Raw genomic sequence first — 72,089 nt, 5'->3', positions numbered from 1 at the left:
GGTGGTTTGTGTCCCAGCTGTTCCACTTCCCTTCCAGCTGCCTGATTGTGGCCTGGGACAGCACTAGAGGATGACCCAAGGACTTGGGACCTTGTACCCAAGTGGGAGACATAGAGGAAGCTTCTAGCTCTGGGCTTTGGATCAGTTCAACACTAGCCACTAGGGCCACTTAGGGAGTGAACCAGCAGATGGAAGATCCTTGTCTCTGCCTCTCCTCCTCTCTGTACATCCGCCTTTCCAATAAAAAATAAATAGATCTTTTTTTTAAAAAAAAATTAAGAGTGGATCTTGGAAAACGATCATGCAGACTGAGAAATGATATCCTTTTTAAAGCAGAACACCACATCTGTGACCCCACAGAACATCTCTATATGACCTGAAACTGCATCTTTTTCAGAAACAGTTCGGTGAAGTGGTCATTTACTCCGTGAAGATAGAATTTGCCACAAATCATATCTAACTGCCTCATTGTGGAGGCATCATATTTTCTTCTTTTCATTAATAAAGATTGAGTCCGTCACTAGCACAACACTTTCCCTTTAATGACATTTGTCCCAAGGAGTCAACTAGACTAACTGCTTGTCCTTGTCTACTGTTAAAGCTCTTGAAAACACATTTACCACCTTGCTGCCCTGGTGACAGTGCTGGCTCTTTGCACTTCATTTGCACTTTAGCTCAGAGCCATTTCTTCAAAACTTTCTGATGTGTTTTTTCACTGGAGTTTCACGCCTATAATCATGATAAATGATTGTGGTCTTGCAGACACCTTCCTTATCTCTAACTGGAATTTCATTTGTGTGTCATGATTTAGTGAAAGGGGGACAAGACAGAAAATTAATGTATTTGTTTCCATCTCAAGAATGCAGATAAATGAGCAAAATCCACAATGCATTCTCACATACTGATAACATCTATAACCCTCATCTACTCTAAGTCTATAGAATTAATTTAATTTATAAAAAGAGATTGGCCTTTAATTATAAGCATGATTATATTAACAATACAATCACCGTCAAAATGTAATGATTTTTAAAAAAAACATTTTACCACTTAAGCGCTTTATTTATAATTTTGTCTAACACTTATGCATTTATGGATACAGAAAAGTTTTAAAGGAATTACTCAGACTCCATGAGGAGTGTGTTTAAAAAAGAAATATATTACATGGAACTTAAGCTCCTGAAACGAAGGTTAATTATAAGCACTATATAGTACTACATGAATGTTTCTGATCAAGAATGGAAACCAATGTCTTCACAGCTTAAGTTATGATATCCATTTAAGTTTTCAGCTTTTTCAAGGAGATAGCCACATGACAGATCAGATGTCAAGCCAAGAAAATTTACTGGCTATAGTTACATTTATTTCAATTTCTTGGAGCTCACAAGCCAATCACTTACTTCAGATACCTACTAAGGCAGAGAACACCAGAATTCTCTTGTTTTTAATTATTGATGTATTATGCTTCCCTAATATATCCAACATACAACTGCACATTATTCTTTCTCTAAGAAAAACTCATATCTCCATCCTAGACAACAGCCCAAAAATGTATAATAATTTGTAAATGTTATTATCCTGGTAGGGTTTGTTGTTCAGTTTTTTTTTTTTTTGGCATGCAAATAGAACTTAAGAAGCCGCACTGTCATTACTGAGCTGACATTAAATATGCCTTCACAGGGACTACACTGTATCCTTTAGTAGCTCTTCCTAATGAGACATTCACAAGCAGCTCTCAAAAGGCAATAAATCACCATCATACTGAATTGAATCTAGATAATAATTAAGCAGACTCAAAACAACCATGTTTGTTATGAATTATGGAAAGGCTATCTTAATTTCTTTACACCTTTTGACATAAAATAGCTTTATTTGAGGGTGAAAACAGTTGTAACCCAATCTGTGGCCGCGTGATTATGAAAAAGAATGACTAAATCACCATGCAATATGTTAGAGGCTGGTACAGGAATGCATATAATTTCTTTGCATTATGGTTTTTTTCGGCCATGTTTTATCACTTATGTGTAACATTTGAAGTGCCCTACGTTATACGATAGTCTGAAATATGGCACAACTCTTAAGACAAAATGCACCCTGCTTCAATCAATTACTTATAAGTTTTTAAAAACTTAACAGAATATCCACGTATAATAGAACTGCCAGTTACAGGGGAGATCTGGTTTCCCTGAAGTAGAAAATAGTCACCCAACCAAACTTACAATGTTTTTAACTCCTATTCAATGTGTAAGTCCTCTGGTAGAATGCGAGAATGTTTAAAATCTGTAACATCAGGCAAAAACACAAGGACCAGCAGAACCAACAGGGTGTTGATGTTCGTGATGTGGTCCCGACATCAGACTTCATTTCTTTTCTACTTGGAGCAAAGGGAAAAAAAAAACAACCAACCAACAACAACAAAAACCCTATTGCCTATCAGGCATTGCACCTCTTTGGTGCTTGCAGTCACCCAGGACAACAGCAGGAAACATGTGTTTGTGATTGGTGATCTTTTGCATCACTGGTTCTATCTTTGGGAAGTCTAAATTGATTTTCTTCCACTTGTCACACTAAAAATCTCAACTCTGTCCTTTCTGTCACACTCTCAAAGAGTTCAGTGGTGTTGGGATCAAAGGATTAGGAAGCAGCCGCTTTAAGGGAAGCAAGCAGCATGAGAAGACTTTGTGGAAGCAGTCCTGGGCATTTTATGTAAGCATTCTATTTCAGCTTCAATGGGAACACTGGCTAAGTGGGTGAACAACATGTAAAGTGTTCATTGACATAAGTTTTCTTTCTTTTTTTTTAAGTAGCCGAGATAAAGAGGGCCTCCGATTGTTGACCTTTGATGATTAGTCAGAGCCCCATGAATGATAGAGACTTGCAGCAGAGGTGGCCCGTGGTGCCTGCTGAGCGTCCAGGCGTGTGCTTAGCTGTTGGTGCAATATTTGTAGTGGCGGTACTCTCCTTCAAGTTGTTTGTTCCACTCTCTGCCTGATGCTGTGGAGATCTGACTGCTAACTCTGGCATGGTGTGGACACCATGCACTAGTGGACTAGTCATGGCTGGACTGGAAGTGCAACAGCGTGGTTCTTGACACGTTCCCAGAGAGCCAGGCATGCTCAGGATAAGTCATGGTTTCACTTGGTAGGTGGATAAATCTTCTATCAATTTTGGGAAAGAGATAAGGGAATCCCTACACATTCCCTTTCATGTCCTTGTTTTAATCTACTATTGAAGTTAAAAAATAACACCAAAAAAACGCCCCATTTGTTGACAGCAGTAGTTAAAGTACATGGATCGGAGGTGGGCATTTAGCCTAGTGATCTTACACTTACTGCCTGGATTCAGGGACCACCTCTAGCTCCTGACCCCAACTTTCTGCCAATGTAGATCCTGGAAAGCAGCAAGGACGACTCAGGTAAATGGGTTGCTGCCATACAGGTAAAAGACAGCCTCCAGCTTTGGCCCTGGTGAAGCATCAGCTATTACAAACATCTGGAGAGCAAGTCAGCAGATAGCAGAACGTGTGTGTGTGTGTGTGCGCGCGCGCACACATGCACTTGTGCACACATGCATACCGGTGTATCCTGCTCTCTCTCTCTGGCCCTGTCTCTTTTTCAAATAAAAGAGAGATGGATGGAATGTGGCTAATTATACATTTTAACTGAATTAATAAATATACAGCAGCCATTTGCTGTATTTCACATGTACTAGTGCCATACCACACATTAACATGTAATAAGCCATTAACCCTAACAGCAAATGTTACAGTAAGTGTTCTCTTTTTAACAGAGGAATAATTGAGACTCTGCAAGAATGACCGTTTTTGTGCAAAGTTACAGGGTAAATAATGGATTATTTTACAAAGAACTGAAGACAAAAATAACCAAATGCATTTAATATCAAATAAAATCTTTGAAACACAGAAAGCAGTTCAGTAGTATGTACTGCTTCTGCCTCATTGTGATGAAATTCAATGTTTTCAACACCACAAAAATCAATCTTGATGCAAAAATTTTATAACTTTTAAAAAGCTGACTTATTTGGGCCCAGTGCGGTGGCACAGTGGTTAAGGTCCTCGCCTTGCATGCCCGGGATCCCATATGGGTGCCGGTTCTAATCCCTGTGGCCCCGCTTCCCATCCAGCTCCCTGCCTGTGGCCTGGGAAAGCAGTCGAGGACGGCCCAAAGCTTTGGGACCCTGCACCCATGTGGGAGACCCGGAAGAGGCTCCTGGCTTCAGATCGGCCGTTGTGCTCACTTGGGGAGTGAATCATTGGACAGAAGTTCTTCCTCTCTGTCTCTCCTCTCTGTATATCCGCCTTTCCAATAAAAATAAAATAAATCTTTAAAAAAAAGCTTATTTGATAGTGATTTTATAGATGGCTATAGATTTGATTTCTGAATAATCTGCAAAGTCCTAAGTGATTAACTTCTAGAGTTTATGTTCATTTACCATAAAATTTTTCCTACACAATCAGTCTCAGATTAGAGCCTATTTATTAGATATATTTCTGCATATAACTAATATTCAAATAGGAAAAAAGAGCCTCAACATAAGTACAAGACACACAGTACTAGTTAATAATTAATCATGGCATAATTAATCAGGGGCATGCATTTGAATCTAATTTACTAATGTTCCCTCCAAAACCAGCATCTTTGATTACTACCAAAAAAAAGACAAAAATATAAACAACAAGGCATGTAATAGTTTATTCTTTTTGTAAAAAACAGCCATATCTTAGGCTCATGGGTTTAAACAGATTAACTAATATTATCCTTACTCTTTAAAGGAGCCCTGGCCCTTGTCCTCGTTTCAGGGAAAGTAACTTTAAGAAGGCTGTTATGCCTTCTCCCTTGTTACAGTGACAACTTCTCCAGGGATGGGATTCAAATTCAGGTGAAGGGAGGGCAGTGCCCAAGGGACAGGGCCCATTGATTCTTGTTTTGCCCTGACTCACTGCACATCATCACACTTTCTGGAGAAGGGGCATCCTCAGGACACCAAAGGAATGACCATGCTCCTGCTCTCACCTGGAGTTGAGACTGAGTCAAGTGAGACAGCTAGGGAAAATATCCTCCTTCTCCCACTGAGCAGGTCCTCCTCTTTGCTGGAAATGCATTCAACGAGGAGAGTAGAGGGTATCAGACTAAGTCAGGAGCATAGGGTGATAAGTACGGAATAGGAGGCGAGAAGAGTGAGTGAGGTTTGCTGAGTAGAAGAGGATGTACCTTAGCCAGCACTGGAAAGATCCGTTAAAGGCTCTGTTATCCACAGGGAAGGGGAATCTTGGTAGGCATTCGGTAGCCTGATGATCATGGCATTCTCATAATACTAGAGTGGTCATGATATATAAAAGAAAACTGGAGAGGGGAAAATATGAAGGCACAGAAAGGACTTTAAAAAATGATGCACAAATGTAGGCCACCTTAGAAACCAGATGAATCTGAGGAAGCAAAACTATACAATAAACAAAATTCTCACATTCTAAACTCCTTAAGTTTAGAATCCTTAAATTCATTTGATCAAATTATTTGAAAAAATATTCAAAAGACAGGGATACGAGACATGACATGAGGAAAGCATAAAAAGTCAGGGCTGGGGCTGGGGCTGTGCTACTGTGTCATAGCGAGTTAAGCCCCCGACCTGCACTACCAAGATACGATATGGGCAGCAGTGTGAGTGCCACTTTGAGTCTCAGCTGCTCCACTTCTGATCCAGCTCCACAATACTGTACTTGGGAAAGCCACAAAAGATAGCCCAAACACTTGGGCCTCTGAACCCATGCAGGAAACCAAAAAGACTCATAGATTCCTAGTTCCTGGCTTCAGCCTGGACCAGCCTTGGCTGTCACAGTCATTTAGTGAAGCGGTGGATGGAAGACCTCTTTCTGTATCTCCCCCACTCCTCTCTTTCTATGTGACCCCACCTTTCAAATAAACAGAACTAATCTTTTTTAAAAAGTAAAGCAAGCTTACTTGAGTATGTGCTCTGAATTACTGTGCTCTGAATGTGACAGAAGTCACCGATTAAATCAGTTAGATGAGAGAAGAAGCATATTTTGGAGGTTATCTTTCCAATGTTGACATACTGAGTTAAAGATAGCTGCAAGGAACCCAAGGGAAGTTAATTCCGAGGCATTGCAGACCATGCAAGTGCAACTTTCCTAAGGTGTTGATGCATTCATCGCATCCAGAAGGCGACAAGAGAGGGCATGAGAACAGATGGAGGAAACTAGAGGGAACGGGCAGGTGCACTGCATAGTGTGTTGGTGACACCCACAGTTTGGGGAAGAAATCTGGCGGAAACAGAAGGATTTGCAGGAGAGAATGGAGCAGAGGGAAAGCTTGGAGAGTCGGGATGACTGAGGGGGCTGCTGAACAACAGTGGGTGAACCCCTTATGTTATGCTCTTTCTGGAGCAGCCCAGCACTGTGTGTAGACAAGTCATGGGTTCAGACACAAATGAGTTCACTCTGCCTCACTTGCTCCCTGGTGGCTTGACTCATGCAGGTCTTCTATAGAGACAGAACCACCTGGTCTTGTTACATCCTCTCCTGGACTTCACACCTATCGCTGAACCCAAAGGTCTATATGCCCACATGCTCTATGTTCCATTTAAGTTGTAGAACCCTAAATTCTTGACCACAAGCAATGTTTTATTAATCGGGTGAGTGGCCAAGCCCAGGAGAGATCTGCATCAAAAGACAGCAGATGCAGGTACCCAGAGGAATCGTCCACAGAACAAGGCAATGTTTCTGCAAGGACCTCACACCACTGCACTGTGAAAGTTAGCAGCAAAAGGGAGATGATTCTGGGGCGGAGGTTTTTTTTTTTTTTCCTGGGTACCTGATGACAAGGAAGTGGTTATGACAACAAAGGCTAGGATTAGGGAAGAGTTTCCTTGGTCATTCTTGGGTATAGTTTTGATACAGTGGGAAGAGGGTGAAAGAGAGCAAGTTGAGGGTGAGGGCTGTGACCCAGAGGGGATGCATACAAAATAGCTAGCTTTGAATGGGTTGGGGGGGCGGGTTAACTAGAGTACAGCAGGCTCACAATTATGTGCCTTTTCTGGAGGAAGAGAGTGGAGGCCTGGGGAGTTGAATTTTCTGAGAACCGTACCTTTTCTCTGGTCACTACGCCAAGGTTATAGGAGAAGCAGAGAGAGGCCAAGGCAGACAGCCCTAGGAAGCTGTAGGGTGGCTTGAGTCTCTCTGGGTATATTAAACCACCACAATTGCTGTAATTAGACGTGCCAAGCCCATCCTTTGGGCCAAAATCGCCTTGTTCAAGGCAGTACAGTTCTCTGAGCTAAACCCAGCCTGTGATCGGCTTCAGTATAGTCCGAAATCTAAGAATGGATTTTACAAGCAGACACTGCAACATTCTTGAGGATAAGGTTACACTATTACCTTTGAATTCTGAACTCAATTCAGCTAAATATTCACTCTCCATCATGGAAGAATCTAGCCTTCTATTAGTTAACCCACATTACAAGCAAATGATCTCCGTTGTTACTAATATATTCCGAATTGTATTGATAAGATACTTAAGGAAGCTTCTACCATGATATCTGAGTTTTTATACAGATGATTTGGACTCCTGGATTGCAAAGTGCCCCAACACTGATGATCTAGCCTTGCCCAGAAGCAATTTTCTAACTCCTGCCCTAGAGCCCTGAGATGTAGCAGCTGTCACTCCCAAGGCCAAAGAAGCACAGAACACAAACAGCAGCAAACTCCAAGAAAGACGTGCTGGGAGTGGACTCAGATCTGACTCCATGGTGGTGGAATGGCAGCAGGATTATCCAGTGTTTTTCTATTATTGTGAAAAGACAATTCTTCCTTTTGGTTCTCACAAATATTGAAGATTATAAAGCATTTATAAACTACAAAGTCTGTTGCTAGAAAAAAGGCATGTCGAACACTAACTATGCATAAGCAGCTTGCATTATTTAAAAAGAACAAAAGCAGAAAGGGAAAGACCAACTCTCATGCAACATTGAGATGTTGAACCCATCTGCAAGAGACTGCGAAGTTTTGGGGAAATACACTAATATCCCATATCAATGATGCCTCTCTTGGTGGCATCAGCATTTTCAACTGGGTAAGCATTTCAGGTAGTATAAAAGCAACCAATATAGCTACTGTGAGGTATTTTCAGCACAGTCACAATGCCAAAAGCAGGTGCCACAGGCAGTGTTTTTGGTACAAGTTTTATAACGATAAGATTCATACATTCCTGAGCTTTAAAAAACCAACATATTTAGAGGCCTTGTAGTCAATGCACTTGAAATATCTCTATCTATATCTATTTTTCCTTTTTTAGAAAAGATTTATTTATTTTTATTGGAAAGGCAGATATACAGAGAGGAGGAGAGACAGAGAGGAAGATCTTCTGTCCGATGGCTCACTCCCCAAGCAGCCACAATGGCTGGAGCTGAGCCAATCTGAAGTCAGGAGCCAGGAGCTTCCTCCGGGTCTCCCATGTGGGTGCAAGGTCCCAAAGCTCTGGGCTGTCCCGACTGCTTTCCCGGGCCACAGGCAGGGAGCTGGATGGGAAGCGGGGCTGCCGGGATCAGAACCTGCGCCCATATGGGATCCCGGTGCATTCAAGGTGAGGACTTTAGCTGCTAAGCTATTGTACCGGCCCCTATTTGTATTTTCTTAAGCTTAAACATAATGAGCACATTTTCAGACACCCCAATTCTGCATTATACCTGGCTCTTAATATACCCTAAAGTGGTGGGCACATTACTTTCACAGTAGCTTGAGTTTACAAGATGGACTTCTGAGAAGAGCACCCATTGTGCTTTCCGTGACATGTGTATCACTCCCTACAGCTTCTCATGCGAACTGGGAGGACTGCTCACGCCATCCTGTGAGCAGGAAGGCTCGAGTCTGGTTTATTTAAAGCACTCCAGTTTAAAAAAAAAACGAAGCAAATAACTTAATTTGTAAGTGTAAAAAGCTCCCAGCTTAGTTATAAAATATGACACAACAAGTGACCCCGGAGCTGCGTGAATGAGTGTTTTCCATTTTGCAGCAGGCTGAACTAAGGAAAGCAAGGAGAGGACGTTTCCCCCCTTGAAGATAATCACTTTTATTGTTGCCAGGTCAAAGATTCAGACGCCACGCAGCAACCTCTGACTACAGAACAGCCAGTCCTGTGAGGTCAGAAGGTCCAATCTGCAGCCCCCTCAGAAGCATAGCATAATAGTCCTAAAATAACAAGCAAACATGTAGCTGGCTTAATTTGCCCTGCTGGATTCCTGTAATAAGTACTTAACAACTGCAGGCTCTGAGCAGCTCAGCACACATCAACAAGACCATTTGCCAGTTGATTTAGCAAACAAATTTCTAAGAGTCTCACACTTCTGCGGAGTGCGTAACATAGGAAAACATGCAGCGACTCTGAGATAATAATAGTAGGAAGGGGTTTTACAAATTGAGGCGAGTTTGTGAAAGATTGAGAATGTTGTTTAGCCAAAGGAATCCAGCAAATTCTCTCTCTAGAAAGATGAATATGCAATAATCTGTGCCTTTTTTTTTTAACTTTTGGAGCAAATAAATACCCTGAAACTGATTAGAAAGGGACAAGAAATTTGGCCCAAACTTCTTGAGGAGGGAGAAAGGTGCAGAAGCCACAATATTTTTGAGCACTCAGCAAGCACGGAGTCCGAGGGGCTCTCAGTAAATACCGACAGAATGAATGATTTCACATCGACGAAGCACGTGGGGAAGAGCCACTTTCCTGAAAGCAGTCTCGTGCAGTTCTCAATAGAGACAGAGGTCAGCAAGGAAGGGAAGCGCACTCAGGTGTCAGGAACCAGGAGAAGACTTAGATACCTTTTTTTTTTTCAATCAGGAAGCAGCCCCTGGCTTATTTCCTCCCTGGTCTGGGTCTTAGCAGAATCGTGGAGTACCTTCAGCGATTCGGGGCAGCAGCACTGGACGCTGGGGGAAAGCAGTTGCCACCAAGAGAGGGAAATAAAACTCAACCACAAGAGCATCCTACTCTTCAGGAGCCCTCATGGTCACGGCCAGCATGGCCCCAGCAAACTGTTCCCAAGAGGGAGGGCATGACCCTGTCATCGGAGGTTAGAGTGAAACTGCGCTGTTTTCTGAGGTAACATTTGTCACACTCATCTGGACATTTTTGAATATTTCCCTAAATGATTTGTTAAATTTTTGACTGACATTTAATACTTGATTACATGATGACTAAAGGTTATAGTACAATACTTCAATACACACACACACACACACACACACAGCACAACACTAACCAATCACACCAGACATCAAGCCCTTCCATATCCTGAAGTTTCTTTTAGTTTGGAGTCTACCAGTTCCTCTCTTCCATTTCTTCATATGATTAGTATGATAAATATACTATTATGAACTGCAGTTGTCCCATGGTGCTATGAAACAACAAAGTTTGCTGCTTCTATCTGTGTTTTAGTAGCCATTAACATTTATTTAAACGCGAAAAACCCATGCAACCATTTTATTAGATCTCTTGTTTAGTCCATTTCCTGCCCATCTTTCCTCCTCTCTCACCCCAGTTTACAGATTTCGCCTTTTGGTGAATTATTTAAATTAACCAATTGCTTTTACATATGCTGATCCACATCAGAGGAGGAGGAAGTACATATGGTTGGTGAGGGCAGTCTCCACTTGGATAAATAAATAGTTGGCTTAACTTTTTACTGTTCTGCCTGCTGTACTTTAACTCTGTATGCTGTACAAAGCAGCTTCCTATTCTGACATGAGGTGAGAGCATCCACTTCCACTCCACTGACACACCAAGATGAAAATTTACACAGGGGGGAGATAGTAGTCAGATGAGTGAAGAAGAATCCGCAAATAAATAAATACACACATAAAATAAAACTGTCCATGGAGTTGTCTACTTGGACACCATGTGCCAAGGGCATAATGAAGGAAAGTGAAGCTTTAGAATGAGCCAGGTTGCCAGATGTAGCATGGTGATTTGGGGAGACCCAGGGGAGCACCCACGAGGAGAACGCCTCGGTGTAAATCACTCATTGGAATGCTTCACTGCACTGGGGCACTCAGGAAACAGATTCGTGGTGAATCAAGAGCTGGGTGCCCAGGCCCTGGGACCAGCTGCACTAAGAGTGGTTATGACACATGCACCTGCTAGAGGCCGGCCTGCAGAGGAAGAGAAGCTGAGTTATGCATAAACCAAGATTGTGGTGATTGATAAAGCAGATAGCCGAGGTTAGCAGATTCAATTAATTCCTGATTCAATGCAAAGAGCCACGTTGCCAGTGTGAGCTATTTTGGAGAGGAGAGCAAAATCCACTAAAGAAAAAGAAGTTGTGAAATTTATAGGTTTTGGAAGAGGATGTGAGCAGACAAAAGGGGAAAGTTTTTATTAGCTTTGTTTTAAGCCATGGCCAACTGTATACCTTTCAGAGTCAGAAGCCTAAACAGAAATGAAATTACCCAATGAAAGTGTTAACAGGGTTATTTTGCTAACTGTATTTTGCCACAGAGTGGGTTGTATTAAATTCAGAAAGGCTGAAGCATATGAACACAAGAGCAAGTCTTCTGGGACTATGAATCAGCTGGTCCACAGCTGTTGAAACTGAAAAGTCACAAAACTTGCTAGGGAACGGAGAACAATACGGACTGCTTTCATGAATATCTTATGTGAAGTTACTTTTTAGAAAAATCTTTAAATGCAAGCTCTGTCTGCAAACATACATGTTTATAGGCAGAAGGGGTAAGACATAATTTTAGTGGAAAAGAGACTGGCTTCTTTTTGTTTTTAAAAACACTTAAAATTTGTATCTCATTACTATTTTTCATAAAAGTGAATTTAACACTTGGATTTTGTGTAAGCAGAGGAAGGAAAAATTTTTCAGGCATCTGCAAAAACCATTAACATGTCTCTTATTAAAAATCCTGGTCAAGATGAAATGAAATAAAAATGAAAGAAATTTCAATAACATAAAATAGTGCAAAAAATAGGAGCTGGTGAGGTACAAGTTATACTACAGCCTGCCATGCTGTACACCTCCATGTGCAACTGGTTAGTCTAAGGTGTTCCACTTCTGATCTAGTTTCCTGCTAATGCACCCAGAAAAACCGAAGATGGCCCAAGTGGTTGGGCCCCAGACACTTCTGTAGGAGATTCAGAGGGAGTTCCAAGCTCCTGATTTTGACCTGACCACTTGGGGAGTGAACCAGTAAATGAAAGATCTCTCTGAATCTCATTCTCTCTCTGCCACTTTTCAAATAATCACATAAATAAATGCTTTTTTTTTTTAAAGGAGAACAAATCATGGCCAGGAAAGTAAAGGTTTGTATTCCTTATTTTAAGTCATCACGATGAGTCTCAAAACCTCATTAGAATCTGTGATTCTCTTCTTCCTCTTGTTCCCAGGGCTAGCTCCACACTGAGCTCTGCTGATTTTACCCCTTCAGGCTCTATCCGTTTTTATAGGCAGCTTTATGTGGTCTGATGCATGTTCACCCTTGCCAGTGACAGCTACTGAACCATTTCCTTTCTGCAATCCACCTTGGACCTATCATGACATTAACCTTCTTGCCACATGGCTCTTTCTTTCCCTCTCACTCTTCTACTTTCAAACTTGAACTGACTTCCGGAGGCCTTCTGTGCTCCTACCATATTCAGAAGGGAGGCCTCAGGCCATATGGCTGGGCAATGGTGACATTCAGCAACAGATGTCCTTCTGGAGGGTCAGGGACGCTATGCCTCTGACGGAAGGCCACCTGACAACAGACACCACTAGAGCAAGAACTGCAGCAAATCTTGCCAGCACAGCCCCCAGAGCTCCCCTGTTCGATTAGAAAGAGGAGAGTTAGGGAGGAGAGACAGCTAAGCTAGGAAACAGGAGCTCCAAAGGACAACCTGTACTCACAGCCAGATTTGTTGGCTCCAACTCTTGCACGCAGAAACAAGAGCTCAAGTCTCCCAACTGTCTTTGTCATTCATAGAGGAGCCTGAGAGGTTTTCTTCTATCATTTGGAAAGTCATGGAGGCTTTCCACATTCCCTCTTACTCAAACCCTCTTGATCTTCACGTCACGTCCCAGGCCTTATATGCCCAGACTTGCTAGCTCTGCCATGGATACTTCCTGTCCTCTGGTTATGGGTGTGGCAACGACCTTTCCATCTCCTTCTGCATTTAGCAGCCTGAAGCCAGCCTCAGCATGCCCTATTCCCAGGTAAATCCAGGTCTGGAAGGAAGAAGGTAGAATGAGATACTTGAGTTAAAAAAGCACAGTTCAGGAGCCAGTGCAATAGCCTAGTGGTTAAAGTCCTTGTCTTGCATGTGCTGAGATCCCATATGGATGCTGGTTCGTGTCCTGGCTGCTCCACTTCCCATCCAGCTCCCTGACTGTGGCCTGGGAGAGCCGTGGAGAGTGCCCTAAAGCCTTGGGACTCTGTTCCCACATGGGAGACCCTGAAGAAGCCTGGCTCCTGGCTTTGGACTGGCTGAGCTATATGGCCACTCAGGGAATGAACCAGCAGATGGAAAATCTTTCTCTGTCTTGCTTTCGCTCTGTAAAATCGGCCTTTCTAATAAAAATAAATCTGGTATTGTGGCTTAAAAGATTAAGCTGCTCCTCTTTCATCCCAGCTCACTGCTAATATGCTTGGGAAAGCAGCAGCAAAGGGTCCACATACATGGATCCCTCCATCCGGATGGGACACTCAGACTTCTAAGCCTTTTGAGAAGTTAATAAGTGGATAGAAGATCTTTCTCTGTAACTATAACATGTATTTAAAAGCTGCAGTTCATATACTTTGGTTTTTCATTCATCAGGAACTCCAATCCTTTTTGTAAATTTTACTTTCTTCTTTGCTCCTTGTGCACTCAGTTTCCTATTAAATGAAACTCTGAATGACCCATGCTTTCAACTTCAGCGGGGCCAGACTCTGGATAAGTCTCTTAACCTATCCATCAGGCACAGGGAGTAACCGGAGCACTTGTTTCATTTGCTGAATGATGCAAGAGTGTATGAGTGAACAAGTGAGTTTCCAGACACATCAAGTGTTCTTGCTTACATATTTAAACAGGGGCAAACATTGCCTTCAATGATTGTAAAAGAGCTTTGGAGACTATGTAGGGAAAATGTTTCAGCCTGGGATTGCCAGTGAAATGCCTTAAAGTGAAGAGCTACTTTCCTATTTCCTAAAAGACCCTTGAGCACGTTCGCAAAAGCTTTAGTCCTTACATTAATAAAACAGCGTGTCTCACACTGGCACACTGAATTCCTTGTTCTCTTTTTCACAGGCAGTGGGGTTGTGAAGAAGTGAGATCTAACAAACGTCTGTGCTGATGTGCAGTGCTGCACCTGGGAGAGGGACTTGGTCAACAGTCTGGTCTCAAGCCTTACTAGGAGCTGATTCCAGCCCACCTGCCTGCTGCTTATGCCTTGGGTCTCCCCAAGTACCTGGTCCCACATTTCAGCTCCAAATCACTGGCCCCTGCTCCACCTCCTACCCCCATGGAATCACCTCTCTGGCTGACCTCAGGTCGTTCCCCGGCCCTGGGTCCTGGGTGTTTACCCTGCTTTCACGGATCCTGCTCTGTCAAACAGCATCAGTCAGGCTCCTGTCTCAGCAATGTCAATCTTAATTGAAAATGTGTCAGTTTTACTAACATAAACATGGAGATAGCTTAATTCAGCCCCATGGTGATCGGTTAACTGTTTGTTTTTCCTTAGAGACCAGAATCCTTTTTACTCCAAAAGAAAGAAAAAATGAAAGAAAGAGAAGTTGAAAAAATATAGATGCAAGATGTGCTATGGGAGAGACTCCATGTCTGCAAATGCGGGAGCTTGTGATTTACCTTGCCTGATGGATTATTTGGTTCTTTAAGGCCGTGGTGGTCTCCTTGTTAACTATAACAGGAGGGGATTCTTCTCCTTGGCTGGCTTTGTATAGTACTGCTCATTACATAGTAATTGACAGCACTATATGAATTCAGGCTACTGGAAGGCACAGCCTGCATTTTTAATTGTTCTCCATCAGTCTGCCTGTATGCTTCTAATCTTCCATGCCAGGAGCAAATTTTCTATAATCTGTGTTCTTCCTTATAGACTAAGCACAGAGTACAAAAAAGAGCATCCTTCGGTAGAGAATAACTTCGCCAAGGACACTGTGCTCCATCTTTATGATGAAATACATATTTCCCATTAAAAGGCAAATCTGTCATTTTAAAAGGTTGAATTGGATGTACTTTAAAAATAATTCCAGCTGGTTAAGTTGAGAGCACTGGAAAAAAAAAAAAGCCCAGTAAGAATGTTCTCTTTGTCTATAGTATTTTCATTTTCCTGAAGTGTGAATTGGATATGTTTTCTTTTACTTTAAACTCTTTATTCTCAATATTTGATTCTGAGTTAGTGGGTAAGTTTCAGAGATGAATTGGGTTGGACAGTACCACTGTTAAAGTTTCTACTGCAATACTAATGTTGCTAGCAATTTTTTAAAAAAATGGTACATTTGAACTGATCCCTTTCCACTGCTTCTGCAAGAAATGCTGACATTTCTCTATTTGTTCCATACCATATGCATCATCTGCAGTCCCTTTTGAGTTCTTCCTTTGAGATTACTGTCTGTTTAACGACGAATTACATCCCAGTAAAACAAGCAAAGTATGCCTTATAATAAGCCGTTATGTTCCATGACAACCATCTAAATCTTTGCTTTATATTTATATTTTAAAATATATCCTTAGCTTTTAATTCAGTGTCTTAAAAGACAAAAGACACTGAATTAAAAAAAATCTTTTTAAAGGGCAGGCCTTGTGGTTCAGTGAGTTAAGCCACCTCCGGGACACCTGCCTCCATCTAGAGACTGGGCTACATTTCTGTCCATCCTGATTTAATTCAGCTTCCTGTGGCCTTGAAGACAGTAGATAACAGCCTATGCAGTTGGTTTCTGCCATCCATGTGGGAAACAAGGATGGAGTTCCTGTCTCTTGACTTTGGTTTGGCACATTCCCGACTATTGGTACCACATGGGGGACGAACAAGGATGGAAGATGTGAATCCCTTTTTTCTCTGTTCTCTCTGTCACTCTGTATCACGTAGGGGTGAGCCAGCAGCTAGATGAGCTCTGTTCTTCTTGTTACTCCGTGTTCCCAACAAAATGTGGGTACACACATACAACCAAAAACTTAAGAATGTAAAATTTGTATGTGGATCTTCATGTCTGTGGTAAACTTTTTTCTTCAATTAAAGAAACAAATACAGACATACCCTTTACCATTAGTTTTCAATTCATTTAAGTATTTTTTACATGTTTCATTTTCTGCACTGATCACCAGTGACTTCTGCTTCTGAGATATTGAACACACATGTAGCATTTCCTTGTACACAGAACTGGTCATCCACCATGACTAACCACACTAGTATCCCCCAGGTTTATGGGAATGTTTTTATATGCTAGTTTCACATAGCTCACCCCTATCCCAACACTCAGAACTCTATTGACTTTCTCTGTTCAAAACTTGCTAATAACACATACTTTTTTTTTTTAAATAACACATACTTTTACACAGCTTGCAGAATAAGACAAAGTAGACAAGGGCCCCATCATCTTATTTTAAATGTCAAGAACTTTGTAATGGTTATGATCTGACTCTGCTTCTTCCTGAGGAATTACAAGTGAGTTTTCCATTTTGCTCCTGCTTCACTTTCATTTGTACTCTTGGTTTCATTCTGCACTCCTTGACAACTGCTTGCCTTTAATGCTTGTGCCCATTCTCACTGCCATTGCCTCTGCTTACCAGCTCCACCACAACGTCTCCATGATTCCATATTTGCCTTTCCTTTTCCCATCTAAGTAGTCAGACAGCAGCCACCATCCTCCACCATTCCTAGTAACACCTGCAGTGGCTGGTTGGTTCCCTGAATCAGTCTGGCACTCTCTCACCTCGCTTTGTTTGTTCTGAGATCTTGAGCAGGTTCCCATCTTGCCTCACCCAAAGAACCTCTTCAGTCAGTAAAAGTTATGGGATAACCCAACTATGGCAATAGAAACGAAGGTATAAATGGCTGATAAACTATGGCATTGCTGGGGGAATTCCTTTTCTGGGGAGTCTGTAGTGTAAAGGAATCTCTCATCTGTGGACTGTGCAGGCAAGGTGTTGTGGAACAGGGCAAACATCCCGGGGTTGGGAGCCTATCCCAGCCTATCCTATTCCATGTAGAATGGGATAGTGAGTCTAACCAAGAGGCACCACTTTAGAGAGAAGCTGTGAACCCCTGCAGAAAGGGCACAGCAGCTCCTGTATTACTGCGTAGCTGCTCTAAAACTGTTTAACTAAATGTAAGTTGTTGTTACTATTTAAACCATTTATTTGCAAAAGATACTTTCTTTTACCAAAGTACCATTCAAGGCCTTGCACACATTTTTTTTTAATATTACTGAGCTGCAACTCATTATTTCTCAATGCAATATCATGGTGGGATAATTATTTATTGAGCATTTATTAAGTAATTAAAGCAGTGGTTAGGAAATCTTTTTTTTTAATTCTTCCGGGAAAGAAAGCAAGAGGAAACGGGACAGTTTTTGTCGCACTGGGAGTGCAGCCCCAGAACTCAACAAGCTCTTCCCTATCACAGGTCCCTTCAGGGAAAAGGCAGGGTCAGTTTTCAACACACTGCTCTACAGAATTTTAAGGAGCAAGAATATTTACCTCAAGCCTTGATTTCACATGTGAATAACTTACTCATGAAAAGCAAACCACTAAATGCTAAACACAGAACATCTACTTAAGTACAATCTGTTTAAAAACAAGCTTGTAGAAAACCAAAATAATAAGACAGCCTATGATCTATACAACAAATAGACATACAGATACAGCAGTAGGAAGTAGACACAGAAAACTACTACTAGGAAGTTATTACATTGTTGAACGTAGTGACACTAAGTGCCAATGTGAGGATGGAGAATCTGAGTGAATTTAGAGGAGGTTAAAATAGGGGAGTGGTGGACTGTGAGTAACGTCTTTAGTTCCTTTGCATCTGGAAAGGTGACCAGAGCAGAAGCGCAGAGGCATCAGATGAGCAGACTTCATCTGAAAGGTGAGTCATCCAGTAAGTTTTTGGTTTTGGAGCCAAGATGTGAAACTAGTAAGACATGACTATCTTAAAAACTGTCATGGTATATTCCTTTCAAATGTGTAGAAATGATCAAAAAGAAAATAAATCCTTCAACGATCACAATTTGTTTCAAATTAACACAGGAGCTAATGAGGAACTACTAGAAATCTTTGGTAAAATCAGTCACAAGCCCCTTGTTCTCTCTACGATCAACCTTCATTGCTGTGCTTCACCTGAAGACCCAAGTCCAGATGGAGCTTTCCGGCCAAGCGTAGAAGTTGACAGCAGCCACATCACAAGGAAAAAAACCTTGCGTCGAGGGCTAGGAGTCCTCCCGCCACCTCGGGGAGTCTGGCAAAGAGGCTGGAGCTCAGAGCTAGTTCATTTCAGACCTTCCAGGTAAGAGGTGTCCACAGCCAACCACTGACCTTCTGAATGGCTTAGCCCATACTCATTTCTGGATGCTCCATATCCAAACTATCCTGAACTTGGACATGCTACCCTTCTTCCCCAACACCCGACGCCTTAGCTAATGGGAAGATGAACTCCAGCACATGCAGGGAAGGATACTTCCCCTAGAGGAAGACACGTGGGGCACACAGTGCGAGGACACCTCCCACAGCCCGAGCAGACTGTCTCCTCACATTAGGAGGTGGCACAGTTTCCTGTGGGGGAGAATTCTTCGGAGATGCCACACGGCAGCGCACCAGGGAAAGAGAGTCCAAAGAGGAGTGGTACTTCCTGTCTGGAGCTCAACCTAAGATATCTTCTCTTTCCAAGACCATTAACCTCAGTCCTGAAAAGAAATTGCCAGAAGGGTTATTGATTTCAAAGCTTCAAGCAGCTTGCAGGAGCTGAGGTGTAGCCAGGGCCTGGGTGGGTTTTTAAGGTTAGAGATCTTTTTTTTTTCCTGAGACTATAATAGAGGGCCATGATTTCCTTCCTAAATAGTAGTAATTAATGCTTGAAGTTAATGTTTATAACAAATGCAAATCTTTTTTGGCATTTGAATTTCTTTTGAAATGTCTTTACACACAGCATAATGACAAATTAATTTAGGGTTCTGATTAGTAATTAATATTCCAAGTGTAGTGAAGCTGTATTTATACCGCTATTTCAAATATTTTTGAAATTTTTTTAAAGCCAAGCTTTAGTGCGGCATGGAATTTTAAAGCTGCCTTCCTTATTCACATCAAAGCGTCGGGTTGACCAGTTGACTTTGAGGCTCACCAGCAATAAAAGCCCTGCTGTTCAGGGGTACCCATCTTAAGACTTGTGGAATATAGAACTAAAGGTATCTGCCAATCAAATTCCTCTTCAGGCTGGAAAATATCACAAGAAGAGGATACATTATAGACTACTTGTCTTATTACTAAATCTCTCAAAAAGGAACAAAATCACTGTGCGTGACTTGTTTGAATGAAAAGAATTACCAAAAATCTGTCTGAACATATAAATGCATGTGTGTATGGGTGGCGTGGGAGTTGTTAGTAATTTATTTCATCTGACTTGCAGTTATATCACCACCTGAAGTGACCCTAACTAGTATGTCTGAATACTATCATGGTAAAAAAAAATGAATTCCATCACAACAAAAAACTTAAAAAAAAAACACGCATAACCATTCTAACCTTTAAAGGTCACCCAGGAACTAAAATCTTTATTTGAATTCATTATGAAATCAATGAAACCTTTGGCTAAGATTCATGTAATTATAAATAACACGCAAGACCACGAGGAGAACAAAATGCTTGTCATAAATCTTTCATAACTTCTGAAACTTCACTTCTCACCATCACATGGTCACATTCTCCACACCCAAGACAGACTACTGTAACACTGAGAAGTATTTAGTCTGGCTGGCTGGCATCCTGCCGGAGCTTTTATGAGTTAAAAGAGAAAAGATCATATAATCTGTCTTTTGATATTTTGGTTCATGTTTTTCAGCATGCTTGTCTCTTTGCCAAGGAATGCATACTGAGTCAAAATCCCATCTTAGCAAACACCACGGAAGAAGTTATAGGTAAACTACAAGTGTGGTGCTGGATAGACATTCTTCTCTTCCCTGAACAAGACATCTAGTCCTCCCTTCAGGTTAGATGCCGGGGCCGTCACAGTGCCATCCACGCATACACACCAGAGGTCTGGCAAGGTCCTTGTACCAGGATACGCCAGAACGAATGCCACTGTGACAGCCAGTGGCATTCGGTTTAGTCACCAATCAGAAGGATCACTTAACAATTCTGCTCAGAAACAACGAGGACAAGCAGCAGCTGGGATCAAGGGTACCGTTTGATTTGCTTGCACTAATCAGGACCATAAATTATTTAAAGGACTTCAAAGTCTTGAAACGGGTGAAGTACACCAGGGCAAAAGTAGAATTTGTTTGTTTATTATCAATTATTTACACAGTATGTTTTACAACATCAGATGTGTAGAAAAGGCATAATCTTGAGGAATGGTGTACAATAAAAAGTATATTATGTTAATTCTGTGAAAGCGTAACACAGGCCATCAAGTTATGGAGGCCATTTGATGCAGTATTTATAAACGTTCCAGTAACAAGCTCAATAATACAGAACCCTAAAAAGCATTCCAAAATTCAGACCTATTTATAATGTCTGGATGAGAACACATACACACACAAACATACGTACAATTTCTTGTAGACCTATGATAAAAAAAAAGTTTAAATCTATACTAAAATAGTGACTCCAAAATAAAGCATGCAAGGTTCTTGCTCTGCTAATAAAAGATCTGTAACATAGGGTCACACACAACAGATGAAGCAAAGCCAAATCTACCCAAATAGGTCAGCCAAAAAAGAAACATGTCAATCTTCTTAATCAAGCCAGCACTTTAAATCAAATGTAGTAATTATAGATGAAAATGTTGCTCAGATTAAGAGCTATGGCCCTGGCCTCAATGGAATGTATGCCAAGATGCTATTGTTTTTTAATGTGCCTCCGGTCAAATGTGGTAAACTTCACACTTTTAACCAGTGCTGCTTGTAATAGATTGAATGAAACAGGTCTACAAAAGAATCAATAAATGTAAAGACTGGAAAGAATTAGAGAGGCTCACAGCCTTGTACCTATTGTCTGGGGGAATTAGATGTCAGTTTGAGTATTACAACTCTGACAAAGGTTTCCGAGCTTTAATTTACTAGAACATATAATGGGCAAAGGAGAGGCTGGGAAACACAGTCAGTGTGAATACATTATTTAACAAACACTTTAATGAATGTCACACACACTTTTACACTCCTGACATATTCTCTCCATTCATTTTTCAGAACTTTGTTTATCAATGAAGCACACTTCTCTACAACACTCTCCTCCTAGGTCCCTTAAATTCCAAACCCATGATGGAATGCTTAGTACTGAATAATACACTCATGGGATGCACAATGCTTACCTTAAAGTCATGATGAAAGGAACAGTGGAAACCCCAATGCTTAAGTTCAGCAAGCACATGAAAACTGATTATGATAGGCACATTAAGAGAGTAATTCCTGGTTCAACACACAGGCCTAAAAAGAACAAGATTTCACAGGAATTCTCATCTAGACTTTATTTTTGTAGCCACAGAGAGAAGTTTAGGACAGCTTTGTGGCTGGCATACGGAAGAAAGATCCAGAACCCCTCTATTTATTTACTGATTTTTACCCAAATCCGTGGACTTAACTGTGCTTAACTCACAAAGCAGTTCTGCAGCCCTTATACACACACCAGATGCAATTTAGATGGGCTGCAGCCCCACACTTATCTAAGAGAGGACAAAACATTCCATTAATCCAAAACTAATGCAGAAACACCCTTGGGAATAAATGGAAACCACATTGCGAAGTGAGAATTAGTGTTTCCTATAAAACATGAAAGAATGGCATGTCAGAAAACGAGCCAAAGTATCCGAATAATAGTCAACATGTTGCAGGCCAAAAAATTATTCCAGTCTCTGCTGACTTTCACTGTATGCCAGTTAACAATGAAAGGCACAAATCTTACTGAAGCAAACAGCTCTGTCTGATAGTGCACAGTACTTTAAACCTGATCTCCAGCAGATAGATCAACCTACCAATCAATCAACAAATACTGAAAGAAGTGCTCTGAAGCCATAAATCAGAAAGGGAAGTGGAAGCTACAAAGACGGCCCTTGTCTTCCAAGCGTTTACAATCTAACAAAACAGATTTCAGGTACTCTAAAGCAGCATCAAAACTTCTGTTATGAAGAGCTGGGTAGTAGTTACACTTTGAGGGCCACATGATCTCTATTGCAATGATTCATCCCCGTCAAAACAGCACAAAAGCAGTTGTCTGAGACAAGGTTTACAGAAATGGGCATGGCAGTATTCCAACACCAACATGAATGGACACAAACTTGAATTTCATATAATTTTCCCACATCATAAAGTATTAGATTACTTTTCCATCGATTCAAAAATGTAAGTCTTTCTCTGAATGCAGGCCACTCAAAAACAGGTGGCACTGGACCTGATGGGCTGCAGTTTACTGAATCCCACAAAAACAATAACCAAGATAAATGCCAGAAGGATGCACTGGCTCATAGAGTCATAAAATCCAAAGTGCAACCAATTGGGAATGCAAAAGTAGATTAGATATACCCTCTAATCTACGGCACAATTACAATCTAGTAGAAGAAAAAAACAATTATTCCAGCTGCAACACTGAAATGAAATCCCACTACAAAAACAGCTTTACATCTCTGGCTTTTACTCATAGCAGAGTCCCAGGCACACAGCAAGGGAATCGAGGGTAAATACCAGCATGGGACGCTAGAAATCCATTTTGACTCCAACTGAAATTATAAAGCATTTGTTCATTAATGTGATGGAAAGCATTTATTTATAATGAGAAGGTGCCGTCTAGGGTAGCTTCAGCTACCCCAGAAAGATAAACTATATAACAGCAGACAAAGCAAACTATACTAAGTTTAGAACTGAGTTGGAATGTGTGCTTTGTATAGACAGGTAAGAAGAACGTCCAGTGGGATGGATGATCTGTCATGACATTTAGAGGGAGACAGCATCAGAGACTGTCTAGCAATCACAGGTGTGTACTTGACCGGAACCAGCAAAAAGAGCCATTTCAAAGCAGAGGAAAAGGCTTGAAGAGCAGAAAGGAGTGGAGTACATGTTTCGACTTAGAGAATCTCTAAGGAATTCCCAGGATGAGCAGGTAAAAGGACAGAGTGCTGTGACAAAGAGTTCTGAATGCTTCTCCAAAAAATTTGAACTCAACATTTATACAAATGCCAAAAATTTAAAGCTCTTATTAAACAAATTTCAATGAATCTGAGATCTTCATCAATTTCCAGTTTGATCACAAAATTAAAATTTTATTAAATAATTATTAATCACATACTCATTATTACTTTTAAAAACCTTCTGCCACTTCTCTGAGCAATAATAACAATAATAGTAATAACAATAATAATAATTTGTGTAAAACACTAAGCTAAACTGGATGAGAAGGAAATATATGGATTTTAGAATTAGACCCAATACAAAATAGGTTCTCAGTAACTACATTTACATTCTCTTATGGACCTATGCCAATGCCAACTAACTGAAAACAAAATTCAGATGTTTGAGTCATTAAAACAATTTCTGATTTGAATATAATATGAAAACTCAGGGTTCCCAAATGCTCCTATTTTAAATGTGTTTCTTCAAATGGGCAAGATGTGAACCAGGCCAGGGTTATTTCACTGATGATAAATCTCCCTAAATTCTTTTTCAATAAAAAATGTTACGTACATACTAAGACAAAGTGCATGAAGAAGTTTAGTCCTGACATTGAAATCAAGTACCAACAGGATGTCGGTGCACATTGTCACCGAATGAGTGGCCAGATTTCTGTTTGAGTTCAGGTGTGAGGGCAAGGTGAGCTGAGGCAGATGTCAGGTTACAGCACGCTCATTCCCAGTGCTTGGTGCACTCCCCTTCTGCTATGGTTCTCTGTCCTCGCCTGAGTTACTATCGTGTTCAGTCACACCAGAAATCCTTCAGCATGGTTGTACAATCAGAGAGAACTAATGTAAGAAGCGTTTACTGAGTTCTTTGTGGTCTGAAATTTTATTATTTAGGAATAAACCATTAAGGAACACGATGGGAAAAAGTTTCTTTTGAATCTGCAACTAAATTCAAATATATTCCTAAATGAAATGTGTATGTTAACATGTTTATGAAAATAGAAGAAATAGATGTGATGCACAATTCAAAACATTTTATAAAAATTACACTGTAAATAGTATTAACCTTCTTGTTAATCATTTTACAGGTTTTATAACGGAAACAACACAGTTGCTAAGAAAATTAATATGCAAAAAATGTGTCAAACAATAACAAAAAAGACTCCAAGTATAAAGCCTACATAACTGTATTGGAAAGATACAGATGTCTGCCTCTAAGTCGGCAAAAATATTCTGGTGAGAGGAGCCTCCAGTACTGCTCAGTTCTGGGTAAGGCACTCTTTTGTGCAATACAGGGCAGGCCATTAGCACAACCCTGGGGTTGGCTAAGCCCTCGTCAACCCAGCACTGCGTGCACATGCCCACGTACATTTTCTTTCTCTCTCTCTCTCTCTCTCTCTCTCTCTCTCTCTCTCTCTCTCTCTCTCTCTCTCTCTCACACACACACACACACACACACACACACACACACACACACAGTGTGATTTTGGGGCATGACTAATTATGTTTCTTCAGAAACTGTAGTCCACACCCTTTGGATGGTTTCCAGACCACCGACTTTAGGGATGCATGGGGCGAATTGAAACCATACTCACCCACACACGTCTAGATAAGCTTTGGAAACCAGCCAATGACTTGGTACCATTCACAAAATCAGTCTTCGTATCTGAATGTCACATGCTACCCCATCTCCTGTCTGATCTCTCAATCGGTTCTCCCTCAACTTCTGACTTTGTTACATGCAAACATCTAAGAGTATTATGCTTGGTTTTGCTAGTTGTGCTGCATTATTCTGAGTACAGTTCAGAGTTAAAAACCTCCTTTGCACTGTGCAGTCTATGCTTCATAGAATTTATTTTTTTAAATATTTATTTTATTTTTATTAGAAAGTCAGATATACAGAGAGGAGGAGAGACAGAGAAGATGATTTTCCATTAGATGAATCATTCCTCAAGAGGCTGCAATGGTTGGTGTTGCGCCAGGAGCCCAGAGCCTCTTCTGGGTCTTCCAAATGGGTATCGGGACCCAAGGCTTTGGGCTATCCTCGACTGTTTTCCCAGGCCACAACCAGGGAGCTGGATGGGAAGCAGGGCCACGGGGATTAGAATTGGTGCCCATATCGGATCCTGGTGTGTGTAAGGCGAGGACTTTAGCCGCTAGGCTACCTTGCTGGGCCCAGAATTTATTTTGTTAATGAAAGGAAAAATGTAAAGCACTGATGGACAGGTGTTATTTGATTTATCACACCCACTTAAATCAGAAAACCTCCCTCTGTTATATAGTCTTCCAGCACCAAGAGTCACAGGTCCAAGTTACCTGTTACACTGTATCAAGTGAAAACAGGAACACCAACAATGCTTCACAATACAATTTTGCTGAGCAGAAAACATACATAACAAAATTGTATTGAATTTCTTCACTATTGTGGATTGTGCTGCTATAAATATAGGGTTGCAGGTCACTTTCTCATATGCAGACTTCGTTCCTTTGGCTATATTCCCAGGAGAGGAATGGTTGGGTCATACAGTAGATCAATTTTCAGTTGTCTTAGCACTCTCCATACTGACTTCCACAGTGGCTGATACTGTGATTTTCCAACATACAATACTTTCCATTCATTTTTTTTCCCAATTGCTCCATCTTACAACTTTTGCTTGAATGTTTTACTGTATAAATATTTTAACAAAAGTCTTCTCTTAATTATAGTATATAGTTTTAAAGAAATTATCAAATCATAAGCAATTAGATTAATGATTATGATTAACATGGCACACAGAGAAAGATGACAAGCAAAGTGGCTCTGACTCAATCAGTAAACATTCACTGCACATCTAAAGCACCCAGCAGGGTTAGAAGGTCTGGAGAGGACCCACCGCTGGCCTTGCCGGAAGGAGCTCTAATTATCAGAGGACTCACTTTGTACCACATCATGCTTCCCGCTTTGCAATTACTTAGTGTTTTGACACCCTGACCGTTTGATACTGTCAGATCATTATCCATTTCTTGTCACTTTTGCTTTTACTCACTCATTTAATAAGAGGCAAAACAGAGTAGCTCACCAAGTCACACTCAACCCACTTCAAAAGATCTACTTCAAGCCACTCTTTTAAACATGTAAGTGAGAGGCATAGTAGGCTAGACATCTCTGGTTGACAGGCTCAAGACTTCATTAGTGCACTATCATGAGAGATCTTCAGCAATTTCTGAGTGTTTAATGTCAAATGATGAATTGGGACTATGATTTCAGAAGAGGCAACCAACTTCCTCAACTGCAGTCATGCTGACTGGAGATCAGGGAGTTTACAGGACTTGACCAAGGCCATACAAGTGAAAAATCTGGGGTAGAATGTAATTTTCTTCATTCTGAGAAGCATTCAATTTATTTATACAAGTTTTAAAATTTGTAAAGTGAAGAATTAAATTATATGTGCAATATGTAACACAGATACAAGTGCTTCTATTTTGTGATGTCTCACTTTACCTCGCAGAAAACTTCCCAAATTATGTTTTAAAATGCATTCTCAGAGTTAAACATTTTAAGTATTGGATTTCAATACAAAAAAAAAAATTTCATGGAAACCTAAGCTTAATTTTGGTGTTGTTTCACATAGATTGTTGTTAACATGCCACAAGCTGTAGACACTTAAAAATACTGTTTAATTTTCTTTAATCCATTTCGTTTTATGGATCTAAAATGGCCATCAGACAATAATACAGCAGTTTCCATAAGGAATAAATTGTTACTGCTTGACAAAAAACTCTTTTTATGCTAGAAGAGGGAAATATAAAAATGTCTGTTTCATATAATTATATTAAAAAATGTGTTAGTATGTTCTCTCATATTAGAGCTGTTAGGACTTTTTTTTTAAGCCCCTGACTTAAGAGCTTTTCTTTCCTTCCTCATTTTTTCCTAATTAATTTCTGTTCAACCAAAGAATTCGTTCCCTTTATGGCTTCTGCTATCCTAGCAGCGCCTTCATAAAATGAGCCAGCCCATTTCTGAGTGCTACCCTTCAAAGACGCAAACAGGGGGTGCAAGGGAAGCACGTGGAAGTGACTGGCTCATGTGGGTGTTGTTTCTGTGTGTGGGGAGTTGGCACACAGATATTATCACCTACAAACAGGGACTTTTATACTGAGAGGGCCAGTGTGGCTGCACGGAGGAGTCTAACCTTTTGGAGATACTATCAACTTCATAAACATGTGTTATTAATAAATTTCCTCCAAGAGTTCCGATAGCAGTCTTGTTTTTATTCATGATTTTCACGATTTTTTCCAAAAGAGAACTAGAATAAATTTAGAATGTTGCTTTTCTTGAAAAGATTTATCTTGCTTTTGTGAACTTAGATTTTTGTTTATACTTCAGATATCCAGAATTAATGAGGTTTCCTTATTTATTTGGCAAACTTTACAGTCCATTATTTTTAATCTCATGTGTCTTTTCTGCTTTGAAAACTGCTTTTCATTATAAAGAATAAGGAAGGAAAGTCTGTTTAATTAAATAATATAGTCAAACAACTGCTCTTTTTATACTACAATTGCTTCACTATTAAAAAAAGGCAAGGCATAAAACTCAACTAATTACATTTATTAAAGATCTGAAGAGCGCCACTATCTCTGCCAATTTTCCCTCCTCCGCCCTCACACCAACTGCCTGAATTTTTTAAAATCTGGAGAAATGAGAGGCCTAACACAAATTATTCAACAGGGTAAAATTCTATATAAATATATATAATATTTATGAGATACATTAGTGTATTTCTTACTCAAGGTATCTAAGCTCCTATAAACAAAATTTTAAAAACCACTACACCAACATGAATAAGCACTCAATTAAGACAACTGTACTGATCAATACTGATCAAGAAATCAATAAATTGATGGAATCTGGCCATTCTTTTCATACAGACATCATGTTGTAGAACATTATATCTTAACAAATAAAATGTAACAAATATAAGATTCCAGTAAATCAATGGTGTGTTATTAAAAACAGGTAATCTTCTGTTATTAAAATAAAAACTGGACTTCTACCTGTAGGAATTCAATGTCACAAATCAATACATATTAGAAGACATTGTTTAAAGCAGTTTAATTCTATAAAAGCAATAATTTAAACAATGGATATATTTTAAATGTGACTGTAATTCTATTTTATCCAAATATTTATCTATCTTGCATTATTAAACATTCACTCTTAGTCTTTTCCAAAATATTAATAAAAAGTTAATATCAATATTTCATTTTCTGTGGATTGTCCACACACACACACACACGGGTGTGCATTTGTGCAGGACACTGAAGACACGAAGCCATCATTTTAATACTTGAAGTCAAAAACATCATTTAACCAAGAGAGTTTTTCTCTTAATTAATTGCATAATTTTCCCATTTTAGCTTCCATATATATAAAGGAAGACTAACTTATATGTGCTTATAATTATAGTTCAGGCTAGAATCCATTACTTTAATTATGTTACAATGAACAGAAAAATCTAATGCTTTGGTAATTGTAGTTCTCTTAATAGAAAAACAGATTTTAAAGGCATTCTCATTTTCAAAATAAGCTGGACATACTATAGCCAGATTTTGTATTTTCTATATACAACTAGTGTTTCATTTTGAATTACTTGAGCACATTGAAAAGTGTATGCACTATAACAAGGGGTCAAGTTTCACTCAGTGAATCGATTCAATATGAGAACAGAAATTTCCACAGAGGGAAGGAAATTGCCTTCAAGTCAGTTGGCATCATTTTGTTTCAGCTTCTTGCTCTGAGTGGTGGGACCAAATGCATGCGGCACTGTGTGCAGCTCTGAGCTACTTTGAAGAGCACAGGGGTTGAAGGGCTGTTAGAAAGAGTAATGATGGAATTACAACTGACGAGCTTTCTGTCTGGTGAGACTACCCAGAAAAGACTCACAGGATAGCAATGGCGACAAGGCTTTTGTTGTCTAGGTAAGAATGGTGTTCTTTTTTTTTTCTTTTTCTTTTTTTTTAGTTCTTTACTCAAACGCTGACCTTAAATTCAAAAAGCCAAAGACTCAGTGTGACTAACACTGCCTTTGATCAGATTCCCCATTTAGTCTAAATAACAGATTATTGTAAAGAATATGTAAAATGGCTTCTGTTCAAACGTATTTGAAAAGAATACTCTGTTTACGCTACAGTGCCATCAACTCAGAACTTTGTTCAATGGCTGATCAGAAGGCAAGGATGGCACTAAAGTTAATGGAACTGAGAAAATAGGTTATATTGCTCGGACGACTAGATGGAGCAAAGACAGTAAATGAGACGATTTGCAGATGGACGGGAGACACCCCAAGCTATATTTGCAATCCTTGAAGTGTCTATCCTTCTTCCAAAAACCCTAAATAAAACAGATGTTTTTCACATGATTGTATCAAAAATATTTTTGACCCAAGAAATGAAATAATTCCTATTCATCAATACCTTATCACTTCTTTGTCAAATTAGGTAGGTCAATCTACCTCTTCCAAAAAAAAAAAATAGTCGGTTGTGTTGGACACATAATAGAAACAAGTTGCTGTGTCTGACTTGAAAACATCTCCTTACATTTTTAAGAGACATATTAGTTTTTTCAGACACTATTTTTTTTGCACTATATTGTTAAGAAATCCATTGCTTCATACAGCCATGTATCCATTGATAATTGTATTATATTTTCAGCATCATCAAACATGTATATTTTATTAAGTTCCCATGTCTGTGATGCAATGGCAATTTTCAGAGATTTCTAAGGCTTTTATGTGGCTTTATCTTGTTTCCACATCACTTATAAACTCTTCAAAGGAGGAAACATTCTCTCTAACTCTCAGAGGCTCAGTAAACTGATTCGCATACCAATAAAAAGATTTGACTGACTTCTGTGTCAGAAATTTCAGCTGCAAAAACCTAGAGTTCTATTGGGAATGAACTTGCAATAACCTTATAATACAGCTGCTTTAAAAGTTTTTGTTGATGAAGCTCTTCTACCTGTCTAACCTAAGGCAGTCCTGCTGTATTTTCAGAGCAGCTCTTATAATATTGAGCTTTTTGAGAAGTCAAGCATTGGTCAGCATTTTACACAACTTATAAAGTATTTATGATGGAATAATAATACAGAATGGCCAGTATCCACATAAAGATTAAAACATGGAACTACTGTCTTTGTATATGCTGTAAAAAAAATAGCATTTGTAGTTTTAATGTGCAATATACATTTAATTTGATGAATGTCAGACATGAGAATATTATTTTCTTATTAAAAAAATACATAAGCTAAGATACCTGGTTTTAAGGAAAAGAAAGCATGTAGGTTCAATGTATATGGTATTAATACGGTATGATCTAGATAAGAAATAGCCACACCTTATTGGTATGCCTCTACCTGGGACAGTTTGGGACACACACAGTGTGGGGTAGGATATGACAAAAATGAATGTGCTGACTAAAATTGGACACAGTTTATCTGATTTGTCAATATTGGCAATCCCAAATGCAGAGCAAAACTGCTTCTATTAGGGTTTAAAGTCAAACATGTCACATTCATAAATATGATATTACTAATTTCTTTTTTAAATTTTAAACATGTCTTCTTCAAAATGTTAATCATGATGCTTCTTTAGACAAACATGCTTAAAAGAAAACATTAAGATGGACCCTTAATTAGTGAAATTGCATAACATAAAAGGCTCTCTTTATAATGAACTCAGGTTTTCCTGGGAATAAAAGAAATGCTACCGAAGCCATATAAAGTTCATCAACTGTACTAATATCTAGTCAAAAACCCATGAAGATTAAAGTCAAACATGTAGTTTGCCCATTTAAGGTATTACAAAATGTCATGTTATCGTGATGAATACGCAGGTAGTTTTAAATTATTTCTTTCTGGGTCACACTTATTTGAGTTTCATCTTTTGCTAATTAAAATTTAATTAATAAGGCAATATGCATATATAGGAGGAAGGGTTATCCTGCGTCATGTTTAGCTAGCAATTCTAGATGATTGGTACACTATGTCTAATTATATTGTTTTTCCTTTGCAAGCCTGGGATAATTACAGAAATCTGTGATATTTAAAATAACTAGCCATGTGCCTTGCAGGTTCTTTATATATTTCTCTCACTTCATCCTCAACATGTTAAAGTAGAACAAAAGGAGGTTCATGGAAGCTATGTGCCTCAGAACACACAACACTAACAATGGAGCTGGTGGGGAACCTATGGGACCTCATGTGCAAAGCCATGGCCTCCAACATCACTGCCTTAATGAGCCAGTCACTGTCACTTGGAAGCAGTACATCACCAAACAATGCGTACAATTTCACAAATCACAAACACACGGAACCTGCACTTGAACCATGCTATTGGCTTTCCCAGAACAATCCTAGTTTGAGTGAACGTACAGCTTTGCTTTTAACATTTCTATCCCACCTCCCAGATCTTCCACGGACATCAAAAAAATCTTTTTGCTTTCCTGTTTTCTGTACTTTATCACCCTGAAATTATTCTTCTCTTCATATGGGACAAAATGTGGCACTTAGAAGTAAGTGGCCAAGAGATATTAACATTTTAATAAGGAGCAGTTCATTCATCCAAAATAGGAATGAGATTTTGCTGGTATAATTCAAGCATCACAGAATATTAGAAGGATTCTTGGAGGAAGAGGTTGTCCTTCAAATGTTATTATATCCGCAAAATCCCACGCAACTTTCTTAAAAACCAAAAAAAGAGATGTCTTACCTTCCTCACTGCTGACCTAGGCAGGTAGGACCTTCCAACTGATACTGCAATTATATCCCACTAGCAACAAATCCCTGTTTCTTATCTAAGTTAGAAAACTCTTTACATAATTTTCTGGTGTCCGAAGAGCATATAGGTATGTGCTAGCTTACTAAATTCTTTCAACAACAAAAGATGGCATTCAGGGCCCAGCGCCGTAGCCTGGTGGCTAAAGTCCTTTCCTTGTACGTGCCCAGATTCCATATGGGCATCAATTCTAATCCCGGGGGCCCTGCTTCCCATCCAGCTCCCTGCTTGATAGTCCAAAGCCTTGGGACCCTGTACCTGCTTGAGAGACCTAGAAGAGCTCCTGACTCCTGGATTCAGATCAGCTCAGCTCCAGTCACTGTGGCCACTTGGAGAATGGATCATCGGATAGAAGATCTTTTTGTCTGTCCTCCTTTCTGTATATTTCCAATAAAAATCAATACACCTTAAAAAGATGGCATTCTGTCTAGTAGTTAAGAGGCTTACACCTTATATGGCAGTGTCTAGGTCCTGACCTCCAGCTTCCAAATTGTAGCCTACTGCCAATGCAGGGCCAGGAAGTCAGGAGTAATGGCTCCAGTACTTGGTTCCTGCCATCCACATGGGGAACCTGGATTGGGTTATAGGATTTAGATTGGCCCACACCTGGCTGTTGCAGGCATTTGGGGAATGAATCAATGTCAGAGCTTGCTCTCTCTCTGCCTGTCATTCGACCAACAGATCAGTAAGTCAGACACATAGAGGAACATTTACAACTGACAATTCATGAAGTACAACTGCTAATTGGTTATGTGTTATACACGTAACAAATGTAAAAGATAAACAGACACTATATGATATGCATGTGACAAATAGCTTTTTTTAAACATTCATTTTCTGGCTTCATTTTTATTCATATTGCAAAGTCAGATTTACAGAGAAAAGGAGAGACAGAGAGAAAGATCTTTCGTCTGCTGCTTCACTCCCCAAGTGGCTGCAAAGGCCAGAGCCTGGAGTCAGGAGTCAGAAGGGAAGTGGAGCAGCCAGGATACAAACTTGTACCCATTTGGGATCCTGGTACATGCAAGGCTAGGATTTAGCCACCAGACTACCACATCTGGCATAACAGTTATTTTGATTTTGTATGATATACTCATAAATGAAATCTTAGCTGATCAACTGAGTCTGCTGAAATCAGTTTTTTGGTTTTTTCTGGTTTTTTTTTGTTTGTTTGTTTGTTTTTTAGTAAATACCTACCTCGGGCTCAAAGTGTTTGAATTCTATATCACAGAATTTCATTCTAGAATATTACGTTCCAATGGTTTACATTTTTCTTAACATGTTCGATTTATTTTATAAACAGTTGGTAAAATTCTGAGCATATTTGAGGTTTGGTTTTGATCTCCTTGCTAATACTGGTTTTGTTAAGAAACTGAGTTCTGTGGTTCCCGCAGAGAAAAAAAAAGAGCGAAACAATTAAAGACTAGGGCTGGGGGAGGGATCTTTCAGCAGAAGATCTGGGAACATTCACATTCATATCTAAGCAGTCAAATGCCTTTTAAAGCGGTTAGTTTAGTGAGCCATAGCAAGACTTCAGTTTTCTATTATTTCTTTTTGTTAAGTTCAAGGTTCAAGGGGAATAGCAAAAGGAGAACTGAAACAGTCCTGATTAGTTTTGTACACTTAACACTCAATTGCAACTCCTAAGAAAGGCTGCTTCATTTTTCCTCCCCTCTTTGGAAGTTAGTGTTTCCTTGGTTTGTTTGGTGGCTGTGTTTTGATTTAACAGCACAAAGCAAGCTTATATATCAAACAGATAACAAGAACTAGGTTATCTCTATACAAAGTTAAAAGAACACATTAAAAAGTCTTTGGAAAGCAGGGGATAGCCGGGGAAAATAAATGAAGCTAATCAAAATAAAAATTAATGAATTAATGTCATTTGTTAAGGGCAAGAACAGGATTTTACTAAAATGAAAGAAAGTAAAATTAAGTGTTATTTACCAAATAAGAGTCCCTACTAAAAAATAATTCTGGAAAAAATGATTGTATTATAGTTTACATGTATACTGAATAATGCTGAAATAAAAATCTGTGGTCATTAATTCACAGAGATTGACTTTGCAAAATTATCTAACTTAATAGTATAAAAATGCTCTTTTTACTATAGCTATTATAAAGGGAGATGGGAAGATTTAATCACTTTATAAATTTATGCTAAGTAAAGATGTCAAAGAGGAATTTCAAAAAGTAAAGTGTAACAGCAGCTTAACATCCAATTATCCTTACTTTTGGGGAAAACAGGATAAGTAATGCAGACACATGAGTACAACCATGGTTTGGGATCCATGGTTCCCAGACTGTGGGTCACAGGTTCTAACAGGTACAATCATTATCCTCCATAAACACTTAACAAAACATCTGCATGTTGTGCCTAGCACCGTGGCATGGCACATAAAGCTTCCACCTGCAACACTGACATACCATATAAGTGCCAGTTGAGAAACAGTCTTCACCATGAAGAGCAGCAAGAAGCTCCTGGCTCCCAGCTTTGTCCTGGCCCAGCCCCCAGCCATCTGGGAGTGAACCACCAGAAGAAATAGCTCTCCGACTCTCCCTTTCTTTCTTCTTCTCGCTCTCTAACTCTACCTTTCAAATAAATAAAGCAAATTTTTTAAAAAAGAGCAATTCTATATGGTCAATCACTATGTTTAAAAAATCAGCATGTTCAAATTATTTAGTAACTATATGGACTAAAATGTTACAAATAAAAATACATTATCCAAAGTAACACATTCATAATTCAAAGTTCACACTATTTTAAGGAGAAAATCTTTTCTCATTTTTTTTTTCTAGCTCTACAAGCAGTTTTATTTAAACGTCTCCTGTGTGTTTAGCTGCAACTATTAAGGGACGTCAGTTCCACAAGCGCTTACGCGAATACTTAAAGCAAGCTGTAATTTAGAGAAGTGAATTCCTGCACATAATGCAAAGCTGACACCATCTAACCTTGTGCGAGAAGAACACAAATGGGGATTTGAAAGTGAGCTCTGAAAAAGTGACAAAGGTTCCGGTTCCTTGACTAAGCCACAAACACTCAAAAGTCAGGCAAATTCAAAAATTAAAAGGAAGTAATTTATCCGATAATAAGCAATTTGACTTACTGTGCTTTAAAGATTCACAATATTGAAAAGACAACAGCCACAATGAAAAACTTCATATTTCATAAATATACACACACAGATGCTTTTTGAACTTGCAAGTTGAATCAAAGGATTAAATAAATGTATTCTGTGAGAACAAAGTGACAGCTTCCGAGAAGAGATTACTTCGTGGTTTGCAATATGTTTGGGCATTCTGCTACATAAATTATCACAGTGTATTGTGCAAGACCAACATGTTCAATAAGAGGTCATGATCTTTAAAAAATTTTGTCCTACTGAATCCTGTTGGAAAGTTATCAATCGTGCCTCATTTGCCTATGAGGTTACGGCAGTTGAATTAAGAAATGCCTCTACAGTCCCTTTTATCATTCCAGCTGCGGGGGAAAGGGTTATTTTAAAATTAATTCTATGAAAAAAACAAGACCACGCACTGCTGACCCACTCTGGTTTGGGTTCATCTTGGCCATAAATTCCAAGTGCGTTTAAATGAACGGGCATTATGTAAATAGGCATCGCTGAAGAAAAGGCAGCTCTAGGGTATTAACCCAAAGCCTGGGGTGCTTTTAGAGCAGGCTGGAGGCAATCCCAGACACCTGGCTTTTGAAAGACCACCAAGGGAATAAGTAGAATCAGTAGAAGGAGTCCTTAAAAGCATTTAAATCTAACTTAAATTCAAGATTGAAATATGTTTTTTTTTCCTTAGCAATTTTCAAAGTTTCTCTTAGATACGGAACACAGAAATTCTCACCTTGAAGACACTCAACTCTGCTTCAATCAGTGCATGGTTAAGAATCTGAATTATAAAAAGAAACTCAGTGGAAAAAGACTGATTTTACTTTTTGTCTAAACTATATGCTTTGGTATTTTTTTCCTTTGTTCCAAAACGAACTGTGGCTTCTTTAATATTTGGAATTGAAAATTTCCAGGTGTTTATCGCATGTATAATGCCACAGAGCTGCATCATCTGTTTAAGAAGCTAACACACGGGGATTAATGGGAAAATTTTTAGAATGCCTAATTGCTCCCAGGATAAAATGCATAATCAAAATGCTTGAGGAAAGTTGGAATGGAAGGTTCTAAGTCACTACAAGACAATGAGTATGAAGTTATTCTTTTTTAAGGTACAATTAGGCAATGAGTTCCACCTGACTTTTCAAGCCACCTAATGAATATATTTCATAGCTAACACAATGACAGACAGTAAATTTAGAAGGGAAACACACATATTAGAAACAATTCTGAGACTTGCAACAAGAGAATTCCTCAACATGCCAGACAGGGGGTTATGCAGTGCTGGTATGTATATTTGTAGGTTCATATTTCTTGAATTCTATTAACCTTGTCCATGGGGGACAGCTACTGTCACATTCCTTGAATCAAAAAAGCCACAGAGAAGATCAACAGTGTTGTAGAGGTAATGATCTTTCACTGGCCTCCCAGGAGCTGGTTGTAAAATTTATAAGGAAAGTTCTATCTGTGGCCTACATAATTTTTTTGGTGAGGCAGTAGAAATTGATGCCATCTATCTAAAAGCATAAAAGTGGGCAATTTAGTTATCTGAATGTTCTCAGCTGTCACAAATCTTGGCGACATTTGGGGTTATTAAAGGCACACAAGTTTGAGTTATGAATGTCCAATTCAATCGTGTATTTATTGAATAGCTGATATGTATTAAACATGGTGTCTGTGCTGTAGGATGAGACATAATTACATTTGCCAATCCTGTCTGTGGAGTGTTTGTAATCCATTAGGGTGAGACACACACGCGGCACACATAAAATACTTCAAAGAGCATTCTAACAGGAATTCTTGGAGCAAAACATCCACACTAAAGTGTACATAAAAAATATTGAACCAAAACCCATGTCCTTTGCCCATGGGTTAAATTCTTTGACTTTCCTGGAGCTGTTTGTCATTCTCACCTGAACTTCAGACTGTCTCACAAGCAACGGCAAGGTTAAGTGGTTCACAGAGTATAGTATAAGCAAACATGCATGCCATGTGCATTCATTTCAAATAAAAGAAAAACCCTTTTGCCACTTTCATCAAGATTCAGAGGTAACTCCGTGACCACAGCATTTTCAGGGTGGTTTCAACTAGATGATCTCAACTACACACTACACTGGACAGACACAGGGCCTGGAGGCTGACTCTCCCTGTGGCTCTGTGCACATACAATGAAGAGTAAGAACACTAGAGTCAGTCAGCAGGGCAAGAGATTCCTCAAATCATTTTTTGGAGTGGGAAAATGAAAGTGTTTTGGACCAGGTCATCTGGATAAATTCTGGATCATGCGCCATTAGAAAGAATTTACACCAGGTCCTGTGTCTTCATCCACCCACGGGGATGGTAATATCATGTCCGAGGTGCAGGGGAACTACATAGGCCACCTTCTCTTGCGAACAATATTAATCATCTCTAAAATTCTAATATTTCCTGCCCATCTCAAAAGGCCTGAATATAATAGAATGTCAAATTTTATCAACTGATACATAAAAACGGCTCCTCCAACTATTAAATGTTATGTAAATATCAGTGACCACATTAACAAATGACAAGTTTGTGTAATTGTGATTCTGAAAGAAAAAAACACTCATCGACAAACCAAAGACATGCTATGTATTTTAACACTGAATGCTACTTATGTATCAGATGAGCCTTTTATTTGTATAGACTCTAATAAGTGTTGGTAAAAACCTAAGAGGTGAATATTATCTCTGATGACAACGAAACACAGAAAACAGGTGATTTATCGAAAGTCCCACCTGAAGTGGTGAAGCTATCCGTCTTATTCTGAAGCCCACACTCCTAATCACCAGGCTATCCTGCCTTACCAACATCCCATGCATAAATTCTCTCATTCCCTCCACATCATTTATTACTTGCCTGCTGTTAAACCAGATACGACACTAAGCATTACATCCTTTGTGTATGTAGATGTGCATGGGATCATCATATTCATTAAATATGTAATAAAACATCAGTAACCATAAACTATAAAAACATCATTAAACAGGATGTAATTTAAGGCACAATCCACTTTGACCCAACAAGTCATCCACCTCACAACACATGCTACCCTGAAATAATTCAGTGGCTATGAGGCACGCAATCATTTAAACCTGCGCAAAGCACCTGGCTCTCAGAATCATCTCAGCCTCATCCCAGAGTTCCACTTGCGTCTATACTCATGAGATGTACAAATTCACATTGGCACATTGAGATATTAACAACTAAATTTGAAATTGAGGACTAGGCCAGCAGGCTACACTGGCTCTTCCTGAATCACCCTTGTGGGAGCCAGCAACCCACATGAGTACAAGTTCAAGCGTGAGCTGCTCCACTTCCTATTCAGTCCCGTTTGTGTACCTATGAGAGCAGCACAAGGCACAAGTACGAGGGCCCTGCCACCCACCTGGAAGACTCAGATGGATTTCCAGCTCCTAGCTTCAACAGGGCCCACCCTGACTGCGTGGCCATTTGTGGGGGAAATTAGTAGACGGAAGACGTTGCTTTCTCTGCCTCTTTTTCTTTAATTCTGCCTTTCAAATACTTTCATCTTTTTAAAAAGGTTTATTTAGAAAGTCAGATTTATAGAGTCGCAACAGAGAGAAAGATCTTCTATCTTCCAGTTGACTTTCCAAATGATCACAACAGCTAGACTTGAGCAGCTCCGAAGCCAGGAGCTACCCATGCGGGTGGCGGATCCCAAGGCTTTCCCAGGCCACAAGCAGGGAGTTGCATAGGAAGTGGGGCAGCCAGGATAAGAAATGGGATACTGACACTTGCAAGGTGGGGACTTTTAGCCACAAGGCTACTGTGCCAGGGCCCATAAATACATCTTAAAAATAATAAAATAAAATGCCTCCACTGAAGAAAAAGTAGGATAAGCTTGTCAAAAAGCAATCATCTTCAACAGATGTATCATTTGCAGCATCATATATGTCCTGTCAGGAGAAAAGTTGATAACAAAAAGCTGTCTCTAAGCTTGCCTGGCTGTCAGCTTCTGGCAGAGAAAACATGGAACATCTTAAAAGTTACTTAGGCACACTCCTGTTGGCCTTTCACTCGGCCAGAACTTCTGGGCACACCCTCTAAGAGATTCTGTCTGGATTTCAGAACTATGCAGTACAGTAACGACATAAACACACTGAAGAAATGGGTTATAAAGTATTTCTGTTGAAACATAAGCACTAAGGAAGTGGAACTGCTAACCACCATGATTTGATCAGTACATGCTGAATAGATGTCTTCAATTGTCACTGTATGGAACATGAAAATGCATCACCTATTAACCAATAAAAAACACATACAATCTCCATGACATGTTACAAACATTTTAAAAATATGTTGATATCCTTACTAGCCTATAGAAATTTTGGGGTTCACAAATTTTATACACACACACACACACACACACACACGAAGATACCTCAAAAATTCATGAAAAATGGAATTAAAGTTTTACTTTGGTGGCAAAAATTCTGAAACTCACGTTTTTTTTCCATAATGTTTTTCATGAATTTTCTGAAGACCTCTCCTATGCATGGAGTTTATAATTGTTTTTGCATTAAGTTAATATTTCCTTTTTATTGAAGTAACTTCCTATTTTTACATATCTAAACATACTCATACCATGAGCTGATACCTGAGTTAGTAAAAGCGAAAAAGGAATCACCCTCACCATGTACGTAGTTTCTCACTGCAGCACTAAGGCGTGGGGAGCCGCTGATCGTGTTCCTTTTTTAAAAATGGTATATTAGATTGTAAAGAGTCACCGGCACGATTCATTTCTAAAATAGCAAGAATGTAAAACACAATATGATCATGTTATCTGCTTTAAAATTCATTTTCTGAAACATGATCATGTGCCAGGTGCTTCCCGGACAAATCTAATCATCAGAACTTCGAACCCAACAGACTCCAAGTTCATTACACTCTTTGCTGCCTTTAAACGTTCTTCTTTTTTTACTACTTAGAGATAGTGCATGACAAATTAAATCTTCCAATTGAAATAATGAAAATGTCAATACTTGTAATAAAACTTTTCAAAAAAAAAAAGAAATTAAAAAATGAAAATGAGTGGGATGGAAACGTTTTTTTTTTTTCTCCCTTTAGACACTCTTTCAATTAGAAAGGAGACCAAACTTAAATTATAGCTACCAATTAATTTTTCTGCTCTGGAAAGTAAAATAAGCATCTTTCATTAAATTGGATATTAAAGTACATTGGTTATACAAGGAATCTCCAGATTAATGGGCTGGGGTTCTCCAGTTTCAATTATTTTCTTGATTTGCTACTATAACTTTGACTGCCTTTTTCTCCCTGGTGGAGTTCAATCTCACTCCTACTGGCCCCCAAGAATTTAGCTGGCTGCTTCTGCTAATGTGGTCACTTAGGTCGTCTGAACTTCTAGAAGGGTACAACCACCAAACTATAATACTTGTGCGTGTGTGTGTGTGTGTGTGTGTGTGTGTGTGTGTGTGTGTGCGCATGCATGTATCAGTAATGAGGCAGCTTTCTTTAGATTAAATCAGGAAAAAAGAAACAATACAAAAAGAATGTCAACACTGAAATGTAAGTAGGTTTTATTTTTGTATCTAAATATGTGCTTCAAGAGCCTCAAAAGAACAAGGAAGAAAAATAAGGAATTGCTTTTCAGCTAATACAGTTTACATAAATTAAATTTCTATTAGGTTATCTAACTTAATTTTCATCAGACTATTTAGCAAACAATTCTTATTCCTGCAGATATTACCCTTAGTATCCAAATTTATTTATTAAGCACAGAAAAATTTCCTGAATAAACATACTTTGGTCATCAAGACAATGAACCACAGTGCTTATGCAAATTAATCTTATTTCTGAGAAAAAAAATTTCTTTTACTATTTTTTTGCATAAATCTTGGCTTTCAAATGATGCTTTACCACAAAAGTAACTAAACATTCATCCTAAAAAATGTCAACTTTTTTTCTGTCTAAAAGTCAAAATTTGTAACATAAAATAGCACTTGTTATCATCGTGGCTGGCACTATGGCATGGAAGGCTAAACCTCTGCCTACATCTCATGTGGGCACCAGTTCATGTCCCTGGTTCTTTGCTTCCTGGCCAGCTTCCTGCTTGTAGCCTGGGACAGCAGTAGAAGATGGTGCAAGTTCTTGGGACCCTGGGACACCAGACAGAAACTTAAGGCTCCTGGCTCTGCACTGGCTCATCTTCAGCCATGGAAGTGAATCAGTGGGTGGGAGATATTCTCTCTCTTTTTCTCCCCTTCTCTAACCCTGCCTTTAAAATAAAAATTTAAGAAATCAAAAAGTATTATCATCATACCCTGGGCACAGAAATGGAGAATTTCCATGCTAGAGTGACTTTCTACACATTTTTGTGGATACCTTTATGTCATCTGTGGATGCTACATTTGTCACCTCCCTTTCACTGTTGGGACTGTGCCACAAAAAATTTTCCTGCATAGCCCATACTCCATGCCTTATTCCACCTACTACATCCTCGTAGCACAGGCACAGAAAATCCATTTTTTTCCAAATCTAGAATAAGGTCCTTCAAACTTTACTCTTCAGAGTTCACTAACCATCTGTGTCATTTTGGCCATTTTGGATATTTGGGGTCATTCAGGCCAAAGCCTGATCTATGACCTTGACTCTCTCCCAAACCCCATAAACATGTTTGGCTCCTCATCATTGTAGTGCTTCCTAATTGAAAGCTTTACTCAAACTCTAGTCCTTAAGCTCTTGCTCTTTTATCTCTTTCCCGAGACACATTTATTCAGAGTTTAATCACAACTTATATCTAGATGCATAGTTCTCAAAATACACATTCTCCCCAGCTCTTACCATGACTCTTCATGTACTGCTGGAGTTTTGTGCCTACTACAGGTTGTCATCTCCAGTGCATGGGGACAGGGGCTGGATCTGTCATCACCACTTCACGGCTACAGCAGCCAAAAGACAGTTCTTGGGTGCAGGGTATCTAACAAATACTGATTGACTAATCAAGTATTGAGAAACACAATATTCCCTACAGTCACTTGGAAGAAATAAGAGCTAGTTAAGAAAGTCAGGCTAAAAACAGAAAACAGCTTTTTGAAAAACATTTCTTTTTCAGAACCCAGGACAAAGATCTTAACAGTCTTTGAATCTTTCTCATTAATAATCACATGGTCATCAAGTCTAATGAAGTACTCAGTTATTCATACTGATGCATGGAGAAGAGTTAGCACAGTTACTCCATTTTGGGTCTATCTACTTCATAATAGTACAGTAAGGATTTTATAAATTCTTTTTGAAAAGTTTATTTATTTTTATTTGAATGTGAAAGTGACAGAGAAAGATAGATCAATTCTCCATCTGCAGTCCACTACCCAATTACTCCCCGCCAAAACAAATTTGGACTTGAGCCCAGAGCTTCATCCAAGCTGGAACATCCCTGTGGGTGGCAGGGGCCCAAAGTACCTGAGCCCTCATGTGCTAGCTCCTAGGGTGTGCATTAATAGGAAGCTGGACCACAAGGGAAGGTAGGACTTTATCCCAGGCACTAAGATATGCAGTTCAGGTGTTCCAAGTGGTAGCTTGGTCCACTGCATCAAGAAAGCTTACTCTGGCTTGGGTAAAGTATTTATTCAAGCAATATACTACTTTACAAAATAATTTAAATGATCTGGCAACTGTGAATCTGAATTCTGAATACGTGTGTGTGTGTGTGTATTTTTTTTTTTTGAGAGACTGACAGAGAGAGGAAAAAAATACAACAACTCTCCCATGTGCTGACTCACTCTCCGAATGCCTGCAGTGGCCAGGACTGTATCAGCAATGGTGCTGGGAACCTAGAACTCAATCCAGGTATTTGTCACGGATGGCAGTAAGACACTTACTTGGGCCATTTGCAATGTCTCCCAGGGTCGACATTACCAGGATGCTGCAGGAAGCTGGGGTCACGAACCCAAGCCAGCAATCAAAGCCAGACATGCTGATGTGGCTATAGATGTCTTAAACAGGAGGCCACTTTCCCACCCATGCTTCTAGTTTTAATACAAGATCTCCACATTCTTGCAGGCTTCTGCAAGGCAGTATCAAGCAATATCTTCTATTTCTCATTGTTTCTGACATTCTCTGGGCACCTATTAGACTCAATAGCTTATTGCATTTATAAATAAATAATAATTTTAAACATACCCAGTAACGGTATGATTATAATACATCAGGACTTTTTGGTGACTTGATTGCCAGTGCTCAAAGTAATATAAAAATCTCAAATACATTTTTTCATCAGTAAAATTTGCAAGTTTGGCAACCGAATTTTAAAGTCGTATCTTGTTGTATTGCATAATAAAAACCTTGTCAAAGCCAGAAAACTGATGAAATCAAATTTCTGTAAAATTGAATAACCAACTAAAAGTGCTTGGTAACAGTACTTAGAAATAGCCTAAAGCGACATATCAAAGTCACCTCTTATTAAGTATCTCATTAGACACCTAATTCTGTTTTGTTACGCTGTATTGCCAACCTCAATAGGCATGTCTTGTCTTTCTCTAAAGACTCCAGACCATTCCTCTCCTGGGTGTTTCCATCCTACTCCACCCAGTTCAGCCCTATGCAGCCACTAGGCCTGCAGCACACACTTCTAGAACATTCACTGCTGAGGCTAGGTCAATATATATCAACAAACATATCAACAAAATTTAGGAGAACTGGATGCTATCCTTTGTGAAACATATTTAGAACTTAGACTTTTCCCCCAAATCTGAATATAATGGTAGGCAACACATAATATATACTATATATCATATGTAATACATTATATATACATATATAATAAACTTTACAATGGTATACCATAAAAGTCAATTTAGATTTCTTAGTTAATATTTTAAATAGTTCATGGATATTTTATGTCAAATCACTTCTTTTACCTTGCCAAATGGAAATGGTCCTAGACCTCTTATGAAGTCAAAACAGACCCTTTCCTAATATAGTAGAATAAAAGAGGAAAAATATAATCAAATAAATAAAATTTTAAATATTTTCTATATATTATCAGAGTAAATCCAAGATTAGCTTTAAAATTCCATTATTAAGCTATAAAAATTCCTTTAACTCTTTAACAGCCTTGGGCATCACTCACCCGCTTTTATTAAGGCTTCACCCTTTACAATGCAAACCACTTATTCAACTTTTTGGTTTTTATCTAAATTCCTTAAAGTCAAACAGCCAGATGATGAGAAACATAAGAGTTAAGTGTAAAAAACACACCTTACTGAACTATGTTGTGGATCAGCATCCATCTACCCAGGCTATAAAATTTAACTTAAAAGTAACAATAATTTATGGGAAAACAAAAAAGCTGCTAAACATACTTTTTTAAGAGTAGAAATGAGACAGGGATTTGCATTATACAATGCAAACATAAAGAGAAAATCCTTTTAAAGAAATGGAAAGGAGCAGGCACAACCAAAAGTAAACATTACTCTCTCCAAGTTGGTTTTGGACCCAGACTAGTGAATAGTATCTATCTCAGAGAGATGCCACACTTTTCAGTTACTAAATGAATTTAAAAGTTTAAAGATTTATTTATAAAGCATTTTTTTGCATACTTGATTTGTTAGCCAAAAGCTAAGTTTTATCTTGTTGAAAACAGGTGATATTTCAGGTATTTTTCAAATGGTCAAAATACAATGAATTAAAGATAATTACCAACTTACTGATAAACTTTCCTTGATTTCAAAGACATATATTGATTCCAATGATTATTCCACAACTTCTACAAGAAGTTAAAAATTGGTATGCAGGCCCGGCGTGGTGGCGCAAGTGGTTAAGGTCCTCGCCTTGCACACCCGGGATCCCATATGGGCGCCGGTTCTATCCCAGCAGCCCCGCTTCCCTTCCAGCTCCCTGCCTGTGGCCTGGGAAAGCAGTCGAGGACGGCCCAAGGCCTTGGGACCCTGCACCCACGTGGGAGACCCGGAAGAGTCTCCTGGCTTCAGATTGGCATAGTATCGGCCTATTGCGCTCACTTGGGGAGTGATTCATCGGATGGAAGATCTTCCTCTCTGTTTCTCCTCTCTGTATATCCGCCTTTCCAGTAAAAAAATAATAAAAATAAATCTTAAAAAAAAATAAATTGGTATGCACATTTATGGACAAACCACATTAAAAATAGTTCCTAAAATCTCATTTTATTGCTCTAATAAACATCCACTTAAAATATTTTATGTGCTAATACAAGCTTCAACATGACAAATGTACATCATGACTTAAATTTTGCCATTGAAAATTTTACAGGATTTGCCTACAGAAATCAGAAAATAGATGGAATTATATTATTGCTATTTCTGTGAAAATCTCACAGAAGTTTTCCATTTTGTAATATTTGGAAAATGATCAAATTGCTTGTGAATTTCATACAGCTGGTAGATATAATAATTATACCCTAAACCAATCACATTTAAACCAAAGCCTGACTTAACTAATTGAATCTTATGACATCAATACAGACTTGGGATTTAACACAGGACACAACTCTATGCACAGCAGCCTATTAGCATGCATACTCATTCTAAGTAAAATGTGTAGGTCAGATCTGCCGTTTGAACTTGGTACAGTTTGTTGGTCAATCTGTCAGTTTCAAAATTCTGCTAAGTTTACATCTTCTGAAGATAGGTAAAGGTGTTACTTGCAGAGTGAACATGGTGGATTATGCCACAATGATCACACACTTTCTAAGTGTACAGTATTAAAAGATTACAATGTGGTTAGAAAAAAAATATGCACTATAATAAAGGAATTGTTTAAGTTCAGGTGTGCATTTTATCTGAAATCATTTATTCTGACTACGGAGTCTTGGTTGCTTTTGTGCAAAAGTGAACTCAGAAAAAACACCTGTGTCATCATACAGGAACAAGGGCGCACAGGATGTGATATCCCTGCCTGGAAGTGCTGAGCTGTTGGCTGCAGAAGGAACCAACGCAGATTACACAGCAGCAGTTGCCACCTAGTTTTCGTGTGGAGACAGTAGAAGAAATTTCATTTATTCTTCAATGGAACTGCAGTTAAATTTGTCTTTTGCAACAATTGGAAAGTGTAAGTGATTCACTTTATAAACTTTAATTTTATAAAAAATGTTTACTTTCTGGCAGATGGTAAGATTAAATTACATAAACACTGTCAGCAAGTTGAATCCTCAGATGTATTCATTCCCACCACAGAAGCTTCAAAACCTGTCTATAATTTCGTTACTGATGTTTAGAAACAGCTGTAGCTGACATAGCTGCACGTTATATATGTCGGCCTTAAAGGATTAAATATTCTTAACCCCCAATGGAGAGGTCATTGGCTGTTAACAAACGCCAGTGTAAACTACACTGGAAGGTGTTGCTCCAGTAGATACCATACACTGCATGTTTGGTAAACACAATGGGCAGGAGTCACAGTTTGAATGACTACTGGAAATCTGAGTGGGGCAGGAGGAAAATTCTAAATGTGCACAGCTCTTTCTGATAATAAATACAAGATAAATTCTCCTTTAAAAAGCCCCTCACATATATCTTCATTAATATTTTAGGCACTAGTAAATTATATATTTTTCTCTTCAGAAGAATTCAATCCATCTCAAGAGACACTTTCTTTTTGTTTTTTTCTGCTGCACATTTTTTACTTGAATTTTGGGGCAAATCCTGCTGTCTCCTCCATTAGAGTTTGAAAATATCATTACAATAATGTTCGAAACTGACAGCAGAAACAGCAGGATCTTCTGAAATGCTATATTCCAAATTTTGTACTCAGTTAATGTATCTAAGGGAAGAGAATTAACTGATCTCACCAGCGAGACTGTGGGCTTCAAAATTATTTGATTTATGGCTTAATCTCATTAATTTTCAAGAACAATTGATTAATAGCAGGCAAATGTACAGATCATTGGAGATAATTCATCAACAAAAAAGTGTGTATCATGAATGTGTGCATCTTTAGAAATAGATATCATAACCTCAATGCACGCTGACACACATTCTTTGGCATGTAGCAATCACTTTTAAACATCAGACACTTTGTACTATATGGTTTTTCAGTCCTCTAAACATACATATAAGCAAACTTTAAAAGCATATTACGTATAATAATAAAAGTAAATATATAAAATCACAAGTGGCCAAACAAAATAAAAAGACAAAAATAGGCAACTGATTAATAACACTAAAGAGAAAACAGCTTAAGTAAAGTCCAGTGTTAATTCTGATAATTACAGAAATTTTTTTGCCCCATAACTCATGTTACATTTAAAATTTAAAACTTCTACATATAGTTTGGTGACTTTCTAAAGATGAGAATTTCTTGGCAAGTCACAATAATTAATGAGAAAGAGATCTTAAGGTGATGTGATTCATTCTATGAATTGCTTTGGTGTCCAGTCTCTTTAGTTTGTGGTTATACATGACACCTCAGACAGCGGAGGTGTAAGAGCACTAAGGCATTCAAGCTTACATTAAATATCATCATAGTTACATCCAAATTTAGGGTAGTGACTAATATTCTATATCACAATACATAGTTTTACAAGGATGTTATAGGACTGCTTTAAAATATAGAACTGCATAAGAGCTCAATTTTTCTACCTTAAAAGGTTTATCTACTTATCTTCTTTGAGACAGAGATAGATATTACAAAGACTGATAGAGAAAGCACTCCTGGGGCTGGCTCTGTGGTGTAGTGGGTAAAACTGCTGGCTGCTATGCCAGCATCTCATGGAGGCTGGTTTGAGTCCTAGCTGCTCCAGTACTGATCCATCTCACTGGTAATGCGCCGGTATATCAGGGGATCATGACAAAAGTACATGGGCCCCTGTACCCAGGTGGTGAAGCTCCTGACTCCTGGCTTCTGCCTGGCCCAGTCTCAAGCCATTCTAGCAATTTGGGGAGTAAACCATCAGTGAAAGATCAGTATTCCCCCGCCTTACTCTCTGACAGCCCTATCACTGTTATTTCAATAAATATACATTTTCAAAGGAATTTTCTGTTAGGAGGCAGGATAGCATGACAATGTTTGCTTCATATTTTTAAAAATTTCACTTAAAAGACAAGGAGATATATGAGTGGGAGTGTCCCCTTACAAGTTAACTCATCAAATACCCAAAATAGCCACAACTGGGCCAGGTACAAAGCCAGGAGCCAGTAAATCAACGTACGTCCCCTACACAGGTGGCAGGAGCTCAGTTACTTGAGCCACCAACGCTGCCCTCTGGGATCACTTTAGTGGGAAGCTGGAGAGCTCAGAACCAGACACGTCCATGCAGGGATGTGGGCATCTTCCCTGGCATCTGAACCATTGGCTGAATGCCCACCCCTTAAAATTTACACTTTGAAGCATAACAGGAGGAAACAAACTTGTGTATTTTTTAAAAGGGAAAAAGGCATCCTTTTTGATAAATGTCTTCATTTTGTACTACCAGATGTCTTTCTGTATCATCTCATGCTTTCTGATTTTATTTTTGTAAGTGTGAGAACAGTGAAAATGCCAGCCATTGTAGTCAGTCAGCTTGAGCCTCAGCACAGATTACATAGTGAGATGTGATCTTCATGGTTTTACCTAAATAGTGAACTTGCAGTACACTGAGCTGCTAAGGGCTCTGAGCACACCCAAACCCACCTGTGACAAGCTCCATGTTATAGGTGTTTACTTCCATGATCTCATTTTATGTCTAATACCAAAAAAAATATAGCACACTCAAATTCAGTCAACATGCTACACAGGGCCGCTTTTCTCCTTACCTTCATCAGATAGATCTGGCTTAAGAATCAATTATAATAATGACCAGAGTCAACATTCAGATTTTTTTTCTAATTTCAAAATCTATCCCCAAACTGCTCAAAAATCTATCTTCAAACTACTTTCCTACTATGGGCATTTTTTTTTTTTGGCTAAATGTTTTGTGGTTTGGGGTAAACTGTCACAAAGATTCCCCTGGCAGTTATAAAAATGATGCCAAAACCAACATCTGCTGGTGATGGCCATTGAAAGGGAGATGAGCAGATTCTTTCCTACTGAGGTGGCTGAGTGGCTGATCAGTAGTTGGTTTTCTGAGGTGCCACGCTTTTGTGGGAAGGCAGAGGCCCAGGGGCTTCCATTCACGCTGTGCCTCCCTCTCTCTTTTTTTCCCCCTGCATCCTTAAGGCTGAAAATGCAGGAAAGACTTTCAGAAAAGTTGCTGTGAAGTTATTTGCTTTTTTTTAATTTCCTAGTGAGAGTGGCAAATACACCTAAAGAAACAGTTTTAAACCCTGATATTTGCCTCTGCCCCAGGGAAAATATGCTTGCAAAACAAGCATACTAAATTTGTGGCTTTTATCAAGAGGACACCAGTGTAACCTTGGCCAGTAAATGGATGCATACATTTAAGAAATTGCTTTATACTTCCTCCCATCCCCCATCATAAAAAAAAAAGAGTACAGGAAGAATTGGTATGCATTTTAAATCACTACTCAAAGCTATTACAGAACAACAGAACAAACTTAAGGGGCCCATGGCATCCTCTCTGATATTTTCAAAAAGGCCCAGAGATTCGGATACTATGGCAATTTTTCTAAGCAAAGTGCAGTCTACTGCATAGCTATCTCCTCCTAGCTGAAGGCCACTGGTTTTGGTTGATCATGTAACTCAAGACAGCTCATGGGAAGGTCAATAATAAGAAGGAATGGTAGGAAAAATCTGCTGGGATGTCCAGCCAAAAGGGCAATCACAAATCTTGCCTGTCAACCCTAAGTCTCTGCATGGTGACAAGTGGCCATCCATCAATTAAGAGGAAATCATAAAGTAACTTTCTGGTTCTCAGTGACTTCCTAAATATAACGCATAATCTCAACTCTAATGGATCTTACCACACAGCTGGAATAACGCAATGGCTATTGATTGGATAATCACTTCACTATATGCTACTAAGTCCAAGGGAAAAAAAAATGAGGGTTTCTATATGTTTCCCTGGAGATAGTGCTTGACATGGGCCATGAAGGATGACGCAACTTAGAGCAGTGGTTTCTAAATCCTGACTGTGCCTTAGAAGCACCCAGGAGGCTCTTAAAGCCACTGACCAGGACCAGGTCCTACCCCCTAGAGATTCAGAATTAACTAGCCTGGGGTGAAATCCTGGTATTGTTTGCTTACTTATTTATTTTTTTAGAGTTCCCTTGGTGATTCTCAGACATAGCTATTGCTGAAAAGTATTGAACAAACAAGGATTACACAGGAATAGTCCATTCATTCCCCCAATCAAAAAAATAAGATACTAAATAACAGAATGGCATAGCTGTTATCTAAATGAAGGTTAAAAAATTTCACAGAAAAAAAAAAGAACACAGAAACTTGAGATCACTTTTTATAATATCCAGGTCTTTGATTCACTTACTCATTCCAGCAATACGTGCCTAACAAGGATCACCTAGGAACCTCAGTCATGTAACTGGCCAAACATGGAGGAACAAAAGTAACACCTGCAAGGTGCTTGGATTAAATGGAAAAAAGACAGACACAATATGGGGCTTTGCATTGTATACTGTTCTAAATGAGGAATAGGATGATGGTCTTCCCACTCTTAAGAGAACTCCTCCTTTGGTGATGTGGATAGCTGAGCCAAGGAGGATGCACACTGAATGCTAATTAGCTGGGAAGCCACTGTAGATCCCAGCTGAGACGTCAGAGAAGCTTGGACTAGACTGGCAGCAGCACAAACAAAAACAGTACACTGGTAGGATTCTAAGAGAGACCTAGAGGCCACCTGTGTACTCAGGAACATTCAGACTGTGGGAAATGATGACACCACTAGGCTGAGAAAGTGGATTACAGTGAGAAAACAAAGGGTCACTTTCTGGAGAATTCTGGCATCAGCAGACCATGTAGCTAAGACGCAGATGACATGGAGAACACCTTGCTGAGATGTAGAAGGAAACATGTGAGGACTGTCACAAAGAGTCACGTTCTTCTTGGTGAATGCTGCTGAGGTCAAATGCAAGGACAACTGAAAGGCAGAAACTGGATAAAGCTGCAGATTGTTTTCAAACCTCAATGTTAAGAGTATTTGAAAATAAGAGGCTTGGAGCCTGTATCAACCCCAAACTCCTTTCCAATACCAGTACATTTTTTTCTTTTTGCTTGTATTTCTTTTCTTTCCTGTCCTTACATTCTTATTTCAAAGACAGAGATTTCCCACACACTGATTCATTCCCCAATGGCTGTAATAGCCAAGGCTAGGTCAGGTGGAAACCTGGAGTTAGGACTGCCATCTGGCTGACAACAGCTCCATTATTTAAGCTAGCACCGACTGCCCACCCAGGTATATCGGCAGGGAGCTGAAACAGAAGCAGAGGAGGTAGGATTTGAACCAGGCACTCCAATAACGGAAAATCCCACCAAACGCCCAACCCAGAACCCTTTAATATTGATAAACTAAAAGTGTGGAATGAGACTAACAAAGATGTTTGAGAACAGAAGAGAAGAAATGAAAACTAACTTAAGGAATCAAGAACGATTTTGCAGACAATGTGGAGACCAACACAGGAGTCAAAGGACTCATCCCATGCCTGGGATACAGCAAGGAATGCCTCTGGTTTGAAGCATGCCGTGCCTGGGAGACCAATGGGAGGTGAATAGAAGCCTTTGAGCTACATCAGGAGGTGCACATACTTCAACCATCAAGAAGCAGAGTGAGAGCTTCATCCTGTAAAGCGAGCCTCTGAGTCTATGAGGAAGATGACACAATCAGATCAGGATATTAGGAAAAGCTCTCTCTGGGGGATGTCTAGAAAAAACGGATTGGAGAGACTAGACTGGTGGCAGGAAGCCCAGTTTGAAGACATTCATTCTGCTGTAATCAAGATGAGGGATGATGAGAGCTCAAATGAGGAAACTGGCAGGCAGATGAAAAGCTTGGGTGGGAACAGAGTCTGGGCAAAGTGAGAATCAGCAGGACCTGATGGCTGATCAGACACAAATGGTGAGGAATGGGCTGTCTGGCAGATGGCTGGTAAGCATCAAGCCTCTGTGACCAATGAGGATGATGGAGCAAATACAGAAGAGGCAGGAAACATTGTTCTTAATCCTGAGAGAAAAGCAACTGCCGTGGTTGGAATGCTGCATCCCTCTGGGGTTCGGGGTTCACTTAGAAACTGAATCCCCAGTGAAACAGTACTTAGTGGTGGGTTCTTCAGGAGGCGTGACTCCGCCTGTTGGGGCCAGTGCTATGGCACAGCACGTAAGTCCTATCATCACCTACCACCTGTGATGCCAGAAACCCATACAGGTGCTAGTTCAAGTCCTGGGTGCTCTACTTCCCAATCAGCTCCTTACTAATGCCTCTGAGAAAGCAGAGGAAGACAGCTCAAGTCCTTGGGCCTCTGTGTCTGTGTGGGAGATCCAGATAAAGTTCCTGGCTGCCTGTCTGGTCTAGTACTGGTTGTTGTGGCTACCTGGTGAAAAAGTCAGAGGTTGGAAGGCTCTGTGTGTGTGTGTGTGTGTGTGTGTGTGTGTGTGTGTGTGTCTTTCTAACACTGCCTATCAAACATTTTTTTAAAAGACTTTGCCCTAGTGGATGGTATCTGTGCCTTCCAGAACTAGTTTGCCCCTTTTGGCCTTTGCACACCTGCTATCACACAAAGACACTGCATACTGTTTCCTGTAAAGGCTACAGATTTCCAGGCACCATTCTCAAAGCAGAGACAAGGCCTCTACCACACACCAAATCTGCTAGAGCCTTGATCTTCAGCCTCCACCAATACATTTTATTATCTATAAATGACTCAGTCTCCAATGTCTTGTTACAGAAGACAGTGGCCAAGAGTACAGGCCTGGGCATGCTGGGACAAAGTCATCCCACTCTGCATTTCCCTTCTCCCAGCTCTGCCCTATCCTTGGGGCTTCCATGGAGCCTATAACTTGTGTCACACATCTTCAGATTTCATGCTAGCTCCACACTGCTAGGACTGCTCCCTCTGTGCAGAGCTGTGGCATGCATATTTCCTTCTATCTTTGTACTCCTTCCTTATAGAGCCTAAACCAAAGTTGACTCCCAATAGATTAGTAAAGGTGAGTTACTAAAGATATTACAGCTGAAAACACAAGGAATCACCTTTCAGTGGAACTGGCTCACATTTTACATGTTACAAACTTGCATTCAGGGATATATTCAGAAATCTAGGAAGACAATTCATATGTTAGTGATTATGTTTACACCACACAAATTTAAGAGTAAGAATATCCAAATACTAAGTAACTCCATTAATGAAGCAGAAATATTATTTACTACATACAAACTTGCTTTAGAATTGTATTTCTAATACTAAACTAGGCACAAAATAACTGTAAAAAATCTTCCTGGAAACTATAAAATAAGCAGTATCTATATATATATAGGTCCTTCTAAAAGTAATAGAGATGGGGAAAGTTTCTATTTGTTTCACTTTTTAAATGGAGTAACCACAATATAAAGATGCTCACCCCATCAAGACAGACTTTTTCCATAAGATAGTCCAGTTTATCTGACATGACATTTTCCTAGTTCATTTTAGAAACAAATTTTATACCCTTTGAAATACCAAAGATAATTCCATATAATTATTTGTAAAAAGCACCCCACACATCCCACTCTTGTCTTCCTTCTGTGACTCTGGGCCATCACGGATGAGTACTCACTTCTGTAATGACTGCTACTGCCTCCCACTTCAGACATCACATTTGCCCTGTCATTGGTCAGGGCAGACTATGACAAAGGACCTCCACTCCTGTTCTCCTGAACACACCACTTCACTCAGCAAGTCAAGGACTCAGCCAGTAAAGGATTCAGTGTTGTTTAAGCGTGACTCACTCAAGGGCAGCCATTTGTAACAGTTGCCAAAGTACCACTCAGAGCTCCTCAGAACCCCTGGCTTTCCCTCTGCTTCCTGCTAATGCATACCCTCGGAGGCAGCAGGTAATGGCTCAAGGGCTTGAGTACTGGCTACCCACACAGAAGATCTGGATTAAATTCTCTACTCCTGGCTATGGTTTGTTCCAACCCTAACTGTTTTAGAGAGTCAGAGGATGAGAGTTCTTTAGTCTAAGTCTGTCTTTCAGATGAAATGAAAATAAGAGAATTAAAAAATATAAGTTTCAAGGCCAACACTGTGGTGTAGTTTGTGAAGCCTCGTGTGCAGTACCAATCCAACATGGGCAACAATTTGGGTTCAGCAACGCTACTTTTCATCCAGCTCCCTGTTGGTATATCTTGGAGGCTAGTAGATAATGGCCCAGGTGTTGGGGTCCCTGCAACTATGTGGGTCAACCATGAGAAACTCTGAGATCTTAGCTTCAGCCTGGTCCAACCCCAACTTTGCAGCCATTTGGGGAATAAATCAGAGAATGATGAATGGCGTTTGCTCATTCACTCACTCGCTCGCTCCCTGTCCTCCCTTTCTTTTAAATAAATCAAGAAAGAAATAAACTAAGTTTCTAGGCAATAACCTAGTAAACAAAAGTTCTATGACAATTTTGTTTCTTAAATTTTATTTTTGATGATGTTTACATAGTTGATTAGGGTGGGAAGGGTCAAGGGCTAGAGGAAAGTGGGTGAGACCATTGCTTCCAGATTCCCCTTTTATCTTCCTGTATCTGAGGGGAAGGGGAAAGATAAGGGGAGAAGCCACATCCAGTTTCCCAACTACCTCCAAACTCTGGGATGTGAGATAGCCGCCCAGTGTCATACCAGATGGGGCATGCTCTGAAGGTCCATCACAACTTTTACCTAGAGAATTACTGTCACCAGAAATCTGACCACTGTGAGGTAGTGTTGTCACACCAATGCACATGTGCATGTGCTCACATACTCACTGCACAACTGACCACCACCCTCACGTTCAATCCTCAACATGCTTTAGCTCATTTGATTTTTGCACCAATCCAAGTGAGTATATTGGCATGTTGGTTTTATGGAGATTAACATAACCCCATGGTACATTTGGTGATGGGAGTTTCAGTCTCCAAATTTGACACCAAAACACAAATTCTACATGACTGGAAGCCACCATTGAAAGCTGCCACTGAAAATGACCTATGTAACCACTACCATCAGTGTGTTCATGTGTGCCAAGCCCCCAACCAACAATACCTACAAGTTGTTACCAATTCCATTGTTCAGAAGAAACGAAGCTCAGAGATGAAGTGCATTCACCCAATGTCACACAGCAAGAAAATGACAAAAAATGATTTCTCCAATTTCAGTGGCCAACTCATATACCACAAAAATAGAAAACAATATTCCAGGGGAATTCCATTGTTATTTGTATACAACTAATATAAACACTATGATGTATACAATACATCATATTTAGCTTTAGGCTTTTTTCTCTTGGAAAATTGAATATTTAGATTCAGGGAGCATTCTAACCTAGCAATACATATATTTGCTATAGCTTGCTGTTGGAGCTTCCTCAAAATGATAGGTATATTAAGGGTGTCGAGAGCCTAGAACTCCATCTGTGGGGGGCGACAGGGGACTAGGGAGAGCAGAAAGAGGTGATAAGGAGGGAGGGACCAGAAGCAGTTAGATGAGATGGAAAAAGGACAGGCCTTAACAGCCACTGTCACTTAACCCTTTACTGCTTTGGCAGAAATAATGCTTACAGAAGGCTTGCTGGCAGCCTGGGTTTCTGTTTCAAAGCAAGAAAAAGTGTACTGCAAACTGAAAACATTTTCTTCTCCAAAATGGGTAGAGGAGGATGACATTTAAGATAATCCACAATCTGGACCCAAGCTCCCTCTCCAAATTCATCACAGATTTCTCCATGGGGGATCCTCTGCTCCAGGCCTACTGCTCATCCACAGCCTCCCAAATACATAATGCAGATCTCCGCAGCTCTGTCACAGGTTGCAAACTGGTGGCCCAACTGCCAAACCCAGGCTGCCGACGTGTTTTGTTTTATCTGTGTGTTTTGTGTGTTGTGTGTGTTTTTTTGCAATGAGCCAACATTTTAAAAGCTAGAGATTTCACATAATTCATAGTCTGGCATTTCTCAAAAATCTCACAATCTGGCAACATTAGGTTTCACCCTCACATGGCAACAACTTGCTGAGGTGCAACGTGCTGGCTCCTGCTGGATGAAGCATGCGCCCTTTAGTGCACAGACCCTACTACTACATCCCCATGTCTCATTGGTGCTGAGACTGTGTCAACATCATTTATCATCAAACTTGCTCTGCTGTTTCCTAACAGTAAAGACACAGTTCCATGCACCAATGTGTTCTTTTCCAATAATGGACAAATGAAAGACAAAGTGAACTACATATTTCAGAAAATATGAGAAAATACACATTTTTAATACATAGGAACATTTACTAGGCAAATAACCCCTATCATTTACCAAGGACACCAGCTAGCATTATTGTAAATCATTCTTGAATTGAGGTACATTCTATTTTCTTCCCCTGAATTCCTCTTACCTCTTGTGGCCAAATGCATGCCTTTGTCCTGATTTAGATACTTACAGTTCTTTGTTGGTACCATGGACAGGTAGAACAACCCAAATCCAAACACCCTCAACCTGAAACACTCTAAAATATGAATTTTTTTTGACCGCAGACATCACTGTCAAAAATGTAAGGGGGCAATATTTGACCTAATGGTTAAGACACTCTTTGGATGCCCACTCCAAACTGGAGTGCCATGGTTTCAGTCCCATGAGGCAACAGGCAGTGACTCAAGTAATTGGGACGGCGGGTTAAGTGCCTGGCTCCCAGCTCTGACCTGGTTCTCCCCAGTTATTGTGGGCAACCGAGAATGAACCAGCTGAGATCTTGATCTCTATCACCTCACCTCTCCCCCACTGCATCTGAAATCAACAAATACATTCTAACATTTTAGATTTTTGGAGTTATTGAATTTTGGATTTTCAGACTAGGGATGTTTACCTGGAAAATCTATGCTGATCTTTATCAAACCTCTAAACACTCCATGATCAAAAACCCCTCTGGCACCAAGCATCATAGAGAAGACGCCCACAGTCTGTACATCTCTCACAAGTGAGAGAGACTGTCATAGCCTGAGCAGTCCCAGGTGAAGACCGAAGTCCAGAGGTCACAAACCCTGTCCTGGAGAGAAGCCATTCTCCTGTGAGGACACTTGACAATGATGTAGAGTGAGAGAAGATTTCATTCTTGCATCCATTATGTATGGACTCCTTAGGGCTAGGCACCATGCTAGCAGCTGAGGCCCTACTCAGAACCAGCGAACAATGGGCTTTGCCTTCCTAGGGCCTGTGGGTGAGGGTGACGTATCTTGCTGAGTGATTCTGCAGGGAAGTAGGCAATATGGTCAGTCTTTGCCTTCCAGCACCCCTTTTGGTTGGGTGTCCAAAGACTCGGGTGGGTGATGAAGGCAAGGATAAGACTAGGACTCTTTGCCTGGACTCACTATGCTTTTCAGCATCCATAAACCCCATTGCTCCTTTGCACCTTAGGACTTATCTGAAGCCCCAGAGAGGTTCAAGGCACTGCTAATGTCTGTATGCCTCAGGAAGGTTATGCTAGAAGTGTTTGTTTTAGTATCTCCCCTCACCCCATTCGTTCTCTGGCATGCCCAAGATCCATGAGCCATGAGAGTACAATCTGATCAAAGCAGTAATTCTTCCATTACCTCTCCTGGCTTTCTTAATAACCTTAATGACTGTCAGTTATGTCTTTATATCGTGCTTCAACTCGAAATGAAATTTTCCTAGGGGTCTGAGTTCATGTCTTATATCTCCTAATTTTTCCCAGGACACAGTCACTTGGACACAGAGCACTAACAAAGCATGTGGTGTTTGATTTAAATGTACTGGGAGAGCAAGAATGGCTGTGTAAATAAATAAAGCAAACAAAGTTAAATGTTCAAGTTAGGGTAGAGCTTTACTGTATTTATACAGTCTGATTTTGCAGATACATTGGCAAGGGTTCATTAATTTCTAATACAGTAAATATAAAGGGAAACAATTGAAGTTTTGATTGAAGAACAGCATATTTCTTACACTGAAAATGTTTCAAAAGTTTCCCTGAGGTCATCCTTTTTGCATACCTGCCTTTATATTCTGGAGACCTTTTTCTATCACAAATAGGTTCCCATGAGCAGTATCAGAAAAACAATAGACCACGCCCAGGTCCTCTTCATCAGAGGCCTAATTTATCTCATCCTTACCCTGCCCTCCTCATACTTTCAGGAATTTCTGTCAGGCAACAGATATTCTCTAGAATTTCAAAAAGAAGAAAACAAGAACAGTATGTTTAAACATAGTACTTTAAGCAACTAAAACATAGTGAAGTGCTGAACTTGATAATTGTCTACATCTTTCTTATGTCAAAATAGCTTTACTTATTCCTACATATACCTAATCCTAAACAGAGAAATGGAAAAGATTCTAACTTATGCAGATGTTATAAGAAGGTAGGATGTCCTTAAGCTTGAAAAATGAACACTTCTTAAGGCTTACAAATGGCCAGAGTTGACCTTTTTGTTGTATAAATAATAATAGTGCAAGTAAGTGTGCAGCATTTTCTCTAAAAAGCACCTCTCTCTAATGCCCACAAAGTCTTTAACTGCTTTACGTTGTTGCCTATGTGGCAACAGCCATTTACCAACCTGGTACATCAAACTAAGTGGAAGGGTTAAATATGTGCCCCTAGAATATATTTTAGTGGTATAGTAAAAATTAGGAGACTAAGGTTTGGCATCATTTTATGAAAATGACCCATTCATCTTCTTTGCTTAACATCAAGCAACGCAAATATTTCCTAATAACCACTGGTGTAATAATTTGAAAAGACACAACATGCTCGTGCTCTCCTTTCTCGCCTTTTTTTTTTTTTTTACCAATATTTATAGAAATAAGTTGCACATGACACACGCAATTATACTCGCAAAAAACAAAAACAATTCCCAAACAGCTGTGGAGACAGCAGATTAGAATCTGAGAGTGGCTTAGCATAATGAAGAAAAGGATTGGAAGGGTTCAGCTACAGAGCTGATGAAAGATGGAAGGGAAACGTGCTCTTCAAAACCCTTCATTCAAACACTAAATTGAAACCAAATATTCTAAGAACTGGAAATAGTCAACTTGATGAATACAGTGTCTCACCAAGACAATCATGTAAGTTACATATCAATGTGCATGTTCCACTAGCAATAATTTGAAAATGTGAGCATCATTTGCCTAAAATCCTGAAAGGTTTAATTAAATTCATTTTCTTCTAAAAAAGCACATAAAAGGAATTTAAAGCTGATTAAAAGTACCTAGATTCTAATTATTTTAAAAACATATTTAGATCCATTACAAAAGTCCACAATGCTGTATCAGTCCTTACTTTAAGTCACCGTGTTAGTGATCATAGCAAACTTTTAAAATAGCTGTCTTCATATAGACACTTCAGTTTAATATTTAAAAACACAAATTTCTAGATTCAGATACTATATTTAAAAGTAGAGCTCGAACAGAAAAACAATTTCAAAGAGCATCTTTTGAAATTGGTAACACACTTCAATAAGAATAGAAAATCAGATATAAACTGTAAGTTTATCATACTTCCTCACTTGGCAGTTTTTACAAGCAACTTTGCTACACTTCAAACCTCGAGAAGCTAGCAGTGTAAGAAATAAGAGGCATTCATTAGAATAAATTAAGTATCCAGGATATTTTATTCTTATGTGGCAATACTTGTGTGTCACAATTTAAATATCTCAACTGATATCTGAGTTCTTCAGTTTTTAATTATCTTCTACTTCACTGACATTGAGTAAATGAAAACTGACATAATTATAATCACAATCTGACCATTTAATCTCCCAGATTTCTTTAGCCAAAAAACTCATCCCTACAACATGACATACTCGTACCAGTTATGCTTTGCAAGAAACTGTTCATTCTAGATGGGAATACACTTGCAATGCACTGTCATTTCCTCTAAAAGCAATCCATCACCAAAGCATTCTATTATATGCTCATTATTTTATGTACATGTTCATAGATAATTAACCCTTACACTAGTAGATAGAATTGCCTCATTTTTATCCTTTTTTTTCTCCTCAAGTTGGTTTTCAACACCACTAACAAGGGGGAAAACTTACAGGGAACATCATGAGGTCATCAACTCTGTCCACTTGACCGATAGGTAAAATACTTAAACAATTCCACACCCCCATAACAAATCACTGGGCTAGCCATATGACATACACAGAAAGGTGCCCTTCCAAACTTTTCTAGCTTCATGATTTCCCATCAAAATATTAACCTCAAAGTTTTTAGGAGCACAACCTATTATTATTTCTAAACTAAAATTCTATATAAATATTAGATTTGGAATGCAACCAATTACCCTTTTAAAGGAAATGAAATTATGGTCAACTAGTCTAGTGCTACTTGATAAAACCATTGTAGGATAGATTGTAGGATCACAGATTTAAGGGAGAATGTATAATCCTTCATCAAAGAGTGGCAGCTTATCCACAAAGCTTCCTATTCCTGATGGACTATTCTTTTAAAAGTAATAACGAGGATTTAAAAACTATGTTACACTCTTCCACCACAAGTAGCCATTTACAACAAAGATTCTTAATCCTAAAAGCATGAGGATCCTGAGATTCTTTCTGTTGGAAGAAAAAAAGGGTAATGGCAGTAATAATTTACATTTATTCCTAAATCAAATCGTTATATGCTAGACTTAAAATTAAATGATAAAAAATACCTAGGAGGGATAACTTTTTTAAGAGAAAAAAATAATTTAAAAATCCCTAGAAGGCACATACTAATAACATTTTCCCAAGACTGAGAACTATTTATACTTTGCTTTCTTCAATATTTAAAATCTTCGAAGTGAATTATATTATATAGCCTTTTCTAAATTCAAGTAGTAATTATACAACCAATTCACATACCTGACATTTAAATGAAATATATGATACATTAATGATTTGTTTTAAGCTAATTTACATAACCTTTTGCCGATAGCTAAATATAAAATCCACCAAATATGTTAAAATCCCCACCTGCAGTACAATACAGTTTGCAAAAGTTACTTTCATCAGAAGCTTAACTGATGGCATCTCATAAAACAAGCACTTGGTGCTCTCTCTGTGATCAAACAGCTGCACAGGGAAGTTGAACTGCTGTGTCTGAAGGTGCACACTGTACGGAAGCCTTGAAGAAAGAGATTAGTCTTCTATAACAGCTACATGACTGCTAACACCACACTCACATGAAACATAAGATTAGATGAACTATACTGAAATTAAACCTGAATATTTCAATATTCAATTTATAAATACAGTCACACAGTGTGACTTAAAAACAAGTACATCACTCATATTTCATAATTATTATAAATAGCTTCTTGATTATCTGTGTGGATTTTGTATATGTATGTTTTACTGATACTTTCCAAGTGTCTAAAGTATGTAAAGTGCGATATTCATTAATATATTTTAATGATATTTTCTAGAATATCGTATTTATCTGATCGTCTTTTTGGCTTGCTTAAAGATGAAAATTTGATTGTTTTAAAATTTTCTAAACTACAGACCCTAAAATATGTTATTCATAGAAAGAAAAATCTGAACTTTCCTGCTTAGTGCAAAAACATAAAAGAGAAATACAGTAAGCATAAAAAATTTGAATTACTGAGGTTTACTTACAAGTAAAACGATATAAGTAAAAGTATTTCAGTTCAAAAATAGTTTTTTTAAGAGTAGCTTTATAGCTAAAAGGTATGCTTCAAATTCATACATGAAGAATATATTAACTAAATGATGTGTTCTGAATTATTTTCCCACAAGTTACAACACTATGCAAATAGCAAAACATTTACTACCATAAAAACTATAGAATTTGATTTTTAGAATATATATAACATATAATATATTCTAAGAATATACATAGATTATATAGAATATAGAAGAACTATAAAGAATATAGAAAGCTGTTATCAAGATAAAATGCAGGATAAAAATCACTCTAAGAATCAATTCATCTTTAGTAAAGAATCAAAGTTCCACTATAATATAAATTTTTAAATTACTGACACTTAAAACAATCATACTGGGAAATCAACCTAGTAAACCAATACTGTCACAAAATATTTTGTAAGAGCAGAATCTTTTCCCTCACAGGTTATGGATCCTTAGATAAAACAAGTTGTACCTGGATATCAATTTTGCTTCCATGTTTTAACCAGAGAAAACATGATATTCTGTCCACACTAGAAAAGAAAAAGTTACTAGGAAACCTAGGAATTACTCTGAATGAGGGTTCACTTCTCCTTGGACAGGCATACCCTCCCTCCAAGTACTAATTCCACTTTTTTTTGTCTAAATTAAAATTGATCATAAATATCTAATGCACTAGCACATTCACTGGAGAACAATAGGGGAAAATTAACTTCAAGTGGAAATATTACATTACAGTTTAGTCTGCTCTAATGACTTTAAGGATTATGTCCTGGCACAAACTCTCCCAAGCCTTCCCCTTTCTGTCCACAAATTCATGAATAGCTGTGGAAAGCCACAAACAGACTCTGTGTTCATTAGAAGATGTGATGAATTTCAAATTTGTCATTTTTTTGGAATGTTTCTTAAAATATAAGCTAAGAAAACCTGCATCAATATTTCAGTTATTTTGATGTGCTAAGTTCTTCCTCCAACTATCACTATTACACAACTCAGTAATAATCCTCCAAGAATGCCTTATTTTTATGATAAAGACAAAATATGACCATTTACATGTTTTTTGGCAATATAGTAATCACTTATCTAAAATATTAAATTACTAGTTTAGCTATTAACATATTTTAACCAACATGAGCTTTATTCTCACAGTTATAGGAAAAAAAAAACTTATGGCTGGAAATCTTTACTCCACTTTTGATATTAAACACAGAAAACATAGAACTGTTCAAAATATGTTGAGGGTTTTTTTTTCCCCTATTTCTAAGAGAAAAAAATCAGATTTGTTCTTCAGAAACTATAGAGCTGACAGCTTTCTTGTGTTAGAAGTAACTATAAATTCTTATAAATTCGGAAGGATATAAAATTTACAGCTGTCTTCTCCAAGATTTCATAATTAGTTTAAATGACAAGCCCTATGCCAGGTTTTTTTTTTCCCCCCTTTAAAAGCTATTTTAAAAGATCCAGTGCCTTGCCAATATTTCCCATCTCCATGTTGACAAATTCGAAATTCTCTAATAAAAGTAGCAGCATAGATGTTATACTTCAAAAGAGCATTTGGTACATTGAAAATAAAGAACAGACATGCTTTGCAATAGGTCCACTTTATAATCACCCAAATAAACACATTCCAATGTTAATACATTTGCAAGTGCTTTGTACAAGCCCATTAAAATACTTCATATATTTCTCTTCCGTAAAGGCAATTAAGTTAACTCCATCCTGTCCTCTCGTTTTGTGTGTAACATACCTTCCAGCGTGTAGCCCAGGTACATCAGCTCTCCTGAGAGAGCACTGGAGTCCAGGAGCCAGAGCTGCACACAAAAGCACTGCTCGCTCCTGAGTGAGGACTTCTTTGGAAACGCCCCTATTAGCAAAAGACATCTCCTCGTGCTGATGAGGGGTCTTCCATGCTAATCATAAGGAATTAGGTGAGCTGAATTTCAGAGGCAATCACACACTATGATTTAAAAAGCAATTTGGGGGGGCAGAGACCATCAGTTCCTGTCACCCCCTTGCTGCTCAGAACTGTTCTGAGAGGTGCTCCAGACTCGCACTGAAGAAGACAGCCATTCCCAAGCTGTGATTTCTTTCTACGTTCCGGACATCTGAACAGAAATTAGCACGAGATTTCTGGCAAGTGCTGTCAATAACTAGAGAAATGACAGAAAGGCGAAAATACACACTGGTTAAGAAAAGCCTTATCTTCAAAGACAAGTGACTTTGGGAAGTCACCTCCCAAATGGTCTTTGTACATCTTCAGACTGCTGGGATTTTTTTTTCCCGAGTCCCTATACAGAAAATTGCAACTTGGCGTTCAGCCCCAAAGACAAGACGACGGTGTATGTGCAAAATAAAGCTATTAATACATTTTCTTTTCCCATCCATTTAAAGAATTCTGTAATATTTGGAACATCGTGGATTAATTTTATAAACTGATATTCTGATCCTCATGAGGGATTTATGATGCATATACATAAAAGTGAAAAATTTTGTAAGTTAATTTTCTTCTGCACTTACCCAATTAACTTAATCACAAAATCAGCCCTCTAGACCATGCTTCTTGTCAAACACACTTCTACACACACAGAAATCACTCGAAGCAACATTGCTCCCTGCAAAAGATGCTTCTATTCATGCACCCCTTCTTCTTCTCTCCCTCTCCAGCCCTCCCTTCTCTTCCTGTTTTCCCCACCTCCTCTTGGTTTGGAGGCAGAGACCCAGGAGACTCAGCTATGCAACAGCTGATTATTATTAAATAATATGACCCTGCCCCAGGGCACCCACACCACTTCAATCCCTATTTCCAGCCCATCCTCTAAGAGGCACACAACCCTCTCCACAATACTGTAACATACCTTATCAACAAATACAGCTCTTCAGGATTTTTACAGAATAATATATACATTTTATAGCATTGGATGCAAGTGTAAATACATGCACTATGATTTTTCCATAATATTTCACTTACAAAAGTATTATTTTTGTTATTGTTGCTGTTGTTGTTGTTGTGTGTGTGTTTTATGCCCAAGTATAAATTAAACAATTATGTATTTGGGAAAAAAACTCATTTCCTTTTTAAAGCTACATGTTTGTTACTGGATAATCAAATCCTAAACATGAAAAAATATATCCATAATTTGCTTATAGGTTACATTTTTCTCTACACAGGCTCCTAAACATATTAGAACCACCCATCACCTGAAGGATGTCACACACCTCAGTGAAGACTGCCACCTATCACGAAACTGTTTGAAAAGTCAGTGCCACTCAATTTGTACATAGCTCCCCCAAGATTCCAAGAAACCATCAACATATCAGCACACTCTCCAGTATTATTTTTATTATCAATTATTATCATATGACATGATTTCAAACATCTACTCGGGCCACTTACCAGCACATTCTTTAATCACTATGAAAATTCAGGTCAGTGTCAAAGTAGAAAGACACAGATTTGAGTAGATGCTTATTAGTAGCAAATTCTCTGTGGCTGGGTTGGCTACCCATACACCTGAGGTATTTAATCAAAAGCCACAGAAAAAATGAATGAAATCCTTGAAAGTCCAATCGTAGTTTAGGTCTGTAAAACATCTACTTGACAGCATGTTTCCACATTTTAACCATTCAAATTGTAACATTTTGTAAAAAGTATTTTAAGTGTTTTTATCTTAACATTTAAGAATGTTTCAAATAAATATTTCAAACCAGGAAAATATCAGTCAAAAGTCAGTAATATTACTACCAAGAAGAAAATTCAAAAATAACAGGAAAGACAGTTGCTACCAAGCTTTATTTTCCCTGAAAGTAAAGAACCATGTTCCTGGTGGAAGCGTTACATATAGTAGAAAGCAGTTCCATTTTTCTTTAGAAATCCTATATACTACATAGTATGCTAAGAATACTTATCTGTATTAATTCTTACAGTCTAGGCATTCTGGATTTTACTTGATTGGTCAACAAGCATATATCGCAATGAACAATGCAATATATAGGACTAAGAAAAATCTTAAGTTTTTTTTTTTACATGAGGATAAAAAGCTGACACCAATCAAACACAAATAAAACAAATGCAAGTATCTCAATAGAAACTATAATATCCACCATCTCTCCTTGCTTCCAATAAGAATTACAATCCACATGTATTACCTTTCATTGTCAGGATTATACATACTACCATCTTGTGAACTAAAGTTATAATACATGCACAGGAAATACTTCTTGCATTTATGAGAAACTCAACGACATGAAGTAAACAAAGAAAGAAATAACCTAGGTGAGTAACGATGATTATTTTTGACTCAAATCATACCACCATTTGATGGGCATAAAAATATACCTCCATAAACTGTACTGGGGGCAAGGGGAGCAAGGCGATTTTCAGCAGAAAATATATTAATGCACTGCTTCATCCTGCTTCTTCTGACTCTTAGAAAAAGTTCAAATTAGGAACTTTTCCAAAAGGATGTTTTAATTATGAGAAGCAGCATTTTTGAAACTCATACAAGGCATCACACTTGTTGGGAAACAAATGACTTCTCAAGACGGGAAAGTATTACTATCAATCACCAACAAGTTAATTCCACATAATAAGGCAGGTTTGGATGCAAACTGATCCATGGTGGAATACAGTATCCAAAATTGATTACAACAGCACTCAAAATGAATGCAGCCCTCCAAAGCACTTCTTTGCTCAGAAACATTAATCTCAATTAGAAGTAGAGCTTCATAATGGTAATGTTCAGTATAAAAAAAGTATAAAATAAATCAGGTTTTATAAGACACAACAATTAATCAGTTTTCAGACTAAGACTTTTTTTTTCCTTTTTGAAGCACAAAACTTACATCTGAACTCTTTAAAACAGTTGATCTCTTCAAAGTCAGGCCATAAATGTGTTCTAAAAGATGTTTACATGAAATAAAACTTAAAACTTATTTGTTGCAACTTTTTAAAATCACACTGTCTTATTACATATCTTTCAGTGCATCTATTCAGCACCCTTCATCCCAATGCTTCCATTCGATCTCCTTCTCCCAGCTATCATTCAGCTAATGAACACTGACCTCAACTGAAAATTTAAAGGAATGAATAAATGGTTGTGGAGCAGAGAAAAAAAAGTTTGGCAAATTATTATCTTCTGTGTTCACCATCTTCACCTAAGTATAGAAATCATGTCCTCAAAGTCAAAAGGGACATCAAATAAAGCACTGGGTGCCCAAGCAAGGTGTGCCACAACATGCCTCCCAGGTTCCTCAACAGAGCTTCAAGGAACCGGCAGGCAATTCACTCTACACCGAACCACACAATATTCTCTACACCGAATCACAGAGGCATAATACCTGGACCAAGACACAACCACCTTAAAGAGTAAAATAAAGTTTCATAGCAAGGAGGAGACACGTGCATCTACCAAAATCATTAGTATTAATCAACAAAGTTGGCCATAATGGCGCCTTTATCTTAGACTACGTTCACGCTTCAGACTCGCTGCTCAGTATCCTCGCAGGTAACATCCCCTCGCATGCTTTCCAACACACTCTCACACCGCTGCAAAGGCAGCATTTTTGTGCACATGCAGCCCAACACGGATTCCGTATTTCTGGCAGGTTACTGTGCTCACCAGATAACCACACTTTCGCTGGGTGTCTGGTTTGCTTGACTTTTTACAAAAAGAATAATTACTCTTGGCTCTCTGAAGCTAAGTAAGAAAGATTAGCATGAACTTCCTAACTGGATCAGTATTGTTCAGTTAGGTTTCCTTTCTGAATAAATTTAAAACTTTTCATTCTATTTAGGAGCTTTCCTCTATTCAAAGATAAGCACCCTTATCTTTCTTTGTCTTCTTCCTAATAAAGCTAGTTCCCTTTTCTAACCAAAAGACTGATGACACGCCTACAAGATCATAGTAAGAAAACCCTCTATAATTTATCTAAAGCAGCACTGTTCTCTAGAAAATAAACACATTCCTATAAAATAATTCCATTTGGAAAAAATAACCAATCACTACCCTGCTACAAATCTATCTGCTTTATTTTAAATAATAGAGCAACCCTCACTTAGGGCTGATCCCCTCTGCCTGCTTCAATGCTGTTGCCATAGGTACTCATATGGTTCTCCACACAGATCAACAGCAGCGTAGTTACTAATATAATTACATTTCTCATAAGACTGCACTGGCCACAAAACATGCAGGTGTCTTATTCAAAGGAACCACTTTTCCTAATGCTATTTGTTCTTTTTAAAGTTGTCTAAAATCAGGTATTTTTACTGCTAATCAAAACAGCACCTTTGAGTGAGAGGAATATTAAAATTCTTGTGTCTTTTTTTTAAAGACAAGATGGTTAAGGAAAAAGGCAACAGGAAAAGAGAAACACAATCTTGAGACACACAATAGAATAACTAACCTCATTATAGACCCTTATCTTTGAAGAATTTAGGAATAATTTGTGAATGCCATGACATTTTAAAGTGGGATTAGCAAGTCTTATTACTGAACTAACCTCTCACTCTTAGATCAAGAATTAAATATTTGCTCTGCCTTTAGAATCACAAATCGAAACTTTCAAGGTTCATGCAAGAGTTTCATACATTAAGAAATTTAAGCTAGAAGTTTCAGATGATTAAAATTGTATTAAGGAAAGTGCAAAGCATGAGTATTGGTGTATTTATTAAATCCTGTGCTTTAACTTAAAACATCAAAATCTAGACTGAATTATAATACCGTTACTCTGAATTCCAAACTCTTCCTTTTATGCTAGAAAGACGACAGCTACTTTTCCAAGCAGGCAACCGGGGGAAGGCGTGTGCATTGTATTTTAAACACATTCAACAAGGAATTAAAAACCAGCAAGTTCTGTTCACTGGCAGGAATACCTTTCGGGGTACCCTTCCAAGCTTTCCAAAGATGCTAGTCCTGCTTGCTTTTCTTTGTCTCTCTCTTTTTCCTTCTGACAACAGAAGGGAAAGGGAAAGCTTGAATATATCCCTACTTCTTGGGGAAAGACCACTCAGTGTATTCTGCCAAACTCTAAAATGTTTGACAAATCCACCGTCAGGAGACAACAGAAGACAAGGAGAACCTTAGGAAGCAAGCCTTGTTCTCAAGGATACCAGCTGTCTGGGGTCTGTTTCGTCTTTTTGCTTTAAAAAAATAAATTAAAAAAAAAAAAGTGAAAGATGGCTTTCGCTCATCCACTGCCACGCACCGACTCCAAAGTACCTGCAAACTTTTCCCGAGCTGGAAGTGCTAATGACTTCAGAAAACAGACATACTTGCTGTCTGGCACGGTGGTGATCACTACACTTGCTGCACAACAAGAATGAACAACTCATCCTTCTAACTACCTTAAAAAGTGAGGCCGCGAGAGGGGAATCCGAACCTCCTCCACAGATGCTCAGCAAAAACCAGCCACCTTCCCGGCTCCACATTCACTACTGGATGCCCCCTCCGGTCAGCACCACAGGTACCTGGGTTGAGTTGCAGACTCCTACGTCTGTAATTTCCCCCCTTTTTATTGCCCAGTTCAGGATATATTTTGTCTTCAGCCCCATCCAGAGTTTCCTGATCAAGTTTTAGTCGTGATTCACCACTCCCTCACACCGTCCCCGCCCCTACTCCTTCCGATGCTTCTTTCCAACTCTGAAGCACCTCTCCACCGGCTCCCCTCAGGCTGGAAGTCCTACGGGAACCATTCACACCCCACCTCTTGTAGCAAACCCCTGTCACAAAGCTGGCTAACACCCGGCAAGGGCAAGACCACCAGGAGCCCCTTCCCCAGGTTGGAGTAGCCCCTGGACTGTCTGCCTCGGGAAACCGGTAACTCCCTAGAAGCTGGGGGGGTTGGGGTGGGGGGAGGGGCGGCGAGGCCACCTAGACTCTCCAGGGCCTCTGCCTCCTCAGCCAGTCAGCAGCACCTGGGAGAAGTTCCCACCTGAGTCGGCAGCCAGAGGTGTCACAGGCGAGGGCGGGGCGGGGAGCGCGTGGCCGGGGACCCCCAGCGAGGCCAGCCCGGGACGCGGCCGGAGCGCCTAGGAGGCGCCGCTCCTCAGCCCACAGAGCGGGCCAACTTGCCGCCGTCTGGAGAAAGCGCCGTCCCAGCCAGCCAGCCAGCCGCTCAACTCCCGCTCCCGGCGCGGCGCCGCGGCCCGGGCACTAGGACCCCAAGAAAGGAAGGAGGGCGCGCCGGCAGCGGCGCCGCACTTACCGCGCTCGGCTCGCCCGCGCCGCCGGTAGCTCCCCGGCCGCAGCCGCCGCGTGCACCGGAGCAGAGCGCACTTCCAGCGCCGGGCCAAATTCAAAGGGGGCTGGCCCCGGCGTGGGGAGCGCTTGTGGGGGCGCGGGGGTCCGGGGCCGAGGGGAGGGAGGGGAGAATGGCAAGTGTTGACAACTTCCTCCCCTGCCCTGCGCCCGGCCCGCGGGCCCTGGGGCCGGCGGCGAGGGGAGGGCAGCGCGCGCCGAGCGCCACTGAGTTCACTTTCTTTTTCTCCCCCGCTCTCCCCCCACTCTCCCCGCCGGCAACCCCCCACCTCCCGCCCCCAACTCCAGCCTCCCCCGCGCCGGGCCCGGCCGGGTTGGAGTTTTCAGGGCCCCGGGAGCGGGAAGGTTGGGAGGAGAGAGAGAAGAGGGAAAGGTGAGGAGGCGAGCGGGGCGCTGTGCCAGGGAGCCGCATCCAGGACCGGAATGGGGTGGAGGGGGGGACACGCGCCAGGCGCGTCCACGTGTGTGTGTGTGTGTGTGTGTGTGTGTGTGTGTGTGTGTATGTGAGAGAGAGAGAGAGAGAGAGAGAGAGCGAGCAAGCGAGAGGAGCCTACCATGCCTTCCCCTGGTGCGGATCGCGGGAGAGCCCAATCACGGGGCGACCGGCCCGGCGGAGATCATTTATAATCCTTGACTCCTCCGCTCCGCCACTTGTCAAGATGACAGGTACTTTATTTCTTCTTCTTCTTTATTCAAAAGAAAGAGAGGGAGAGATTCCCCGTTTACTGCCTTTTCTGTCAAATGGGATTTGCCGGACTGAACCACGTCCGCCGCCCCTCCCTCCCTCTCTCCCTCCCTCCTCTCGGCCGCGTCGGGCCCGGGAAAGCACCGTGGCTCCCATGCTGTGGCCAATCAGTGCCTCCACGACGCTCGCCGTGATTTAGGGGTCATCCACGAAGAACACTTGGCGCTGTGGATGCGGGGCTCCGGCTGGGCTCTCGCCTGCCGCCCAGGGCAAACGCTCGGGAACTTACTGCCCCGCGCGCGCGCCAGCGAGCCGCAAGCTCTGGCTGCTTGCGGGGCAGGAGACTCGGGGGGTGGGAGGGTGGAAGTGCGCGGGGCTTGGTGCGCACCCTCTGCCTGGGGCGGGGGGCCTGGGGAAGGGAGTCATTGCCCCTGACGTGAGTAGATAAAACACTTCTCTGTGTAAGCGAACCTGCGTGTCACACTACTTTCCTTGATCTTGCGAAGGGTGGGCAAGTCGGGTCAGCTGAGTCACCCGAGGTGGTGGGAGTGAGAGACGCCACGGGGAAGATGGAAGCCGAGGCGGGGCCGGGGTCACGAAGGCTGTCCGCCCCTCGGCGGGCGGCCTGTCCTTTCACCGAGCCGCTTCCAGTGCCCTGTGTCTGCCCTTCCGCCGCCGTCCGTCCGAAACTGAAACGCGCCGGCGACCTCGCGAGGGGGGCGGGCGGCCACTAAACGCTCAGGCTCCCTCGGCGAGCCTCACTCCGCGCTGAGTTAGCGCACGTGTGGGCCCCGAGTTCAAGTACCGGGAGCTCCAGCAAGCAAGCCCCGGTCAGGGGCGGGCTCTTGGTCCTCCGAGGGCTCCACGTGCCCCTCATTACTTGCTCTGACTACCAGCTGAGCATTGCGGCTGCCTCAACTTTTCTTTGCTGGGGGCGGACCTGAAGGGGTGTTGACTGCTCTCTACAAGTTTCTACTTGCTCGGGCTCCCACCGAAGCTCTGGCTCCAGCCTCACGGTCCTTAGTCCCCCTCGGCCCGCGCGAAGCCCACCCAGGGAGCTGCCTCTAGCGCGGGAACTTTCCGCTGTTGCATTTTTCCAATAAGCATCCTACCGGCCAACTTTGTGGAGCCGCTCTCTGACTCCGTGGTTTCCTGACACCTGCGGGCACCTTTATTTATTGATTGATATATTTATTTATT

This window comes from Ochotona curzoniae, unplaced genomic scaffold (genome assembly GCF_017591425.1).
Source record: "Ochotona curzoniae isolate NIBS_2020 unplaced genomic scaffold, NIBS_Ocur_1.0 scaffold_4505, whole genome shotgun sequence".
NCBI classification, from domain to species: domain Eukaryota; kingdom Metazoa; phylum Chordata; class Mammalia; order Lagomorpha; family Ochotonidae; genus Ochotona; species Ochotona curzoniae.
Note: the sequence above shows the minus strand (reverse complement) of the source record.